This window comes from Mus caroli, unplaced genomic scaffold, assembly GCF_978045245.1.
Source record: "Mus caroli unplaced genomic scaffold, Mus_caroli_1 scaffold_18, whole genome shotgun sequence".
In the NCBI taxonomy this organism is placed as follows: domain Eukaryota; kingdom Metazoa; phylum Chordata; class Mammalia; order Rodentia; family Muridae; genus Mus; species Mus caroli.
The window spans coordinates 73,305,453-73,377,541 of NW_028227273.1; the positions used below are offsets into that span (position 1 = coordinate 73,305,453).

The 72,089-nt window shown below is 37.6% G+C and overlaps 2 protein-coding genes across 5 annotated transcripts; one reads left to right on the forward strand and one right to left on the reverse strand.

Moving 5' to 3' along the window:
* The first annotated feature begins 2,522 nt into the window (after nucleotides 1–2,522).
* LOC110284246 (vomeronasal type-1 receptor 4-like) lies at nucleotides 2,523–13,440 on the forward strand. 3 transcript variants are annotated; one of them, XM_085832986.1, is made up of 4 exons: nucleotides 2,523–2,567; nucleotides 2,666–2,742; nucleotides 9,409–9,486; nucleotides 10,261–13,440. In XM_085832986.1, exon 4 carries the CDS (start codon nucleotides 11,236–11,238, stop codon nucleotides 12,229–12,231), a length of 996 nt encoding a protein of 331 aa, XP_085689112.1. In that variant the 5' UTR covers nucleotides 2,523–2,567; nucleotides 2,666–2,742; nucleotides 9,409–9,486; nucleotides 10,261–11,235; the 3' UTR covers nucleotides 12,232–13,440. The 3 variants fall into 3 exon arrangements, with proteins under 3 accessions (XP_085689112.1, XP_085689111.1, XP_085689113.1); XM_085832985.1 differs by lacking the exon at nucleotides 2,523–2,567 and having other exon boundaries at nucleotides 2,571–2,742; XM_085832987.1 differs by lacking the exon at nucleotides 2,523–2,567 and having other exon boundaries at nucleotides 2,580–2,719.
* A 31,182-nt stretch (nucleotides 13,441–44,622) lies between these two features.
* On the reverse strand, nucleotides 44,623–60,155 carry LOC110288100 (vomeronasal type-1 receptor 4-like). 2 transcript variants are annotated; one of them, XM_085832642.1, is made up of 3 exons: nucleotides 59,774–60,155; nucleotides 57,249–57,315; nucleotides 44,623–48,700 (listed from the first exon to the last, which is right to left on the reverse strand). In XM_085832642.1, exon 3 carries the CDS (start codon nucleotides 48,547–48,549, stop codon nucleotides 47,629–47,631), a length of 921 nt encoding a protein of 306 aa, XP_085688768.1. In that variant the 5' UTR covers nucleotides 48,550–48,700; nucleotides 57,249–57,315; nucleotides 59,774–60,155; the 3' UTR covers nucleotides 44,623–47,628. The 2 variants fall into 2 exon arrangements, with proteins under 2 accessions (XP_085688768.1, XP_085688767.1); XM_085832641.1 differs by lacking the exon at nucleotides 57,249–57,315.
* Nucleotides 60,156–72,089: the final 11,934 nt, after the last annotated feature.

Consider the following 72,089-nt stretch of genomic DNA (forward strand, 5'->3'; position numbering starts at 1 on the left):
TACTTCCATTTTTAGATCTTGTATGGTTTTATTCAATTCCATCACCTCTTTGGTCTGGTTTTCCTGCAATTCTTTAAGGGATTATTGTGCTTCCTCTTTAATGTCTTCTACCTGTTTAGCAGTGTTCTCCTGTATTTATTTAAGTGTGTTATTAAAGTCCTTCTTGATGTCCTCTACCATCATCATGAGATATGCTTTTAGATTCGGGTCTAGCTTTTTCGGTGTGTTTGGGTGCCTTGGACTGGGTGAAGTGGGAGTGCTGGGTTCTGATGATGGTGAGTGGTCTTGGTTTTTGTTAGTAAGATTATTAAGTTTACCTTCGCCATCTGGTAATCTCTGGAGTTAGTTGTTATAGTTGTCTGTGTTTAGAGATTGTTCTTCTGGTGATTCTGATGACCGTCTATCAGCAGACCTGGGAGACAGGCTCTCTCCTCTGTGTTTCAGTGTTCAGAGCACTCTCTGCAGGCAAGTTCTCCTCTTACAGGGAAGGTGCACAGATATCTGGTGTTTGGACCTCCTCCTGGCTGAAGATGAAGGCCCAAAACAGGGCCTTTCCCAGAAGCTGTGTTGCTTTGGCGGGTCACAGAAGCTGTCAGCTTCGGTGATGCACACTCTCACCTGTGTAGATTATGTTCAGTGGAGTCCCGTAACCAAGATGGCTACGGCCAATCTAGAGACAAATGCCTCTTGGGCCGGATGGACACTTGTCCTCTGGCCAGGTAGGTGGCCGGATGTATGGGGCCTGAAAAGGGTGCTGCCCCAAAGGCTCTGTGGCTCCTGCATGTCCCACAAGCTGTCAGGTTCTATGGTGCACACTCTCACTTGTGCAGACTAAGTTCCTAAGTTCGGCGAAGTCCCGGAACCAAGATGGCTCCAGCAGATCCTGAGGCCAAGGGCTCCCGGGCTGGGCAGACACCTGTCCTCTGGCCGGGAGGGTGGTGGTATGTCTTGAGCCCGAAAAGGGCACTGCCTCAGAGGCTCTCTGACTCCCGCCTTCCCACAAACTGTCAGCTTCTGTGGTGCACACTCTCATCTGTGCAGACTAAGTTCAGCGGATTCCTGGAACCAAGATGGCTCCTGCTGATCCTGAGGCAAAGGGCTCTCGGGCCTTGTGGAGACCTGTCCTCTGGCCGGGAGGGTGGCCAGATCACCTGAAGTCTTAAGATCCCGTGGCTGGTGTTGTGAGTAGCTGGAGGGTGCCAGCCAACTCTGTGCCCTCCATCATCTTCATTCGTTGGCTTATGTTAATCAAGATAACTTTCCTGTAATGAGCTGGAACTATACATAACATTTTCTATTTTCAGGTTACCCTAGTAAATTATGAAATTTCTGGGAGATCTGAGAGCTAAAGGCTGAAATTGTGAAAGAAGTCATCCTTCTTCAGACTCTACCAAACTAATTCTCTATTAGCTTCAACCTTTAAACATCAGGGTACTTTGTGGGTAGAGGCTGTGTCTTACAAACTTTTAGATTTTAAATTTATTCACTAATTACTGAATGATGAATGTTCATTATTTTCTTCATAAAAAAACCTCTTTCTTCTAAAGAAAAGTTTTCCTAAGTATTTATTCCATGTTTAGATTAAGGAAGACCAACCTGTTGTCACAACACTCATTTTCATTTATGACAATTCCTTCCTTTTCCCTTATAATGTTATCACTTCAAACATAGTATATACTTCTAAACAATCTTTCTTGGTTTTTCCTCTTTTTGTATTTTCTACAAATGAAAGTATCCTGTTGGTCTTTTGGGTGGTATCTTTGTTCAGTAGTAACATGATATTTTTGTGGGTCTATGTATATCGTACAGAAATTCACCACGTTTTTTCATTCTTTTATCAAAGAAAGAAAGAAACAGTGGGTTATGTGGCATTTAGTGGATACTGATCATACACACACACACATATATGTAAATTTATTTTTTATTTTATATTTATTTATTGACTTTAAATCCTGCTTACTTCCCCTTCCCAATCACCCCTCCCACAAATCTTACTCCAGTACCTCTATGTTTCTCCTATGGGTGGGTGGGCGCAACACTGGATATCCCCTGGCAATATATGTAAATTTTATAGGAATAGAAATGTTTCCAGGCTTCTTGTCATGTTTAGGGTGATATTTGTAACTTTTCCTAGCATGTTTAAGTACCTGCAACTCTAGTTAACTTGCAACATATTGTACAAAGTGGGCAATAGATTCCAGTGCAGATTATGATGTCCTGTTTTCCTCTTACTAATACTTCATTAACTATTCCTAAATTCCCTAGTGACTCTTCTTTGTTCTATATTAGTGCTCTAGAGTGAAACAGCTGTGGGATCTGATGAACCCAAACAAGGTTAGGGTCCAATTAGACACACTGGCTTCCTTACAAGATTCTCACACATCTAAACCTGATGTTTACAGAACTTTCTCTCTGTAGAAACTTCAGTGATAATGGAATCCTAAGAGACAGTCCAAAGACTTTGACTCTTTTGAGACACTCACAAGAAAAATAATTCTGCTTTGGTAATTAGAAGCTGTAAGAAAGTCTCAGAAAAGATCCTGACTCCCAAAGCAAGTGTTGTCATTGTCAGTTCAAGTTGATGAGGTTTTCCATTCCGAGGGAGCTGAGTGATAGAGCTATGAACCTTTATCTCTGAGCTTCTCTCCTCTCTCCTACACTGCAGATAGTCGTGGCATGGCTGCACTGAGCTGAAGGTTCTGCTGAAGAAAAGAGTGAGGTGTGCAATTTGTATTGAATCTGGTAAGCAGAGAAATAAGAGAGCTCTGCTAAGTGTGGAAATCTGGAAAAGGTTTTCTAGGGTAGAAACATGTCCAGAAAAGTGTCAGCTAAGGAAGAAGAAAATTTTCTGGATTATAAGCAGATTTGCTAAAGAGAAGAATGTCCTTGACCTGGTGCTAATCCATTATGTTCCTAATAGCATGTGATAAAATCTTGTCTGATTTTGAGCATTGGTGAATTAACCCAGTGATATATTGAATCTGATTTCAAAGTTGCTTAGACATGATAGTAATTATTTCAATCATGTTTCCATATTTTACATGAATATCACATGAATTTTTAACTATAGCAATCATAGATCCTGAGAGAAATGATTCTAGTGCTTGATAAAAATTCAAATGAAATTATAGTAATTAAAATCTAGAACAAAAATCTAGAACCTAAGTCAGCTTCTATAGTAAAAACCTGTTTGTATGCAGACTAACCTATGTCTGGGGAAGGATCTAAGAATCAGTGCTGTTCTAAATTCAGAGGTTGTTTTCATCTTTGAAGTTGGGGCACATGCTGCATTGAAGAGGCCATTGTCTTGGGCAATTTTGTAGAATGTTTATTTAATTTTCATCTAGAACAAACATGATGTTCATTATTTCATTGTTCCTTACTTAGCAAGACTCTACTGTCTCTGTATTATTAAAATTGGGTTTTCAAGTTTTCATGGTTGACATTATTTGTTCCTATAGTTTTGGTCATGGCAGGCAAAGAGTTGATCATAGCACTATGTTCACAGCACATATTTTTATTTTATTTAAGTTTATACAATTATTACATTTTTTTGTGTTTTCAGATTTATTTATGTATGGCTTGTGGTTATATGGCCTTCAAAAATTTTATTACTAAAAAGTTTGACCAAACCTGTGAATTCATAAATAGAACCTTTTAATTTCAAATTGCTAATATATTAATATATTTTGTTTGTGTGCCTGTATTTATGTGTAGGTTTTCTGTAAGTTTAGATGCACTCTCCATCGACTGTGGTTTATTCAGAGGACAATCTCAGTTGGCCTTCCTTAGACAAAATTCATTGTTTTGTTTTTCGATATGATCTCCCAATTGCCTGATAATCTAATTACACTATGTGGGTTGTTCAGTGATCCCAAGTAATTTTTTTGTGTCTGTCTCTCCATTTAGTGTTCTGTCAAAAGTGAATGACAGTAGCATGTCTATTGTCATTCCTATTCTGTTCATGTTTACACAGTCATATTGGCAAGGCTTTATGTGTATACCTTTTAACATTCCTAGGAGCAACTACCTCAAAGCAAATTACCATTTTCTCTGGGTTTTACAATCATACCTCTTTCTTTTCTAAATGGTCTATAAGCCTTATGTGCAAGCATTGACATGTAGACCTCTTAGTAAGAATTGGGCTCCAAAATCTACATTTCAATTTGGTGTGGATTTCTGTACTAACTAGTAAATGCTGATAACGTAGTGCAGGTAGCAATATATAGATTGTATTTACATATTAGTAAGTATATAACAACATATATGCCTAAGTATATCTGAATGTATGCTTATTTGTACATATAACATCAATTACTGAAAAGGGGGGTCATGATAGAACTGTGAGCAAGGAAAAGTAAATGAGAGGCTATGGAGGAAGAATGGGGAAGGGGAAAGTATGTAATTATGTTATAATAAAACTAAATTAAAAAGTAAGTTTTGAATATACATTTTCCAACTGTGATGCAAGTAATTTATCAATAAGCTTCCTGTTCATCTCAGCAATGATCTATGCCACAGTGTTAATTCACATATTAGTTTTCTTGTTTCATAGCTGATTATTCATTTTGAACAAAGTTTATAAAATCAATATTGTGCTAATCTTCATTTGAGACACACCATCCTGATTTTATCATGAAATCATAAAAGTATTTTGATGTAAAAATATTGGGTCTATCTTAGCCTATCAAATTTAAATGAGGCATAGGTATGTTCTGTTGTAGAAGAAAACTGTATTTTTATATGATGCCCACCATTTTAGGATACTATGGAAATATACTGAGTTTCAGATCAACATTTCAAAATGTAGCTGACAGCTTATTTCAGACAAAATTATGTGATTTTCTGTGCAAGTATTCAGTTTATGTTCTCATTTCTCAAGTCACCAAACTGCACTGAATTACCATTTTTACCTCATTAATTAAGTCATTTCTTCACTTTGCATTCCACTCACTGCCCCCTCTTCCATGTTCTCCCTCACACAGAACCAAACCCCTCCCTCCCTCCCCTTCTTCTGTGAGAAGGTGAACACCCTTAAGTGTCCCCCAACTTCAGAATTCTGTCACATCAAATGTTCCAAGGCAAGCACATCTTCTCCCACTGAGGTCAGGGAAGGCAGCCCAGTTAGGGAAAAAAGATCCACAGGCAGGCAACAGATTTAGGGACAGACCCCACTCCACTTGCTGGGGGACACACATGAAGACTGAACTGCATATTTTGCTACATCTGTGCTAGGGCTATAGGTCAGTCCTGTGTTTTCTCTTTGGTATGTGGTTCATTTTCTGAAAGCACCCAGGGTCCTTTGGAGTTCTTTTACCCTCTGCATTCCTCAGTTCTCCACTGCACTGTGCAATAAGACTCCCTGAGGTTTGTACCATATTGTGTTGTGGGTCGCTTACTGTATATGTTTCAGTTAGCTGCTGGGTGGAAAGTCTTTGAGGACAGTTATTCTCAGCTCCTGACAGCATTTAATAGTGCAAGGGATTGTTTCTGGCTCACTGGTTGGGTATCAAGTTGGCTCATTGCCTTGTTCTCCTCTGGATCTTTGTCCCTGCATTTCTTGTACAGAGGACCAATTTTGTGTTGAAATTTTGTGTGTGTGTGTGTGTGTTGCTGTCCTTATCACTGGTGGCTCCTTCCTGGCTACAGGAATTGGCCACTTCCAGTTCCATATATCCAGTGCTAGGAGTCTCATCTAATATCATTTCCATAGAGTCCCTGTAGCATTGCTCAATCCATGTCTCTAGAACATCATTGAGATGCCCCCCACATCCCCACCACTGTCAGCCACAAATTTCCATTCATTTTCTCATTGCTCTGGCCAGCTGTCCTGCCTCTTCACACACCTGATTCTGAAACTCCCCATCCTCTTCCCACCCAGTTCCCTTTCTCCATCTACCACTCATGACAGTTTTACTCCCTCTTCTAAGTGAGATTAAAACATATTAGATGGGCCCTTATTTCTTGTTTATCTTTTTATTTTTTTGTGGAGTGCAACTTGTTAATCTTGTACTTTATGGCTTATAACTACTTAAAAGTAAGTACATATTATGCATGTAGCTTTAGGTTTGGTTTACCTTTCTCCAGATGATACTTTCTAGTTCCATCCATTTGCCCACAAATTTCATGCTGTTTTTGTTTTTAACAGCTGAGTAATATTCCATTGTGCGAATGAACCACAGTTTCTGTATTCATTCTTCCATTGAGGGACCTCTGGGTTTGTTCTAGTTTTTGGCTGTTATGAATAGATTTGCTATAATCACAATGGAGCACATATCCTTTTATTGTAGTGGGTCATTTTTTGGTTATATGCCAGAAGTGCTATAGTTTGGCCTCAAGGTATAACTACTTATTTTCAATTTTCTGAGAAATCACCAGATTGATTTCCAGAGTGGGTTAAAATTTTTTCACTCCCACCAGCAGTGGAGGAGTGTTTGCTATGCTGAAACTCAGCCAGCATGTGGAGTTGCTTGAGTATTTTTCTTTTTATTATTACTTATCTTAGCCCTTCTTATGGGTTTAAGATGGAATCTCAGGATTTTCTTTGTATTTTCTTGCTGACTAAGGACATTTAACATTTCTTTAAATGCTTCTTGGCCATACAAGTTTCCTCTGTTGTCAATTAATTCTCTGTTTAGCACTGTATGCCATTTTGAAATTGGCTTATTTAGTTTGTTGTTGTCTAACTTTTTGAGTACATTATACATTTTGTATATTTGCACTCAGTCTAATATAGGATTGGTGAAGAAATTTTGTCAATCTGTATGCTAACATTTTGAACTGTTGAGAGTGTCCTTTGCTGTATTGAAGATTTCAGTTCCAAGAAGTCCCATTTAACAATTCTTATTTTGGAGCCTGAGACTTTGGTGTTCTGCTGAGGAAGTTGGCTCCTGTGTTCAACATTATTTCCCACTTTCTCTTCTACTATATTTACTTTACCTGGTTTTATGTTGATGCCTGTGTTCTACATGGACTAGGGTTTTGTGCAAGATGATAAAAATGGATCTATGTACATTCTTTTACAAACAGACAACCAGTAAATCCAGGAGTAATTGTTGAAGATGCTTTCTTGTTTCTGTTATATAATTTTGATTTCATTTTTGTCAACAGTCAGGTTTGCATAGGTGTGTGGGTTTATTTCTGGGTCTTTGCTTTGTTTCCATTGATTGACCTGTCTGTTTCTATACAAATAGCATTCTGCTTTTATTACTATTAATCTGTAGTATATCTTGAAATCTGGAATTGTGATACCTCCAGAAGTTTTCTTATTATACAGAAGTCTTTTAGCTATCTAGAGTTTTTCGATTTTCCACATGAAGTTTCGATTGGTCCTTTGAATATTTGTAAAGAATTATGTTTTTGATGGGAATTATATTTAGTCTGTAGATTGCTTTTGGGAAGATGTCCATTTTTACTATATTAATTCTACCAATTCATGAGCATGGGATTTCTTTCCATCTTCTGATACTTCAATTTTATTATTCAGAGACTCAAAAATCTTGCCATACAGATCCTTTCTTGCTTTACACCAAGATATTTTATATGACTTATGTCTATTGTGAAGGGTACTATTTCCCTGATTTCTTTCTTAGCTCATTTATTATTTGTATAAATGAAGGAAGGCCACTGATTTTTAAAATTAGTTTTGTATTCAGCCACTTTGCTGAAGGTATTTATCAACTGTAGGTGTTCTTTGGTAGAGTTTTTGGGGGCATTTATGTATACTATCATATCTACAAATAGCAATACTTTGACTTCTTCCTTTTCAATTTTTCTCTCCTTCATCTCCGTTTATTTCTTATTGCTCTAGGTAGAACTTCAAGAACTATATTGAAGAAATACAGAGGGAGTAGTCAACTTTTCCTTGTCCCGGATTTTAGTGGAACTGCTTTAAGTTTCTCTCCATTTAATTTGATGTTGGCTATGGGCTTGAAATATATTGCCTTTGTTGTGTTAAGATATATGTCTTATATCCCTGATCCCTCCAAGACTTTTTAACATGAAGGGGTATTGAATTTAGTCAGAGGCTTGTTTAGCACCTAAAGAGACAATGATGTGGTGCTTTTCTTTCAGCATGTTTATATGTTAGATTACATTGATGGATTATTATATATTTAACCATGCCCGCATCTCTGAGATGAAACCTACTTGATCATGGGGGATGATTTTTGATGTGTTTTGGACTCAGATTGTGAGTATTTTATTGGGTGTTTTTACATAAATGTTCATAAGATAAAGTGGTCTGAAATTCTTTCTTTGTTGAGTCTTTGTGTAGTTTAGGTATCAGGCTGACTGTGGTCTCATCAAATGAGTTTCACAATGTTTTTTCTCTTTCTATTTGTGAAAAAAATTCATTGTTCCACAAAATTGGTAGTAGCTAGCCTTTGAATGTCTCATAGCATTCTCTTCTAAAATTATCTGGCTCTGGGCTTCTTTTGGTTGTGAGACTTTTAGTGACAGCTTCTATTCTTTTGGGGGTTATAGGATTGTTTAAACAGTTTATCTGATCTTGATTTAATATTGGTAAGTGATATCTATCTAGAAAATCATCCATCATCCATTTTCATTAGATTTTTCAGTTTTTTGGAGTACATAATTTTGAAGTAAAATGTAGTAATTTTTTTAAATTCCTCAGTGTCTGGTGTTATACCTCCCTTTTCATTTCTGTGCTAATTCAAATACTGTCTCTCTGCCTTTTAGTTAGTTTGACTAAGTGTTTTCCATCTTACTGATTTTTCTCAAAGAACCAATTCTTGGTTTTGTTGATATTTTTGTATTGTTTTAGTTGTTTCCAATTGATTGATTTCAGCTCTGAGTTTGATTATTTCTTGCCATCTACTCTTCTTGGTTATGTTTGCTTCTTTTTACTCCAAAGCTTTCAGGTGTGTTCTGTTAGCTTCTTGTACATTTATAGACACCTCTTTCTTTAGGTTACTGAAATTTTCTTCTAGGATTTTGTTGAAGATATTTTCTGCTTTTGAGTTAGGTATATTCTCCTTCTATTCTTATTATTCTTTGGTTTGGTCTTTTCATAGTGTCGTGAAGTTCCTGCATGTTTTGTGTTAACAACATTTTATCTTTCGCATCTTCTTTGAATAATGTATGAATTTCATCCGTTGTGTTTACTATCACTGAGAATCTCTATTACATCTTTTGTTTTCTGTTGGTGATACTTGTGTCTGTCATTTTTGTTTCCTTCCTTAGGTTTTCTGTCTCCTAGGATTGGTTCCTTGACTGAGGGTCATTATTGTTGTTATTATTATTATTATTACTACTATTGTTATTACTATTAAATATTGGTTGAATTCTCTTTTCAAGTTACTGATTTTTAAGGTGTCTTCAATCTCATAGCAGTTCGTAGGTTGAAGGGTCTTTCAGTAACTATGATTACTATTTCTATCTTCACAGATCTGCCATGGAAGATACAACTTTGGATACAATTTCCTGAGGGTGTTTACAGCTGCCTCAACAAGAAAAGTATTCCAGGTAGGTTGAAATTAAGGATCTCCCATGAACTTCTCAAGTTCTTTGGTAAGATGCTTTACATTCTGTTGATTGTTCTCTGCAAGACTTAATTATTTGAAGGAACACACAAGGATTTTTTTACCCAAGTGTAACAAAAATTCAGGAGCATCAAAATTAATTCACATTATTCAGGACATTAATGATTGTAAGTCTTGTTATTTGTCTTTTATTCATTGTGTGATCTTGTTCTGTGCCTCCATGCTGTTCATTCTAAAGAGCCTAACCACTTCCTATGCATCATCTTTAATCAACCCATCCAAAGACTTGCATTCTGATTCTGTGATAGGAAATTTTAAAAACTTACTGTAATTTAAAATGGAACACATGATTTTCTACAGCATGCCCATCAACTAATAAGAGATGACCTGTGGGTGGCAATTTCAGGAATTTATGTGTTGTAGTAGTATGATGTTAGAAACATGTAGGCTAGATCCGGTTAACTTTTAGAGTGAGATACTCCCTGACCTACTCCACCTCACAATATAGAAATAAGATATTGACAACTGTATATGTTAACATTGTTTGTCAGTAAATCAATAGTTTGTTCTCAGGTGTTATGAGTTGCTGGGTGATTATGAGGACATAGGTTCATATCTATTTCAAACTTTAGTCAGGGTGGACCTATCCTGTGCTCTATATAAATTAAATTATAATGTAAGAACTCATATTTTCCTGGGAAGTTTTTGATGCATTGTACTTTAGTGAATGTTTGCTCTTCAATTTATAATGTTACAGAGATCTTCACTGTGTATCACCTGGGGCAGTGAACTTGCAATGGACAAGTGGGGACATCTTTTATTAGCAGTGGCTACATGTTTATACTTTGTGAAATTTGGTTTTGAAGAAATCATCACAACAGTGAGATTTTTGACAAATATGTCCATAAGTCTTCTTGATAAATATTTCAGTCATGTGAAAGCTATCAACAGTTCCTGATACCTACATTATCCTAATCCTTAATAAGAGCTGTTATCGCCAATGTTTTCTTTTTTTCATTACATCTATGCTACTGTATAATGACACCAGTGAATCTAATAAGAACACTGGGCATTTTTTCCTTGTTTACTCATCATTTCAATATAATTTTGTGTTTTGTTTCTTATATACAATGTCCTGTAGCTTTGAATAATCTACTTTCTTTGTATTTTCACTTGGAAAGAGTTCACCACACAAGGTAATTTTGCTGTGACTCCCTCCTACAACTTGACTCAAGCATACATATGGCATCACATATGAGTTTTAGTGAAATTTGATTAAAGCTCTTTTTCACTGTAACGTTCTAATTGTTAGCATCGACTTACTTAGTATTCTATTCCTTGCTATAAACATTTTTCTACAATTATATATTCACTGCTGTGTGTAAAACATATAGTTTTATAGCTTCAGTGTCACATGATGGCCATATGAATTTTTTTCATGTTCAAAATGGTGACTAAGTTCTATTTTCTTCTATATGACTGGATTGAAGAAGAAGTGAGTATTCATTCCATCTGAACTCATTAGCAATTGCTTTTCAATGGATGGAGTATCACTATTCTTAATGTTCAATATTCTCCAGAATGTGGTGGATATTCTGTTCATAAACATGTGCACTCAGATTTTGAAAGTTTCATGGAAAATTGTTAATGATAAAATAGTTGTTTGAAACAGTGTTGTTATGATGTCCACCATGATTTTGAACATAGGTGCTCCTGTAATGCTTGAACACACATGGTTCAACCTAGAAAAGTTCAAACCATGTTGTGGCTCAGAGACATGATTGTTGCCATTATTCAAAGAAAACAACTGCTGAATGACAGAATGGACTTTAGGGACATGGCAGTAGGAATAGTGCTCTCATTTGAGATTCTACTTGGTATTCTGGGAAACTTCTCCCTTCTTTTCTACTATCTAATCCTTTACTATAAAGAACACACATTAAGGATCATAGATATGATTCTTATACATGTGTTTACATCCAACTCCTTGATCCTTCTCTCCAAAGGACCCCCAGAGGTAATGGGAGCTTTTGGGTCAAAGCAGTTATTTAATGATGTTGGGTGCAAACTTATTTTATATGTTCAAAGAATTGCCAGGTGTATGTCCATCACTACCACCTGTTTCTTGAGTGTCTTTCAGGCCATCACCATCAGTCCCAGGAACTCCTGCTGGAAGGAATTTAAAGTTAAGACTACAAAGTTTATGGGCCTGTCCATTTCCTTCTACTGGGTCATGTTCACCTTACTAAATATGCTTTTCCCTTTATATACAGCTAGCAATAGTAATAGAGAAAATAGGACACAAAAGAGTGATTCTGAATTCTGTCACTCTGGAGGCCGTGACAAAATAGTAGATTTATTGTATGCTGCATTTTGTGTGTTTCCGGAAGTCTTACTTTCTATACTCATTGTAGTTTCCAGTACCTTCATGATTGTCATACTTTACAGACACAAGAAAAGGGTTCAACACATCCTCCATAAGCATGCTTCTCTTAGAATCTCTGCTGAAAACAGAGCTACACAGACCATTCTTGTCCTGGTTTTCACCTTTCTAGTGTTTAATACACTCTCTTCCATTTTACATGGATATATTGCTCTTTCACATGATCCCAATTGGTGGGTAATGAATATAACAGCTATCATAGCTTTGTGTTTTCCTACTTTGGGCCCATTTGTGATGAGTCATGATTTTACTGCTTCTAGATGTTGCTTTACCTGGATAAAATAATATAAACATAAAATGATCTTCTAATAAAACTGTACATTGTGTTTTTTTTTAATTGGGTCACTTTTGTTGTTCAAATTTCAGTGTAATAGTAAAATAATATATGAGGAGAGCACATCCATTTAATTATTTTTTTCATCATATACTCCCTTATAGTTTATAGTCTGGATAACCACAGGTTTTTAGCTCAATAAACTGCTATGTATAGACTACATTTCATTGACTGAGCCTATGATCTTTTTATAATGTGGTTGGTTACTCTTGCTATATTACCACACTTGCTTATATGGACATATTGTCAAGCAACACTTGATTGTTGTTGTTGTTGTTGTTGTTATTCAAAATTTTCATGACTGAGTTCTCTCTTCCTACAGTACAGGATATAGCAAGAATCACAATATGAATGATAACAAATACAGACAAATATAACTGCTTGATTCTTCTTGCTTCATGAGGGTAGTATTTTGAAGTCCTATATATGTTTGCCCAGTTATTGTGTGACAGCAAACAGAAGACCCATGCATGTTGTAATCAGACAATATCCCAGCACTGAGGGAAGAGGAAGATAGGCATTATTTGCAACATTCTTTGAAATATTAGTAGCATTGGATAGTTGCTGGTAAATGGATTCATTTTACTGAAGTGGGAATTTCTGTTTTCCTAAGAGACTCTGTGTGCTTTTTTTTTTGTTTTGTTTTGTTTTTGTTTTTGTTTTTGTTTTTGTTTTTGTTTTCTGAAAACTGTGAGAGAATGTTTTTATTCAAGCAGTCATGTGGGGTGATGTTTCGATGACAACAGACATGTGCTGGTTTTCTGGAAGAAGCCTTTAAAAAGTGCATGTGATCCCATAAACAACCACCAAACCCAGGCACTGTTACATATGCAAGCAAGATTTTGCTGACAGGATTCTGATATAAATGTCTCTTGTGAGACTATGCCGGTGCTTGGCAAATACAGAAGTAGATGCTCACAGTCATCTATTGTATGGAGCACAGTGAGCCTAATGAAAGAGCTAGAGAAAGTGCCCAAGGAGCTAATGGGGTCTGCAACCCTATAGGAGGAACACCAATATGAACTAACCAGTACCCCCAGAGCTTGTGTCTCTAGTTGCATATGTAGCAGAGGATGGCCTAGTTGGCCATCATTGTGAGAAGAGGCCCTTGGTCTTGTGAAGATTATATGCCCCAGTACAGGAAATCCCAGGGCCAGGAAGTGGTAGTGGGTGGGCTGGGAAACAGGGAAGGGAGAGGGTATATGGGACTTTTAGGATAGTATTTAAAATGTAAATGAAGAAAATATCTAATAAAAAAGATAAAAACAAACAAAAAAGTGCATGTGATGTTTTCCTAGAGCAGATGCTTGGAAGAACACATTATGTTTGGAAAGGGTAAAAATATAACCCAACAGAGAATGGGTGACACTGTGTGGTATTGGTATGCCTTGCCATTCTTTACTGATCATCAGTGTACCTTGATGACTCTGCTCTTTGCTGATGATGCTGTGTGGTGTTGGATAGCATTTCCACTCTTTGCTGGTCATCCTTTGACATGACTTCATAGAGAGAAATGTACCAAGGAACTTCTGGTGGTGTTTTGGCAGCCTTTTGCCACTTTGTCAGACCTGGCTCTATTTGTAGATCCTCATGTTTTAATCTGTATAGATCTGCCATTGCTGATTCATGAACAGGGTTTGCAAGGGGTTGCACTACCATTGATGATCATATGAACTGAATTGCTAATATCCTGAAAATGCAGAATGGATTCACTTCAAAGAACTAATTCTAAATGGGTCCACATCCTCCTTTGTCATATTAACTATTCCTTTCCACTACCTCTGGTGGGTGGTGGGCTTGAAGAGAGGGGAAACCATTTAAGTGCACTTATTACAAAGGTTTAGGAAAATTGAAGGCTATACTTTACTGTATAAGTGTGACTACTTGTTAAGCTGAGCACATTCAATGCAGGCAGCACACCTAAGAGTTCTTGAGCAATAGAAAGTAGATTTTATGGGATTTAAAGTAGAAGAAAGTAAAGAACAGGCCAGATCTAAAGGAATTTGGGAGCAATGTTGACTATGGTCATGATACAGTATATGAAACTTCTAATGAATTGATAAAAATTATTAAAAATTCTGGTGGAAGTCACTTATCTTAAAAGTAAACTCTAATAGGTGTTTGAGGTTTCATCTTGTACCCATAGGAGAAAATCAGTGGTAAACACAGTGGGGAGTTCTACTCTGAATATTCAAGAAATGGCTTGGTGGCAAAATCTTAGGTGGTTTTTCTTGAGGATATAAATGGCTTAGACCAGAGCCTGGCCAATACAGATGCAGAAGCTCACAGCCTACCATTGGACTGAGCCTGGGGACCCGAATGGAGGTGTTAGGGGAAGGACTGAAGAAGCATAAATGGTTTGCAACAACACAGGAAAACTAATAATATAAACCAACCATACCCACCAGAACTCCCAGGGACTAAACCACTAACCAAAGAGTACACATGAAGGGACTCATTGCTCCAGTTGCTTATGTAGCAGAGAAATGCCTTATCTGGCATCAATTGGAGGGGAGGCCCTGGGTCCTGTGGAGGCTCAATGCCCCAGCATAGGCTCAATGCTATGTAGGTGAGGCAGGAGTGGGTGGGTAGGTAGGAGAACACCTTCATAGAAGCAGTGAAGAGGGGACTGGGATAGGGGGTTTGTGGTGGTGGTGGGGACCAGGAAATGGGATAACATTTGAAATGTAAATAAATAAAATACCCAATTAAAAAAGGAAAAAGTGGATTAGGTCACAACTCCTTTAATTGACAAAGGACACTGTGTAAGAAAGAGATTATTGAAGTCTATAAATATATAAAGTGAAGGAAGCACAGTAAAAATGGGTACAATGCAAAATTTAAAAGTTTATAACACAAACATCTAGGAAATTTGAGACAACCAAACCTAAGAATAACAGGAACAGATCAAAGAGACGATTTGCAGCGCAAGTGCTCAGAAAGAGAGGCCCATTAGACATGCAAACTTTATATGCCCCAGTACAGGGGAACGCCAGGGTCAAAAAAATGGGAAAGGGTGGGTAGGGAAGTAGGGGGGGGGGTATGGGGGACTTTTGGGATAGCATTGGAAATGTAATTGAAGAAAAGATGTAATAAAAAATAGTTTTATATGTAAAAAAAAAAAGAAAAAAAAACAAAATAAATGAAGAAAATTTTCCTAACCTAAAGAAAGTGATACCTGTAAATGTACAAGAAGCTTAGAGAATACCAAACAGATTGGGACAGAAAATCCTCCCACTACAATATAAATCAAACCACTAAATGTTCAGAATAAAGAAAGAATATTAAAACCTGCAAGGGAAAAAGACCAAGTAATGTATAAATGTAGATGAATCAGAATTACATCCAGCTTCTTAATAGAGACTTTAAAGGTCAGAAGAGTTGGGGAAGATGTCTTGTAGAACCTAAAAGACCACAGATGTCACCCCAGAGTACAATATCCATCAAAACATTCAATCATGCTATATGAAGAAATCAAGATATTTCATGAAAAAACATCTTTCCACTAACAAAGTCCTACTTAGGATACTAGAAGAACTCCAACCCAGTGAGCTAACTACACTCAAGAAAGCACAAGAAAGAAATATTATCACATAATCATATTCAATAAAATAGAAACACATACACACACTACTACCACCAATATTAATATAACACAAATTAACAATCATTGTTCATTACTATTCTCTAAAAAGCTATTGACTCTATTTCCTAACAAAAAGACACAGACTAACAAAATGGATGGAGAAACAAAAATCCATCTTTCTGCTATATACAACAAACACATTTCAAAAACAAAGATAGACATTACCTCAGAATATGGCTGGGAAAATGGTTTCCCAAGCAAAATGATCGAAGATTCAAGCTGGCAGATCCATTCTAATATCTAATAAAGTAGACTTTCATCCAAAGAAATCAAAAGAGATGGTGAAGATCACTTCATACTCAACAAATAAAAATTCATCTTAGAAAACATCTCAATTCTGAACACTTATATACCAAGTATAAAGACACCCACATTTATAAATGAAGAATTACTTAAGCATAAATTACATATACAACCACACACATTAATAGTGTCAGACTTCCTAAAAATCACTCTCACTAATGGGCATGTCATTTAGAGAGAAATGAAATAGAAATAATGAAACTAACAGAGGTTATTATCTCAAAAAATATTTATAGAACATTTGAAACAAATACAAAAAAATATAGCTTCTTAGCACCTCATGGAACCTTCCCCCAAATTGACCATATAATTGGTCAAAAAGCAACTCTCAACAGATACAAAAAGATTGAAACAACACCTTGCACCCTATTTGATCACCATGGATTTTACCCAGAATTCAACAACAATAACAACAGAAGGCCTACATACTCATGGAAACTGAACATCTCTCTACTCATTGAACACTTGGTCAGGAAGAAATTGAAAGGAAGAAAGAGAGAGAGAGAGAGAAAGAGAGAGAGAGAAAGAGAGAGAGAGAAAGAGAGAGAGAGAAAGAGAGAGAGAGGAAGGAAGGAAGGAAGGAAGGAAGGAAGGAAGGAAGGAAGGAAGAAAGAAAGAAAGAAAGAAAGAAAGAAAGAAAGAAAGAAAGAAAGAAAGAAAGAAAGAAAGAAAGAAAGACTATAATCCAGGGAAAATAAGGGCACAACATACCATCATACCCAATCTGAGAGAAATTCTTAGAGGATATTTCATTACACTAACTGCTTCCTTAAAGAAACTGGAGAATACTCATATTAATTAAAGAAGCAAACACACCCAAGAAGAGTAGATGACAGGTAGTAATAAAACACGGGCTTGAAACCAATCAGAAACAAATAGAATGATATAAAACATCAACAAAACCAAGACCTAGTTGTTTGAGAAAGTCAACAAGGGAGACACACTGTTAGGTAACCTAACTAAAAGGCAGAGAGATAGTTCCCAAAATACCAAAATTAGAAATAAAAAAGGACAGAGCACATGTCCCATGGGTGAGCACCAATCCCTTACACTATTACTGATGCTTTGTTGTGCTTGCAGACAGGAGCCTAGTATGGCTGTCCCCGAAAAGCTTCTACCAGTAGCTGACTAAGACAGATGCAGATAATCACATACAAGTATTGGACAGAGGTCAGGGACCTCTATGCAAGAGTTAGGGCAAGGATTGAAAGACCTGAATTGTATGGCAACACCATAGGAAGCTCAACAGTTTCAACTAACCTGAACCCCTCAGAACTCCAAAAAACAGAGCCAACAACCAAAGAGGATATGTGAGCTGATCTGAGGACCCTAGCACTTATGTAGCAGAGGACTTCCTTCTCTGGCCTCAGTTGAAGAGGAAGTACCTAATCTTGTGAAGACATTATGTAGGAGATACCCAGGGGGATTTCCTTTAAGAGGCTAAGGATAGGGGACATGGAGGGGCAAGAACTTGGCAATGGGGGACAGGGAGGGGATATTATTTGGGATAAAAATTAATAAAATATTTAAAGTATTAAAATGAAAATATAACAGCAGACACTGAGGATATTCAGAGAATCATTATGCCTCATTTCAAAAGTCTATACTCCATGAAAGTGAAAAATCTAAATGAGATGGACAATTTTCTAGACAGATACAAATTGTTAAAGTTAAATCAAGATCAGGCAAAATATCTAAATGGTCCTATAGCCCCTACAGAAATAACAGCCGCCATTAAATTCTCCCAACTATAAAAGCCTAGGGCCAGATGGCTTTAGTGTAGCATTCTAACAGACATTAAAAAAAGAGATAATACCAAGATTCTTTAAAATTTTCCACAAAATAGAAACTGAATAAATGTTGTTAAACTCATGAGGCCACAAGCACAATGATATCTAAACTATACAGACTCAAAAAAGAAAAACAATTTTGGAACAATATTCATCATGAACCTTGACACAAAAATTATCAATAAAATACTTGCAAACTGTATTCAAGAACACATCAAAATTTCATTTTTTATGATCAAACGGGCTTCATCCCAGGAATTCAGGGGATGAATTTCAATACACAAAAATGTATCAATATAATACACCATATAAGCAAACCAAAAGAATAAAATCAAATGATCATCTCATTAGATGCTGAAAAGCCTTTGACAAAATCCAACACCTCTTAATGTTAAAAGTCTAGGAGAGATCAGGAGAGATTCAGGCTAGAGTAGTAAGAAAAGTAAAGGAGATCAAGGGGAATACAAATTCAAAAGGAAGAATACACAAAATATTGCTATTCATATGATATGTTAGTATGTATAAGTGACACCAAAAATTCTACCAGAGAACTCCTACTGCTGATAAACACTTTTAGCAATGTGACTGGATACAAAATTAACTCAAAGAAATAAGAAGCTCTCCTTTATACACATGATGAATGAACTGATAAAGAAGTTAGGAGACAATACCCTTCACAATAACTACCAATAATATAATACATATTGGTGTAACTCTAAACAAACAAGTGAAAGACCCATAAGACAAGAACTTTGGCTACTCTGTAGAAAGAAATTGAAGAAGATACGGAAAAATCTCCCATGCTCATGAATCAGCAGGATTAATAAAATGAAAATACCCAATTTACTAAAAGCAGTCTACAGATCAGATTCAATTCAATTCTGATCAAAATTTTGCCACTCTTCTTGTCAGATCTTGCAGGAATAATTCTCAACATTGTATGGAAAAAGAAAAAAACAAAAAACAGGAGAGCAAAATTACTCCTAAACAATGGAAGAGCTTCTAGAGGCATCACCATCCCTGACTTCAAGCTGTATTTCAAAGCAATAGGAATAAAAAAAAGGTATGGTATTGTTATAGAAACAGATTTGTTGTTCAATGTAATGGAATCAAGGACCCTCAAATCCACACACTGCTGGATATTTGATTTTTTCATAAAGAAGCAAAACATACAGTGAAAAAGGGAAAGAATCTTTAATAAATGGTGCTCATCTGACTGGATGTCTCCATGTAGAAGAATGCAAATAGATCCATATTCACCACACTGTACAAAACTCAAGGCCAAAGGTTTCAAAGACCTCAACATAAAACCAGATACACTGAACTAATAGAAGAGAAAGAGGGAAATAGCCACAAGCATATTGGCACAGGGGGATATGCATGAACAGAACACCAGTGGCTCAGGTTCTAAGATCAAACATTAACAAGTGGAACTGCATAAAACTGAAAAAAAATTTTTTTTAAGTCAAAGAATACTGTCAATAGGACAAATGGACAGTGTATAGATTGGGAAAATCTTCACCAATCCTATATCAGACAGAGGGTTAATACCCAAAATATATAAAGAACTCAAGAACTGAGACAACAAACCAAATAACCCAATTAAAAATGGAGTACAGAGCTAAATGAAGAATTCTCATCATTTGGATCTTGAATTGCTGAAGAGTACTTAAAGATATGTTCAATATTCTTGGTCATCAGAAAATGCAAATTTAAATGACTTCTAGACTCTATCTCACACTCATTAGAATGGCTAAGATTAAAAATTCAAGGAACAGCATATGCTGGTGATGATCCTGAGTAAGGGGAGCATCCACTGGGAGTGAAAGTTAATACTTTCTCATGTTTCTTCTGACACATTTTGCATTCTGACAATATTATTATAATAATTTTTAGAGAACGTCTTAAACCAATACAAGGACAGGAACCACGCCCTAGAAACAACAAGGAGGTAATCCCTCAACAAACCTAAAAGAAGACAGCCACAAGAACAGAATGCCAACTTTAACAACAAAAATAACAGGAAACAACAATTACTTTTCCTTAATATCTCTTAATATCAATGGACTCAACTCCCTGATAAAGAGACATAGACTAAAAAACTGGCTACACAAACAAGACCCAACATTTTGCTGCTTACAGGAAACTCATCTCAGAGAAAAAGATAGACACTACCTCAGAATGAAAGGCTGGAAAACAATTTTCCAAGCAAATGGTATGAAGAAACAAGCTGGAGTAGCCATTCTAATATCTGATAAGATTGACTTCCAACCCAAAGTCATCAAAAAAGACAGGGAGGGGCACTTCATACTCATCAAAGGTAAAATCATCCAAGAGGAACTATCAATCCTGAATATCTATGCTCCAAATACAAAGGCAGCCACATTCATTAAAGAAACTTTAGTAAATCTCAAAGCACACATTGCACCTCATACAATAATAGTGGGAGACTTAAACACACCACTTTCACCAATGGACAGATCATGGAAACAGAAACTAAACAGGAACAGAGTGAAACTAACAGAGGTTATGAAACAAATGGCTCTGACAGATATCTACAGAACATTTTATCCAAAAACATAAGGATATACCTTCTTCTCAGCACCTCACGGTACCTTCTCCAAAATTGACCACATAATTGGCCACAAAACAGGCCTCAATAGATACAATAATATTGAAATTGTCCCATACATCCTATCAGATCACCATGGACTAAGGCTGATCTTCAATAACAAAATAAATAATAGAAAGCCAACATTCACATGGAAACTGAACAACACTCTTCTCAATGATACCTTGGTCAAGGAAGGAATAAAGAAAGAAATTAAGGACTTTTTAAGAGTTCAATGAAAATGAAGCCACAACATACCCAAACTTATGAGACGCAATGAAAGCATTTCTAAGAGGAAAACTCATAGCTCTGAGTGCCTCCAAAAAGAAACTAGAAAGAGCACACATTAGCAATTTGACAACACACCTAAAAGCACTAGAACAAAAGGAAGCAAACTCACCAAAGAGGAGTAGACAGCAGGAAATAAGCAAACTCAGGGGCGAAATCAACCAAGTGGAAACAAGAAGAACTATTCAAAGAATCAACCAATCAAGGAGCTGGTTCTTTGAGAAAATCAACAAGATAGATAAACCCTTAGCCAGACTCACTAGAGGGCACAGGGAAAGCATCCTAATTAACAAAATCAGAAATGAAAAAGGAGACATAACAACAGATCCTGAAGACATCCAAAACACCATCAGATCCTTCTACCAAAGGCTATACTCAACAAAACTGGAGAACCTGGATGAAATGGAGAAATTCCTAGACAGATACCAGGTACCAATGTTGAATCAAGATCAGGTTAATGATCTAAACAGCCCTATATCCCCCAAAGAAATAGGAGCAGTCATTAATAGTCTCCCAACCAAAAAAAGCCCAGGACCAGATGGGTTTAGTGCAGAGTTCTATCAGACCTTCAAAGAAGATCTAATCCCAGTTCTTCACAAACTATTCCACAAAATAGAAACAGAAGGTACTGTACCCAACTCATTCTATGAAGCCACAATTACTCTGATACCTAAACCACAAAAAGACCCAACAAGGATAGAAAACTTCGGACCAATATCCCTTATGAATATTGATGCAAAAATCCTCAATAAAATTCTTGCTAACCGAATCCAAGAACACATCAAAACAATCATCCATCCTGACCAAGTAGGTTTCATCCCAGGGATGCAGGGATGGTTCAATATACGGAAATTCATCAACGTAATCCAGTATATAAACAAACTCAAAGACAAAAACCACATGGTCATCTCCTTAGATGCGGAAAAAGCATTTGACAGGTTCCAACACCATTCATGATAAAAGTCTTGGAAAGATCAGGAATTCAAGGCCCATACCTAAAGATGATAAAAGCAATCTACAGCAAACCAGTAGCCAACATCAAAGTAAATGGTGAGAAGCTTGAAGCAATCCCTCTAAAATCAGGGACTAGACAAGGCTGTCCACTTTCTCCATACCTATTCAACATTGTACTTGAAGGCCTAGCCAGAGCAATTCGACAACAAAAGGAGATCAAAGGGATACAAATTGGAAAAGATGAAGTCAAAATATCACTTTTTCCAGATGATATGATAGTATATATAAGTGACCCTAAAAATTCAACCAGAGAACTCCTAAACCTGATAAACAGCTTCGGTGAAGTAGCTGGATATAAAATTAACTCAAACAAATCAATGGCCTTTCTCTACCCAAAGAATAAACAGGCCGAGAAAGAAATTAGGGAAACAACACCCTTCTCAATAGTCACAAATAATATAAAATATCTTGGCGTGACTCTACCTAAGGAAGTGAAAGATCTGTATAATAAAAACTTCAAGTCTCTGAAGAAAGAAATTCTAGAAGATCTCAGAAGATGGAAAGATCTCCCATGCTCATGGATTGGCAGGATCAACATTGTAAAAAATGGCTATCTTGCCAAAAGCAATCTACAGATTCAATGCAATCCCCATCAAAACTCCAACTCAATTCTTCAACGAATTAGAAAGTGCAATCTGCAAATTCATCTGGAATAACAAAAAACCTAGGATAGCAAAAACTCTTTCCAAGGATAAAAGAACCTCTGGTGGAATCACCATGCCGGCCCTAAAGCTTTACTACAGAGCAATTGTGATAAAAACTGCGTGGTACTGGTATAGTGACAGACCAATAGACCAATGGAATAGAATTGAAGACCCAGAAACCCACACACCTAAGGTCACTTGATCTTCGACAAGGGAGCTAAAAACATCCAGTGGAAGAAAGACAGCATTTTCAACAAATGGTGCTGGCACAACTGGTTGTTAACATGTAGAAGAATGCGAATCGATCCATTCCCATCTCCTTGTACTAAGGTCAAGTCTAAGTGGATCAAGGAACTTCACATAAAACCAGAGACACTGAAACTTATAGAGGAGAAAGTGGGGAAAAGCCTTGAAGATATGGGCACAGGGGAAAAATTCTTGAATAGAACAGCAATGGCCTGTGCTGTAAGATCGAGAATTGACAAGTGGGACCTCATGAAACTGCAAAGCTTCTGCAAGGCAAAAGACACCATCAATAAGACAAAAAAACCACCAACAGATTGGGAAAGGATCTTTACCTATCCTAAATCAGATAAGGAACTAATATCCAATATATATAAAGAACTCAAGAAGGTGGACTCCAGAAAATCAAATAACCCCATTAAAAATGGGGCTCAGAACCGAACAAAGAATTCTCACCTGAAGTATACCGAATGGCAGAGAAGCACCTGAAAAAATGTTCAACATCCTTAATCATCAGGGAAATGCAAATCAAAACAACCCTGAGATTCCACCTCACACCAGTCAGAATGGCTAAGATCAAAAATTCAGGTGACAGCAGATACTGGCGAGGATGTGGAGAAAGAGGAACGCTCCTCCATTGTTGGTGGGATTGCAAGCTTGTACAACCACTCTGGAAATCAGTCTGGCGGTTCCTCAGAAAATTGGACATAGTACTACCGGAGGATCCAGCAATACCTCTCCTGGGCATATATCCAGAAGATGTTCCAACCGGTAAGAAGGACACATGCTCCACTATGTTCATAGCAGCCCTATTTATAATAGCCAGAAGCTGGAAAGAACCCAGATGTCCCTCAACAGAGGAATGGATACAGAAATTATGGTACATTTAGACAATGGAGTACTACTCAGCTATTAAAAAGAATGAATTTATGAAATTCCTAGCCAAATGGATGGACCTGGAGGGCATCATCTTGAGTGAGGTAACACAATCACAAAGGAACTCACACAATATGTATTCACTGATAAGTGGATATTAGCCCAAAACTTAGGATACCCAAGATATAAGATACAATTTGCTAAACGCATGAAACTCAAGAAGTATGAAGACCAAAATGTGGACACTGTGCCCCTTCTTAGAATTGGGAACAAAACACCCATGGAAGGAGTTACAGAGACAAAGTTTGGAGCTGTGATGAAAGGATGGACCATCTAGAGACTGCCATATCCAGGGATCCATCCCATAATCAGCTTCTAAACGCGGACACCATTGCATACACTAGCAAGATTTTGCTGAAAAAAACCAAATATAGCTGTCTCTTGTGAGACTATGCAGGGGCCTGGCAAACACAGGAGTGGATGCTCACAGTCAGCTATTGGATGTATCACAGGGCTCCCAATGGAGAAGCTAGAGAAAGTACCCAAGGAGCTAAAGGGATCTGCAACCCTATAGTTGGAACAACATGATGAACTAACCACTACCCTGGAGCTCTTGTCTCTAGCTGCATATGTATCGAAAGATGGCCTAGTCGGCCATCACTGGAAAGAGAGGCCCATTGGACTTGCAAACTTTATATGCCCCAATATAGGGGAATGCCAGGGCCAAAAGAATGGGAATGGGTGGGTAGGGAAGTGGGGGGCGCTATGGGGGACTTTTGGGATAGCATTGGAAATGTAATTGAGGAAAATATGTAATAAAAAATATTAAAAATTAAAAAACAAAACAAAACAAAACAACCCTGAGTTTCCACTTCATACCAGTCAGAATGCCTAAGATAAAAAATTCAGGAGACAATAGATGCTGGTGAGCATGTGGAGAAAGAGGAACACTCCTCCATTATTGGTGGGGTTGCAAGCTGGTACAACCACTCTGGAAATCAGTCTGGGGTTCCTCAGAAAATTGGACAGAATACTACTGAAGATCCAGCAATACCTCTCCTGGGCATATACCCAGAAGATGTTCCAACTTGTAATAAGGTCACATGCACCACTATGTTCATAGCAACCTAATTTATAATAGCCAGTAGCTGGAAAGGACCCAGATGTCCCTCAACAGAGGAATGGATACAGAAAATGTGGTACATTTGCACAATGGACTACAAATCAGATATTTAAAAAATGAATTTCTGAAATTTAGGCAAATGGATGGATCTGGAGGGTATCATCCTGAGTGATGTAACCCAATTACAAAAGAACTTACATGACATGTACTCATTGTTAAGTGTATATTAGCCCAGAAACTTAGAATACCCAAGATAAAATTTGCAAAGCACATGAAACTCAAGAAGAAGGAATATCAAAGTGTAGATACTTCTTCCCGTCTTAGAATGCTGAACAAAATACCCACGTAAGAAGTTAAAGAGACTAAGTTTGGAGTTGAGACTGAAGGAATGACCATGCAAAGACTGCCCCTTCTGGGGACCAATACCATAATCAACCATCAACACAGACACAATTGCATATGCCAGCAAGTTTTTGCTGATAGGACACTGACATAGCTTTCTCTTGTGAGTCTATTCTAATGCCTATCAAATACCGAAGTGGATGCTCACAGTCATCTATTGGATGGAACACATGGTCTCTAACGAAGGAGCTAGAGAAAGTAAACAAGAAGCTAAAAGGGTCTGCAACCCTATAGGAGGAACGATATGAACTAACCAGTTACACTTCCCCATCCCCAAGCAGTGTCTCTAGTTGTATATGTAGCAGAGGATGGCTTAGTTGGCCATCAATGGGAGGCAAAGGTCATATGCCCCAGTACCGGGGAATGCCAGGGCCAGGAAGTGGGAGTGGATAGGTTGGGGAGCAGGGTAGGGGGAGGGTATAGGGGGCTTGGGGTATAGCATTTGAAATGTAATTGAAGAAATATCAAATTAAAAAAAAGAATTTCCCCCTGACACATAATAATAAGAACAACAAATGCACTAAATAAGAAGAGAATATTAAAAGCAGTAAGTGAAAAAGGTCAAGTAACATATAAAGGCAGACCTATCAGAATTACACCAGACTTCTCACCAGAGACTATGAAAACCAGAAGATCCTGGACAGATATTTTACAGACCCCAAGAGAACACAAATGCCAGCCGAGGCTACTATACCCAGCAAAACTCAATTACCATAGATGGAGAAACCAAAGTATTCCATGACAAAACCAAATTCACACAATATCTTTCCATTAATTCAGTCCTTCAGAGGATAATAAAGGGAAAACTCCAACACAAGGAGGGAAATGACACCTTAAAGAAAGTAAGAAAGTATTCCTTCAACAAACTTAACAGAAGATAGCCTCAAGAACAAAATCTCAACTCTAACAACAAAAGTAACAGGAAGTAACAAATACTTTTTCTTAATATCTCTTAATATCAATGAACTCAATTCCCCAATAAATAGACATACACTAATAGTCTGGCTACATGAATAGGACTCAACTTTTTGCTGCATACAGGAAACCCACCTGAGGGAAAATGACAGACACTAACTCAGAGTAAAAGCCTGTAAAACAATTTTCCAAGCAAATAGTCCGAAGAAAAAAGCAGGAGTAGCCATTCTAATATCAAATAAAATTGACTTCCAACCCAAAGTAATCCTAAAGACAAGGAGGGGGACTTCATTCTCATCAAAGGTAAAATCTTTCAAGATAAACTCTCAATTCTGAATATCTATGCTCCACATACAAGGGCAGCCACAGTCATTAAAGAAACTATAGTAAAGCTCAAAGCACACATTGCACCTCACACAATAATAGTGGGAGACTTCAACACCCCACTGTCATCAATGGACAGATACTGGGAACAGAAACTAAACAGAGACACATTGAAACTAACAGAAGTTATGAAAGACATGGATTTAACAGATATCTCTGAGTGCCACCAAAAAGAAAGTAGAGAGAACCCACAATAGCAGCTTGACAGCACACCTAAAAGCTCTCGAACAAAAGGTATTAAATTCACCCAAAAGGAATAGACTTCAGGAAATAATTAAACTCAGGGCTGAAATTAACCAAGTGGAAACAAAAAGAACTATACAAATAATCAACCAAAGAAGGAGCACAGGGACAGTATCTAGTACAGTTAGGTACAAAGTTGCACAAAGGGTTCATAAGCCTAATAGATAAATTGTGACCAAATCTACCTCTCTAGTCTTCAATTTCCTAAATCCCTGTGATTCTTAGAAATTCAAATACCCCAATCATTCCTGACACACATCTAGCCCTCTACTCTATGATACATCATTCATCCTCTGTTACCTTTAAGTTATATTTGTTCAACTTCTTCAGTCAGTCTGAATCTTGATTAGTATATCTGCCTTCTCCTTGCCCTGTATCTGCCTTTATTTGAAGTATTTCAGTGCTATCCATCTGTCTGATTGATATAGCTGTCTATACTGCCATGGTGCCTCAACCTTCAAGCATTTCAACTCCTCATGACATTAATTTCTGAATCTATACCCTAAAACCTAATCTTTGGCTTCTGGCTCAATAACCCTTGATATTTCTACTGGGTCTTTCTAATTCACTAGTGATTATTGATGTTCCCTCCTGTCATCAGGTTCTCTCTTTTCTTTTTCTTTCTTTTTTTAAAGATTTGTATATTTATTTTTTGTACTCATTCTCAGATTTTATTCTGTTTATTTATCTCCACCTCTCTATTATACTGTCTAAGGATCAAATGTCCCTCTCACACACCCATGTTTCATCCCTTGGTTGATAGCACTGCTTGTGTAGTTTTTAAGAACTTTAAAGGTGGAATCTAACTAGGACTAGTTGATTCTGAATCAGGTGAGGATTCTTGCAGATACAATTTGAATTTTAAACCTTGACAATTTCTTGATATACTCATGTGTTCTATTATTGCAACCTTTGTTCTTGGCAATCTCCTTTCTTCCATAGCTTAAGCTTTGTGGATGTTCACAGGATTTTTCCATTCTTGCAGCTGCTACTGTGGCTGGGAGCTTTAAATTTTATGTTTCCAAGAAAGTACTTTCTCCTGTCATATCCTGGGTGAAAGTAGAAGTAGAAAGAAACTATTCAGTGAAATATTTCATTGTGTTTAATAGTTCTTCATAACAGTTTGTGACTTATCAGACATTGCAGAGCAGCTTTTTAGATTAACCCAGAAAATGAGGAAAACACAGGCTTGTTTAATATTAAAAACATAACTTGTATACAAAAGTATATTCATATCAACATCACCTTCTGTTTGCATGGTTCCCTGGTGAGTAAATGTATTTACATGAGAACTAATCCCAAGCTTTATAATGGTCAATTATTTTAGTTCATCAAAAGCTTCATGGAGAATCATTAGGGGTGTGGATCAGTAAAATCATGCCAGGAAGCTTGATAAGGTAGAATGGATTTGAGACTCAGAGACTTAGTTGGAACACACGGGAGACTTATGTGACTCCCTGCTCCCTGCCAGGTGCCTGGCACGGAACATGTGCCGCACTCTCTATAAAAGAAAATGTAGGCTCAAAACTGAGTTCTCCATGATAATGGGGTACCTAGAAGTCCTGAGGGTTTAGCCAATAAGCATCCTGGACCAGACATTCTTCCCTGCAAAAGGTAGATAGTCTGGATTCAGACACTGAGAAGTAGGTATGCATCCATTTTCCACCATGAACAGTCAATAAACACTTTAGAACCATTAACTCTCTCTTTCTTTCCTTTTTAAGGCGTTTTTAATTAGATATTTTCTTCATTTACATTTCAAATGCTATCCCCAAAGCCCCCTATGCCCTCCCCTCGCCCTGGTCATCTACCACCACCATGGGTGGTGTGGAAAAGGCCTTCACCTACAGAGCTACAACTAAATTGACTGTAGAAGGCCCATCTGTGCTACCAGACAACTGCTACCAAGTTAAGGACAATCACCTCTGAACTAAGCAGGAGCTGATCTTCCCCTGGTCCCAGGCTAGATGCCCTCCTCAGCTTGTAGGTCCCGTAATTCCATTCTCGGCTTTTCTGTGACTCCTAGCAGTGCCTGGAAAGTCAAGAGTCAGAAAACCTCCTCAGCTCTGACCTTGTTGTGGGCTTGCAGACCCCTAAACCAGCTCTACTTTCCCCATACCTCAGACTGTGCTTTCCCACCCACTGAGCAGTGTCTCTATGCTTCCCTGAGCAGCAGAGGTGTGGGATAAGTGTAGTCAAACTCCCCTTGTTTTGCCTCCAGAGCAGCTGTGCCCTGATTTTTCTCAGATCAATAATATAGAGGGCATCTGTGATATAACAAGTCTCAAAGCAGCTCTTGTGGTCTGCAGAGGATCAGAAGTCAGAGTCACTAGAATATGATAGCAGAAGTGATTTTTTTTTCATGTTGATGTATACTTGGGTTATAGTAATAAATCTGGGCCTCCTGAAATTCTGTAGCTTCACTAGAGGCTGTATCGAGAAGCTCTTTTGAAGCTGGAGTGATTGTGGGGCACAATGCCAGAATCTGTGTGCAGTTAATAAGAGGGTTAAATTCCCTAGTATCTTATGCAGTTAACAAAAAACTAAACCCCAAAGTGATTATCATAAAGATAATCTCAATATATTAAGCTATGTAACACTTACTTACTTACTTACTTACTTACTTACTTACTTACTTACTTTATTTATTTATTTATTTATTTATTTATTTATTTATTTATGTATTTACGTTATAAGATTACAATATGTCCTTTCTGCTCTGTCATTTCTGGTAGGACAGACTACTAGCTAGTCTGCTCCCCTGAATACATCATATTCTGAGGCATCCCAGAAGATCCACTGCACTCAGAGCATATGGTAAAAATCCTCCAGAAGTCCCACAGCTGGTACTAGGAGCCCAGTGGACTCAGGGACCCATCACCTCCCAAAACCCCTGCCCACCAAAGAGCACTCTCTTTCCACCTGGTTCTTTCTACTGGGACAGACTGCTAACTAGTCTGTTTCCCAGAAGACACCATATCCTGAGGCATCCTAGGAGTTCTGATGCACTCAGGGCATCTGATATCACAGCCTGAGGTATCCTAAGAAATCCACTACACACAGGGCAACTGAGCAACTGATTGCCAGCTTGTCTGCTCTCCTGAAGACACCACAGCTTAAAGGCATCCCAGGAGCTCCTCTGTACACAGGGCAAATTGGCAGCTGACACCATAGTCTGAAGATCTTTTGGGTGTTCTGTGGAATGCAGGGCAACTGACCCAAGAGACTGAAAGCATCCCTGGAGTTCTGCTGCACACAGGGAAACAAAACAAAACAAAACAAAACAAAACAAAACAAAACAAAACAAAACAAAAACAAAACAAAAAAAATGACCACAGCCCATTATGAGAGTCTGTGAGTAATTAGAATGGATATGATTTTATAATCTTTTGAAACTTTCTTCAATGATAAATTTCACAATGTATGTAAAAATTATATTATTATATATAGACCACTATCATTTTCTTAAACTATATGTTTCATGTTAGGAGGGTTTTACTTATAAAATCTAATAAGTTGAGCATATATGAAATCTACATTTTTGCTTTAAAAATCAGTTATCATATTTTACAGAAGGCAAACTCTAGGCAAGGTTCCTTGAATATGTGTGAAGTGCTGTTTGTGTCTTTAGAAAATTAATCTCAAGGAGTAATAGGCTGAGATCATGGTTCAAGCAAGAAACACTCATGAATATTAATTAATGTACTGCCTATGTGAGCTCATTGGCATGCTCATGCAACCCTATGGTTTTGTTCTTGCACATTATGATATAGTGGTATGCACTCTTTTAAATGACAAAAATCATAAAAGAAGGAAATACATGTCATATAACGCTTAAACAATCATAAGTGAAATGGTATGACTTTTAGGTTTTCATGTTGTAACTACCTGTAGTCTCTGACTTGCTTAAGACCAAAACACTCAGAGAAAAATGGAGCTGTCATGTTAGATTCATGGGTAAAGAAAAAAGTAATTATAATCCCTGAAGAATACTCCAATTTTAAATTTGGTCAGATTTTGAGGATTCCACAAAATCAGATGACAAGGAAATGGAACATACCCTACGCTTAATAATTGAGCTTATACTAATTGAGGCTTGCTTTGAGACTTACTACATTATCGGTTTTGAAGAAGGATCCATGAGGTACTGCGAAGAAATTTTGTGTTTGGCTGAAATATTCTGTAAGTGTCTATTAGGTCTATTAGATTCATAATATCTGTTAGTTACAATATTTCTCAGTTTAGTCTTGTCTGGATGACCTGTCTGTGTCACTTTTATTAAAAGTATCGAGCTTGGCTGGTATCTTTCTTTGGATATCCAAATAATACTGGGATTTGACACTGCTGACATCCTTATTTTGTACTTAGTGTTCTATCAAAACTTTCTATATCCATGATTTTAAAGGTTTGAGGCATATGGTTCAAATTTTTGTAAAGTGGGCCCATAATATTCTGACCTACAAAGCTTGTTATTACATTTGGTATTGAGATGTTGCCCAGATAATCATAAGTTATATTGAGGGTCTGTGTCCTGATAATGTTGCCTTCTATTCCTACCAAGTAGCACATATATTATGTAGTGTTATACATGCGGGACTGTGGTCTTCTCCCTGGTGTCAGTGTTGTCCATAGTTGTAGGATGGGTTCAGCAACCTCTAACAGCTATATGATGTTGTATGCCCAAAGCCATTGTTTTCCACCATGGTTTCAGGTCTGGAAATTTTTTAGTTCTGATACCAATCCCAGGATAGTGTATTGTATAGCATTAGGTTGCCATACCATGGTATATACTATATCTGCTACGCATAGCCAATTTGTTGTATTTTGTTTTTGCGTTAAAGATTCATCTAGTTTTGGTTGTAAGGAACTGAGGCATCTATTCCCATATAGCTTGGGCAAAGGTGGTATCCCGGATGATAGGCACCAGCGTCGAACAGGTATACTAAGGTATATTGCCCAATTCATTCATTTGCATGGATTTTCTGTGGTTGTAGTGGTTGTGAGTTATGTAATTGACTCTCTATTGACAAAATTCTCCTCATATACCTCTTTTTCATAATCATACTCATAAATCTATTGTTCCAGTGCTAGAGTTCTATAATAATACTGATATAATTATACTGATAACAAAACAAGTTATACTGGTAACCTACTTCTGTGCCTATAAAAGTGATGTACTAACATTTGATATTCTATAGGTAGTGTATCTAAGTTGTGAGGGTTTTCTCCAGTGGTGATTGAGTATAGCCTCTAGCATTAGATGCATAGTTATACAGTTCAGTAAAATGGTATTTTAGTGGATTTTGCGCATGAATGTTAGTATTGTTTCCATCTGTGGTGTCTAATATGTAGGTCATAAAGTGATGTGATGGTTTGATTGCTGCTCAGAATTGGTCACATCCTTTAACCCAATCCATAATTTTAACACTAGTATATTTCAGCCAAAAGGAGTGGGTGGTAACAATGAACAATGCCCAGTATCTTTCATCTGGTCAATACCATGGTAATATTAATTTGGTCCCACAATAATGGGGATGATGATGGCATTAAAATTTCAGGGGTGTCCACTATTTGGTACTGTAGTGGTTCATTTTGTTGAGGGAGCACTGGCACTATTGTTTTCGGTGGTATTGTGCTGAACTCTGTGCCTGAATGTCAGTTGCTAAGTATGGTGCTAGCAGCTCCTGAAAATTTTGGTGCACTAGTTTCAGTGCTCCCAGTTGTATTGTTTCCTGATGTTCCCTGACATAATCTTCAATCAGTAAGAACCACAAGCATATAGCAGTGCTAATATGCTTGGAGCTATCCATGGGAAGCCATAGTAACTATTGGTATTTCTGCTGTTGCTCACAGAAACATATATATGATAGGTATGCTGAGATTCTTCCACATTTAGGTTATAATTAGTATTTCTGTTATCCAGTAAACTGTTTATGAAATTAGTACTAACACCAAGAGTATTGCCAGGGTTCCTTTACTTGTATGATGATGTACAAACATGGTCCCACAAATAGTGTAACTGATGAATTTTATTTCTGCCAACTTCCTATTGGTTGTGTTTGTCCCTTGCTCTTTGATCACACCAGCATGTTATAAAATTTACTACCATCAATACATTATAAGCAACTATAATTAATGCTATGCATTGTAATAAAAGCTTTTGTATAAAGTTTTACAAAGACAAATACGTGTCATGCGATATCTTCCAGTCTGGACAGATTTTTATTAGATATTTTCTTTATTTACGTTTCAAAGTTTATCCTCTTTCTTCATTTCCCCTCCAAAAACCCTCCCATCCCATCACAGACCCCCACTCACTAACCCAACCACGCCCCCTTTCCTGTCCTGGTATTCCCCTACACTGCAGCATTGAGCCTTGACAAGGCCAAGGGCCTCTCCTCTTAAGTTAGCTTTACCTTGTGCAATCCAGTTGGTGTTTCCCTATCCTTAGGTCACCACTTCTGCTGCTTTAATGTGTGAACCTTCTTGTTCCTTGAATGCACTGATAGTTCCTTATTAGTACTTTATTTTAATCCATTGTATAATCTATATCTATGTTATATTTTATTGCCTCTTGTATCAAAGATTCCTTATTCAATCTTGGTCTAATGTTTTGTTCATGTATGCATTTTATTAGTTCTTGTGCAATGGAGCTACTCTTATCTTAACTTGCTAGCTTAGTTTTGAGCAGACCATTAAATCTATTAATGTCTCCTGCTGCTTTTGGCTGATAGATCATGTACTATTCTTATTGTATACTGATAATCTCACAAAATTTTTAACCATACTCCATGTGAAACGCGTTCCTTAATCACAGTGTAAATATTTGGTATCCCATAATGGTAAATCAATCCCATTATGTGAATACTTTAAAAGATTGATTTGGATGTCATCTGCTTTTGGCAGATCCTAATCTACTGTATATGTCTAACAAGGTACAATTTTATGCTCCTTTCCGTTGTTGTAATGGTCTTATAAATTCTATTTGTAAGGTATGATTGAAATATAGCCTCAGCCCTCTTTCCCTTATAAATGTATGTGAGTCTAGTTTTACTCTATGGGCAATGTTTGCATTGGTACGTTGCATCATTAATACTTTTTCATGTCACCTTTAAACTTCTACCTGAAAACCAGTGGAACATGGCATGCATTCCTACATGTCCCAAACTCTCATGTATTTTTATTATTTCTTTGGTGCTAATTTCTGTCTTCAAGTTTCTACTTGGTATCATCTATTCTGCTCTAAGCCTTACCTGGTTGGAGCTTATCTGTTCTGCCTTCTAATTTCATTTTAATCTAATTGCCAACCTGGCTAATTTTTTTTTGTGTGTGTTTCTGTTCCACAGGTATGTGGCCTATCTTTTTATTTTTTAAAATTTGGAAGTCTTTTAAAAATTATTTTAATTTTTGACATTATAATACTACATCATTTTCCCCTCTCACTTTCCTATCTTTGTTTTTTTTCGAGACAGGGTTTCTCTGTGTAGCCTGGCTGTCTTGGAACTCACTTTGTAGACCAGGCTGGCCTCCCTTTCCTATCTTTAAACTGTCCCATATTCCCACTTTTCTGTCTTTCAAATTCATGTCCTTCTTTTTCTGTTAATTGCTGTTACATGAAATCATGTATATACATATATATTTTTAGATATGAACTGTACAGTCCGTATAATGTTTGCTGCATATATGTTTTCAGGTGTGTGTGTGTGTGTGTGTGTGTGTGTGTGTATGTGTGGTTTTGTTTTTATGTACTTATTTATAGTTGAAAATAAATATTTTTCATACCACAAATAATTGTGATTTCTGTTTTCTCTCCCGAACTCAAAACAGATTCTCCCCAATTCTCTTCATACAAAATCCATACTCTTTCTTTCTCTCATTAGTAAACAGACAAGCATATGATGATGATAATTATACAATACTATAAAAACAAACCAGAATACACAAAATAAAGGAACAGGAAAAACGAACCAAAGAAAATTCACAAGAAACAGATGCAGAGACATACACATTCATACACACAAAATTCCCCCACAAGCACCAAATCAGAAAAATAAATATGTAAGCAAGAGACATATAAGGGGAAAGAACTTACATACCAAGCACTAAGAAACAAAAATCCTGCAAAAATCCCACTGAGTTTACTTTGTACTGTCCATGTAATGCATGTTATGGGGCCTGCCCTTCAGTGAGACTCCACTGAAGAAAAGGGATTTTTTCCTTTGGAGCTTTGGCCAAATTGAGGTAGCTTCTGGGTTGGGGGTGTTGTGTCTTACAGTGCTGGAAAGCCAGGTAGCTCAGGCATGTTCAGGTCCTCGACATGCTGCCACAGTCTCTATATGTGTCAATTCTGTTGTGTCTACAAGGCTGTGTTTCCATTACTGCCTCTTACAATTTTTCTGCATCCTCATCCTAACAGGTCCCTGAGACTTGAGGAAGGGGGTTTGATGGAGACTTCCCATTTAGGATTGAGTGTTTCAGATCTCTCACTCTCTATACATTGTCCAATTGTGGGTCACAGAATTTGTGCCAGTTTACTATAGGAGGACACCTCTCTAATGATAGCTGAACAAGACATTGGTGTTGCTAGGAGTCATTTTGTTGCTACCATCCTTTAGCAGGGCAGTAGTATTAGGTTTCCCACAAATACCTTAATCTCTGTGACCTAACTAGTCTCAGTGTTGCATATGGTTCCATCCCATGGAGTGGGCCTTAATTCCCACCAGAAAGTGGTTGGTAACTCTCACACGTTTTGTGCAACGATTGCACCAGCATATCTTTTTTGTTTGTTTGTTTGTTTTTTGTTTTGTTTTTTTAAATTTTTAATATTTTTTGTTACGTATTTTCCTCAATTACATTTCCAATGCTATCACAAAAGTCCCCCATACCCCCCCTCCTTCCCTACCCACCCATTCCCATTCTTTTGGCCCTGGCATTTCCCTGTATTGGGACATATAAAATTTGCAAGTCCAATGGGCCTCTCTTTGCAGTGATGGCCGACTAGGCCATCTTTCGATACATATGCAGCTAGAGACAAGAGCTCCGGGAACTGTTTAGTTCATCACGTTGTTCCCCCTATAGGGTTGCATATACCTTTAACTCGTTGGGTACTTTCTCTAGCTTCTCCATTGGGAGCCCTGTGATCCATGCAATAGCTGACTGTGAGCATCCACTTCTGTGTTTGCTAGGCCCCAGCATAGTCTCAGAAGAGACAGCTATATCTGGGTTCTTTCAGCAAAATCTTGCTAGTGTATGCAATGGTGTCAGCGTTTGGAAGCTGATTATGGGATGGATCCCTGGATATGGCAGTCTCTAGATGGTCCATCCTTTCATCACAGCTCCAAACATTGTCTGTGTAACCCCTTCCATGGGTGTTTTGTTCCCAATTCTAAGAAGGGGCATAGTGTCCACACTTTGGTCTTCATTCTTCTTGAGTTTCATGCGTTTAGCAAATTGTATCTTGTATCTTGGGTATCCTAAGGTTTGGGCTAATATCCACTTATCAGTGAGTACATATTGTGTGAGTTCCTTTGTGATTGTGTTACCTCACTCAAGATGATGCCCTCCAGGTCCATCCATTTGGCTAGGAATTTCATAAATTCATTCTTTTTAATAGCTGAGTAGTACTCCATTGTCTAAATGTACCATAATTTCTGTATCCATTCCTCTGTTGAGGGGCATCTGGGTTCTGTCCAGCTTCTGGCTATTATAAATAAAGCTGCTATGAACATAGTGGAGCATGTGTCCTTCTTACAGGTTGGGACATCTTCTGGATATATGCTCAGGAGAGTTATTGCTGGATCCTCCGGTAGTACTATGTCCAATTTTCTGAGGAACCGCCAGACTGGTTTCCAGAGTCATTGTACAAGCTTGCAATCCCACCAACAATGGAGGAGTGTTCCTCTTTCTCCACATACTCGCCAGCATCTGCTGTCACCTGAATTTTTTATCTTAGCCATTCTGACTGGTGTGAGGTGGAATCTCAGGGTTGTTTTGATTTGCATTTCCCTGATGATTAAGGATGTTGAACATTTTTTCAGGTGCTTCTCTGCCATTCGGTATTCCTCAGGTGAGAATTCTTTGTTCAGCTCTGAGCCCCATTTTTTAATGGGGTTATTTGATTTTCTGGAGTCCACCTTCTTGAGTTCTTTATATATATTGGATATTAGTCCCCTATCCAATTTGGGATAGGTAAAGATCCTTTCCCAATCTGTTGGTGGCCTTTTTGTCTTATTGATGGTGTCTTTTGCTTTGCAGAAGCTTTGCAATTTTATGAGGTCCCATTTATCGATTCTCTATCTTACAGCACAAGCCATTGCTGTTCTATTCAGGAATTTTTCCCCTGTACCCTTATCTTCGAGGCTTTTCCCTACTTTCTCCTCTATAAGTTTCAGTGTCTCTGGTTTTATGTGGAGTTCCTTAATCCACTTAGATTTGACCTTAGTACAAGGAGATAGAAATGGATTGATTCGCATTTTTCGACATGATAACCGCCAGTTGTGCCAGCACAATTAATTGAAAATGCTGTCTTTTTTCCACTGGATGGTTTTAGCTCCCTTGTCAAAGATCAAGTGACCATAGGTGTGTGGGTTCATCTCTGGGTCTTCAATTTTGTTCCATTGGTCTACATGTCTGTCACTATATCAATACCATGCAGATTTTATCACAATTGCTCTGTAGTACAGCTTTAGGTCTGGCATGGTGATTCCACCAGAGGTTCTTTTATCCTTGAGAAGAGTTTTTGCTATCCTAAGGTTTTTTGTTATTCCAGATGAATCTGCTGATTGCCCTTTCTAATTCGTTGAAGAATTGAGTTGGAATTTTGATGGGGATTGCATGGAATCTGTAGATTGCTTTTGGCAAGATAGCCATTTTTACAATGTTGATCCTGCCAATCCATGAGCATGGGAGATCTTTCCATCTTCTGAGATCTTCTTTAATTTCTTTCTTCAGAGACTTGAAGTTCTTATCATACAGATCTTTCACTTCCTTAGTTAGAGTCATGCCAAGATATTTTATATTATTTGTGACTATTGAGAAGGGTCTTGTTTCCCTGATTTCTTTCTCAGCCTGTTTATTCTTTGTGTAGAGAAAGGCCATTGATTTGTTTGAGTTAATTTTATATCCAGCTATTTCACCGAAGCTGTTTATCAGGTTTAGGAGTTCTCTGGTGGAATTTTTAGGGTCACTTATATATACTATCATATCATCTGCAAAAAGTGATATTTTGACTTCATCTTTTCCAATTTGTATCCCTTTGATCTTCTTTTGTTGTCGAATTGCTCTGGCTAGGACTTCAAGTATGATGTTGAATAGGTATGGAGAGAGTGGACAGCCTTGTCTAGTCCCTGATTTTAGAGGGATTGCTTCAAGCTTCTCACCATTTACTTTGATGTTGGCTACTGGTTTGCTGTAGATTGTTTTTATCATGTTTAGGTATGGGCCTTGAATTCCTGACATTTCCAAGACTTTTATCATGAATGGGTGTTGGATCTTGTCAAATGCTTTTTCCGCATCTAACGAGATGATCATATGGTTTTTGTCTTTTAGTTTGTTTATATACTGGATTACGTTGATGGATTTCCATATATTGAACCATCCCTGCATCCCTGGGATGAAACCTACTTGGTCAGGATGGATGATTGTTTTGATGTGTTCTTGGATTCGGTTAGCAAGAACTTTATTGAGGATTTTTGCATCAATATTCATAAGGGATATTGGTCTGAAGTTATCTTTGTTGGGTCTTTTTTGGTTTAGGTATCAAAGTAATTGTGGCTTCATAGAATGAGTTGGGTAGAGTACCTTCTGTTTTTATTTTGTGGAATAGTTTGTGAAGAACTGGGATTAGATCTTCTTTGAAGGTCTGATAGAACTCTGCACTAAACCCATCTGGTCCTGGGCTTTTTTTGGTTGGGAAACTATTAATGACTGCTTCTATTTCTTTGAGGGATATAGGGCTGTTTAGATCATTAACATGATCTTGATTCAACTTTGGTACCTGGTATCTGTCTAGAAACTTCTCCATTTCATACAGGTTCTCCAGTTTTGTTGAGTATAGATTTTTGTAGAAGGATCTGATGGTGTTTTTGGATGTCTTCAGGATCTGTTGTTATGTCTCCTTTTTCATTTCTGATTTTGTTAATTAGAATGCTGTCCCTGTGCCCTCTAGTGAGTCTGGCTAAGGGTTTATCTATCTTGTTGATTTTCTCAAAGAACCAGCTCCTTGATTGGTTGATTCTTTGAATAGTCCTTCTTGTTTCTACTAGGATGATTTCGCCCCTGAGTTTGATTATTTCCTGCCATCTACTCCTCGTGGGTGAATTTGCTTCCTTTTGTTCTAGTGCTTTTAGGTGTGTTGTCAAGCTGCTAATGTTTGCTCTCTCTAGTTTCTTTTTGGAGGCACTCAGATCTATGAGTTTTCCTCTTAGAAATGCTTTCATTGCGTCCCATAAGTTTGGGTATGTTGTGGCTTCATTTTCATTGAACTCTAAAAAGTCCTTAATTTCTTTCTTTATTTCTTTCTTGACCAAGGTAACATTGAGAAGAGTGTTGTTTAGTTTCCACGTGAATGTTTGCTTTCTATTATTTATTTTGTTATTGAAGATCAGCCTTAGTCCATGGTGATCTGACAGGATGCATGGGACAATTTCAATATTTTTCTATCTGTTGAGGCCTGTTTTGTGACCAATTATGTGGTCAATTTTGGAGAAGGTACCATGAGGTGCTGAGAAGAAGGTATATCCTTTTGTTTTAGGATAGAATGTTCTGTAGATATCTGCCAGATCCAGTTGATTCATAAATCTGTTAGTTTCACTGTGTCCCTGTTTAGTTTCTGTTTCCATGATCTGTCCATTGGTGAAAGTGGTGTGTTGAAGTCTCCCACTATTATTGTATGAGGTGCAATGTGTGCTTTGAGATTTATTAAAGTTTCTTTAATGAATGTGGCTGCCTTTGTATTTGGAGCATAGATATTCAGGATTGATAGTTCCTCTTGGAGGATTTTACCTTTGATGAGTATGAAGTGCCCCTCCCTGTCTTTTTTGATGACTTTGAGTTGGAAGTCAATCTTATCAGATATTAGAATGGCTACTCCAGCTTGTTTCTTCATACCATTTGCTTGGAAAATTGTTTTCCAGCCTTTCATTCTGAGGTAGTGTCTATCTTTTTCTCTGAGATGAGTTTCCTGTAAGCAGCAAAATGTTGGGTCTTGTTTCTGTAGCCAGTTTGTTAGTCTATGTCTTTTTATTAGGGAGTTGAGTCCATTGATATTAAGAGATATTAAGGAAAAGTAATTGTTGTTTCCTGTTATTTTTGTTGTTAAAGTTGGCATTCTGTTATTGTGGCTGTCTTCTTTTAGGTTTGTTGAGGGATTACCTTCTTGTTTTTTCTAGGGTGTGTTTCCTGTCCTTGCATTGGCTTTTTTCTGTTATTATCCTTTGAAGGGCTGGATTCGTGGAGAGATAATGTGTGAATTTGTTTTGTTGTGGAATACTTTGGTTTCTCCATCTATGTTAATTGAGAGTTTGGCTGGGTATAGTAGCCTGGGCTGGAATTTGTATTCTTTTATTGTCTGTATAACATCCGTCCAGGATCTTCTGGCTTTCATATTCTCTGGTGAAAAATCTGGTGTAATTCTGATAGGCTTGCCTTTATATGTTACTTGGTCTTTTTCTCTTATTGCTTTTAGTATTCTATCTTTATTTAGTGCATTTGTTGTTCTGATTATTATGTGTCGGGAGGTATTTCTTTTCTGGTCCAGTCTATTTGGAGTTCTGTAGGCTTCTTGTATGTTCATGGGCATCTCTTTCTTTAGATTTGGGAAGTTTTCTTCTATAATTTTATTGAAGATGTTTGCTGGTCCTTTGAGTTGGAAATCTTCATTCCCTTCCCCTCCTATTATCCGTAGGTTTGGTCTTCTCATTGTGTTCTGGATTTCTTGGATGTTTTGAGTTAGGATCTTTTTGCATTTTCCATTTTCTTTGATTGTTGTGCCGATGTTCTCTATGGAATTTTCTGCACCTGAGATTCTCTCTTCCATCTCTTGTATTCTGTTGCTGATGCTCGCATCTATGGTTCCAGATTTCTTTCCTAGGGTTTCTATCTCCAGTGTTGCCTCATTTTGGGTTTTCTTTATTGTGTCTCCTTCCTTTTTTAGGTTAGTATGGTTTTGTTCATTTACATCATCTGTTTGGATGTGTTTTCCTGTCTTTCTTTAAGGACTTCTACCTGTTTGATTGTGTTATCCTGTTTTTCTTTAAGGACTTGTAACTCTTTAGCAGTGTTCTCCTGTATTTCTTAAGTGAGTTATTAAAGTCCTTCTTGATGTCCTCTACCATCATCATGAGATATGCTTTTAAATCCAGGTCTAGCTTTTCAGGTGTGTTGGGGTGCACTGGACTGGACGAAGTGGGAGTGCTGGGTTCTGATGATGGTGAGTGGTCTTGGTTTCTGTTAGTAAGATTCTTATGTTTACCTTTCGCCATCTGGTAATCTTTGGAATCGTTATAGTTGTCTGTGTTTAGAGATTGTTCTTCTGGTGATTCTGATGACCGTCTATCAGCAGACCTGGGAGACAGGCTCTCTTCACTGAGTTTCAGTGTTTAGAGCACTCTCTGCTGACAAGCTCTTCTCTTACAGGGAAGGTGCACAGATATCTGGTGTTTGGACCTCCTCCTGGCCGAAGAAGAAGGCCCAAAATAGGACCTTTCCCAGATGCTGTGTTGCTTTGGCAGGTCACAGAAGCTGTCAGCTTCTGTGGTGCACACTCTCACCTGTGCAGACTAAGTTCCTAAGTTCGGCTGAGTCCCGGATCCAAGATGGTGCTCCCTGCTCCTGAGGCAGAGGGCTCCTCTGCAGGGCAGGACCACTGTCCTCCAAGTGGGAGGGTGCAGGATATCTTAGGCCCCAAAAGGGTGCTGCCTCAGTGGCTCTGTGGCTCCTGCCTCTCCCAGAAGCTGTCTGCCTCTGTGGTGCACACTCTCACCTGTGCAGACTAAGTTCCTAAGTTAGGCGGAGTCCTGGAATCAAGATGGCGCTCCCTGCCCCTGAGGCAGAGGGCTCCCATGCAGAGCTGACCACTGTCCTCCAGCTTGGAGGGTGCCGGATGTCTGCAGCCTCAAAAGGGTGCTGCCTCAGCGGCTCTGTGGCTCCGGCCTGTCCCAGAAGCTGTCTGCCTCTGTGGTCAACCTGGCTAATTTATCATCATGTCTATATTGGTCACCTTCTATATTAGTATAGGCATCCATATGATATACAAACACTTTAGCTTTTCTGGCTATATTATCTGATTCTTTCCAAAATTCCTTGGACCATATATCTTTGTGATTAATTTTTCTTTCATTTTTGGTGATTAATTTTTCGATCGCTCATTTTCCATTTTCTTGACCATAGGGCTATACTGTTGGCTACAGACCACAAGTCAGTGAACAATGCTGTTTTTAACTTCTGTTTTCCATTGAGAAATTATCTTGCTGCTAGTGTGGCTGCTACTACTTCTATGTTTTCAGAAGATTTAGTTGTTCCTTGTTCTGTGATCACCACTCTACTCTCTGGTCTGTCAGTTGCTGCCTTCCATAAAACCATGTTCTGTTTGCTAGAAGCAGAGCCATCTGTAACCTAGGCATTAAACAGGAAAAGCTGGTACTCACCTTCTCCCTAATTTCCCTTTGGTACCTGTTTCTAGGGAGGGGTGGCATTTGGGTTGATTGATATTCCCTGTGGAGTCACAAAGCAGTCAGTCTGCAGTATCAACTCCAATACATTTGGCACCCTTTGTAGACAGGGTACCAGAATGAAGGAGTTCCACTAAGTAACATTTCTATTATTGTACTTCCCCTTCCATGGGTAGACATCCTATGCTTCCTCTGGTGCCTTGATTAAAACTAAGATCTGGAAGGTTTTCTGAATATTACTTGGTTTTTCTGCAGTGTGCTGTGGAAAGCTTTTAAGGTCTCATTTGGCATCCAAATTGTTTTTTTTTTTTACAAATAGAGAGAATTTTTTTTCTGAACATTGGAGGCATTTACAATTGAAGTCTACTGACCATTCTCTATCATTTATTTTGGCAAAGATATTCCAGTTTCTGTACTGTTTTAGGTGGAGGATGTTGAAATAAACTATATCATCTGGTTGGATGTATTCTATTTTACAGTATTCCATTATATATTCTAGCACCGTTTTCACAGTTTGTTCTTGGGGTTTATTCCAAATAAAATCATGTGACTTCCTTGTACTATAATACACGGGTTGCAAAATATCCATATAATCCTATAAGTTGTTGTACCTCTATTTTATTGGTTGGTGTTTTAAGGTGTTCTAATTTACTTATGACTTCTGTAGGTATTTCTGATTCTGTAGTGGACCACATTACACCCAAGAACTTATCCTTATTGAGGTCCAATCACCATTTCTCAATACCTATACTGATTTTTTGTTTTGTTTTGTTTTGCATATATCTTCCTGTCCTTTTCCTGTTATCAAAACATCAACATATAGATACATAATTCAGTTAGGTGCTGGTGTGAACTTATGCACTGTACATCTTATAATTTTCTGGGCAATTATTGGGCTGTTTATGTATCCTTGTGTTAGTCTAAGAAATTGGTACTGTCTTCATTGCCAAATAAATGTGGTATATTCTCTGCTTTGTGGGTGCATTGGTATTCAGAAAACATGTCTGACAAATCTATACTTGTCAGCCATTTTTGGTACTGCTTTCTTAATCCTCATGAAAATATGGTAATTGTTCTGGAAGTTTCGTGGGCAATTAATTTTCCTATAATCTACTCTCAGTCACCTTTTACCATTTGGTTTTAAAAATGGCCAAATTGGACTGTTGAATTTGAAGCTTTGAGTTGGTTCAATTACTCCTTATTTTAGTAAAGTTTCAATAGTTTCAGATATTTCCTCATTTTCTCCTATAATTGTGTGTGTGGCATAAAGGAAGTTTTAATTGTTGATAGCCTTTTAGACTCTATTTTTACTTCTACTAGATTACATTTTAATTTTGCAATCTTTTTAACGTTTAGTAAATCAGGAAACCTTTTTAAAAGTGTTGGGAAACCTAAAATATTTTCTGGTTCACTGCAATATGCAAAATCCAAGGGAATTATTTGGTCAAATACCATTAATTGCAACTTACATACAGGTACTATAGATTCTTCTGCCTCTCCTAGTATAATTATTTTTTCCATACTTGGTATAGTGTCTTGTAGTACTGTACATATATTGACATCACTTTCTGTGTCAATTAGCCACCTAACAATAATTTTCTTATTCTTAATTCTCATGGTGAACATAATATATGGTTTCATTGGTGCCTGACTTGATTCCTGTTGCAAGGAATTCTTATAACAGTACACTGACTGTTCTTTTTTTATGAGTTAGTTTGGGTTTGATCAATAACCAAATTCAAATAAATATACAGTCATGCCATATAAAAGGATGGCATGATGATTCTTGAGAATTTTGTAGCCAACAGGATTCAAAGGCTATGTAAAGCTGACGTTTTGTCTGGAGATTTTCTTATGTCTCAGTTAGTTTTAGAGTTCTTCCCATGTTGACAGATCAGTAAATTATGTTTTTTGTTCTTCTTGGTCTTCTTGATTCTTTTCTATCCATGTTTGTAACCAAGATCTTTCCAGGTGTCTTCCTCTATCAAGTCTGATATTTATCATTTTGGAAGGATTCCAAAGCCATTTTTTTTCTTTCCTGTTAACAAAAATACAGAGCCTCTCTTCCAAAATAGCATGTTCTTGGTCCGCTCTATTTTTGGCTTAGCTATTTTGATGTCATCAAAAGTATAGGTTGATTCAATTTAGCAGCATTCTTTTTATTTACATCTAGTTTATTTTGACCTTTCAGACAGAGAATTTGTAACACTATTATAACCATTGAATTTATAACCATTTTCATTTTGATAATTAAAACAATTTAAAACAAACCAACTTAAAACAATTATTTATTAAGAAAAGGCTTATCTGTATAGTCAGAACTGAATGTATTTGTTTATAGAATAGTATGGCTTCAGATTTATAAGTAACCTCACTGTCCATGCTCTTGTTTCCTAAGCATTGAGATTAAAGCCTAAAATTTATTTATTCATCCATGAATTCTTAAAAACAATTAATGTAATTTCCATTTTTTCTCTCTTTATTCTTTTTTTTAAAGGTTTATTTATTTATTATATTTAAGGACACTGTAGCTGTCTTCAGACACTCCAGAAGAGGGAGTCAGATCTTATTGCGGATGGTTGTGAGCCACCAAGTGTTTACTGGGATTTGAATCCGGACCTTCGAAAGAGAAGTCGGGTGCTCTTACCCACTGAGCCATCTCACCAGCCCTCTTTATTCTTAACAAAACATTTATATTAATTCCCATGTAGTCATTCTCTCACCTAAGTTCTTTTATATCTACCCTATTCTTCAAGTTCTTTCGTTTCAAAGACCATAAAGCTTACTTTGTGTTGCTGTAGAACTCGGGTCTATTGACTGATACAGTAGTTGATCATCCTAACAGGTAATCACACTATTATGATAAAAGGAAACTCTCTCTTTATTAGCATCTATCCAATGCTACATGGATTTTAATTAACACTGGAATTTTATGCCTATCTTCATCTTCTATCAATGTTTGTATATTGACTGTATATTCAACTTGCACAGATATTGTGGATTCTGTAACACAATAACTGTGCAGACAAATATTTAACTCAGATTTCTAGAGTCATAAAGCATGAAGAAATCAAGCACTTATATTTGCAGTTATATTTATCTGATTTTTTTCCTTGCATAATTATGGTAGTTGTTATGCCCTTAAACACAGAAAGAAAGAACCTGTTCATCGATCTTTGGAACAAAGAAAGACTGGGCTGAGAAGTGGGGATACTTAAGCAACAGTGAGAAAAATATAATCCAAGTAAAACAAACACATTATAATAGGATAGTCGGTTCACTCAATGAGTTGTAACATATACTTAGCAAAGTTAATTTAGCTAAGAATATGGGGTTCTACAGGCTATAATTTATAAGGTAGAATGTAGCATTAGTTTGCTGTAAAATGATAATTAGGACATCCCCCATATGTTATTTCACAATTACACTGATATTTTGAAAGACACAAGAGATCTAAGATTAGATCTTCATCATTAAAGAATACTATTTGCAGATTTCCATTGATTTTCAAGGCCATATAGCCATTTCTCCTGTCCTTCCAAGAAGCTGATCCCAAACTCTTCATTCTCCTCCCTATGCCCCCTCTCATCCAGGTTCTTCACTCCATTGGCCTCATATCAAATTTTCCTTACCCCTTTCACATGTGTTTCTGGCATTATTACTGTGCCTTTCTTCCTTTTAGAATCTTTGAGTTGTGCAATATAGCCTAGTACATGTATTTCATGACTATTATCCACATATAAGTGAGTACATAAAAGGCATGTCTTTTTGGACCTAGGTTACCTTACTCAGGGTGATATTCTCAAGTTCCATTTATTTGCATGCAAAATTCACGATTTCTTTGTTTTTAATATCTTAATAGTACCCCATTATGTAGATGTACTACATATTCTTTACCCATTCTTTAATTGAGTGACATCTAGGTTGTTTCCAGTTTCTTGTCATTATGAATAAAGCTGCTATGAAAATAGTTGGGAAGTGTCTTTGTGGGATGTTGGATCATCTCTTGGAAATATGTCCAGGAAGGCTATAACTGTATCTTATGGTAGCACCACTCACAGTTCTCTGAGAGACCACCAAATTGCACTCCAAAGTGGTTGTACAAGATTGTACTTCCACTGGAAATGAAGAATTGTTACCCTCAATCCACATCCTCAACAGAATGTGCTGTGTCTTGAGATTTTGATCTTAGGCATTCTAATGCGTAGAAGATGGAACATTAGACTTGATCTTATTTGCATTTCCCTTATCAATAAGGATTTGAACATTTCATTATGTGCTTCTCAGCGATTCAAGATTTCTTTGTTAAGAATTCTCTGAAATCTGCAACTGATGAGGTGAGGAAGTAGTTGTCGTCTCCAGGATAAGTCAGAGACCTGGGATCAAGGAGGTATCCAAAAAATCAGTAGGAGTGACATTAGCTGTGACTCACAGCACTGGGTATATGGAACCTAAAGAGTCTACCTCCTGTAGTCAGCCAGGAATCACAGAGAAGCAACAGAGACAGAAACCCACCCTCAAAGCTTTTAACCCGAAATTTATCATGTCTACAAGAAATGCAGGGATGTGGTATGTAACAGAGAATGAGAGAATAGCCAGTCAATAATTGGCCCAAACCATCGAAGGAGCAAGCACCAATCCCTGTTGTCCTTTAAGAAGCTCCACAGAGCAACATACTTAGACAGATATAGACACCCACAACCAAACAGTGAATGAAGCTTGGGGACTTTTATGGAAAAAATAGGAGGAAGGATTTTAGGGCCCCAAGGGGTATAGAAACTCCAACAGGGTCAAGTAATGTTGATCCTTGGGGATATCAGAGTCTGAACCACCAACCAAAGAACATACATGAACTAAACCTAGGCTTCTCTGCTCATATGTAGCAGATGTGCAGCTTGCTCTTCATGAAGGTTCCTGACAACTGGAGCCAGGGCTATCTCAAAAGCTATTGGCTGTATGGGGGATATGTTATTCTGGCTGGACTCCCTTATCTGTTCTCACTGGAAGTGGCTATCTTTGTAGAGATTTGAAGTGGCATGGTAGAGGGATACAAAGGGAGGCCCCACCTTCTATGAGGAGAAAGAGAGGGGAAGGATTGTAGGAGGGAGTGACTGAAAGGGAAACAGTGAGTGGGATATAAAATGAATACATAAAAATAAAAATAAATTAAAAATATTATTTATAGTTTTATTACAAGATTATGGTATTTTTATATTTCTTGTCCATGTAAAGCAGAATCTAAAAACAGTGAAATCATAACCTATCACAAATGGACCTAATGTAGGAAAACACATAGAAATTATGGCTGTGATATTTATCAACCACCGACTGGGATTATCTAAAAGAGCAATATAGCCTAGTAAAATGGAAGAGAGAGTACAAAATACTACAAAGGTGCAAACCAGAACCAGGATGGTCTGTACTGCTCTGTTTTCAGTGGAAGTTCTGAGGGAAGAATGAGCATGAAGGGTGTGTTGAACCCTCTTCTTGTGTACATAAAGTATGACAATCATGAAGATGCTGGAACATACAAGGAGCACAGAAAATAAGACTTCAGGAAACATACAGAATGATATATACATTAAATATACTATTTTATCATGGTCTACAGAGTAGCAGAACTGAGAATCACTCATCTGTGTCACATTTTCTAAATTCCTCTTGGTAGTTGTGTAGACAGGGAAAAGCATATTTACTAGCATCAACAGGATCCAGGAGAGACAAATGGATAGGTTCACAAACTTTGTAGTTTTGATTTTAAATTCCTTCCAGCAGTAGTTCCTGGGGCTGATGGTGATTACCCAAAAGACACTCAGGAGACAGGTGGTGCTGATGGACATACTTCTGGCAAGTCTTTGAGTATACAAAAGAAGCTTGCACCCGAAATCATTGAATACCAGATTCCACCCAAAGGCTCCAAATGCCCCAGGGATTCCGATGGAGATGATAATCAAGGAGTTGGATAAGAACATATGTATAAAAATCCTATATATGACCTTCAATGTATGTTCATTGAAGTAAAGGATTAGGTAGTAGAAAAGAAGAAAAAAGTTTTCTAGAATACCAAGTGCTGTCTGAAATGAGATCACTATTCCAATTGTCATGGTCCTCAAGTCCATTCTGGCTTTCAGCAGTTTTTTTTTTTTAAATCAAGGCAGCAAATGAATTTCTGAGTTAAAGCTTATACTGAAGTTTTCTTGCTTAAAATGTGTGTGTAAGGATCACAAAGCCAACTATATTCTAGATCATGTGGTCTGTCATAGCAAGACTCTGTTTCAAAACAAATATTTCATAATCATTAATAATTTCTAGTGAAATTTTTGAATATGCACTATAAATGCACATACATACAAATAGAGCTTATCTTACATTGTATTGAGATGCTAGCATTAAAAAAATGGCGCTCCACTGAATGAGAAGCACTGGCTAGTTCATTCAAGTGAAATGAGGGCTCACTTCTACAGTCCTGATTAGACAGGCTTATTGGAAGAAAATAAACTCTAGTCACCTTTTTAAAATAAGAGAAATTTATACATTTCTCATGTGATACTAAAGCCATAAAATTATAAATGTTACACAACAAAATTAACATGTACTCTTTGAACAAACACTATAAGAAGGAGAAGACTATAACAATAAATTCATGTTAAATATATGAACATGTTAATCTGACAAAAATTTCTCCTCAAATTTCACAAAATGCATACATAATGACACATGCATACTTGCTCATTTAGAGTCATATTGTGGGAAAGAGCTAGTAAAACTGCCCTATGTGACAAACTATTAACAAATGGAATGGAAATAGATGATTAAAACTACAGATAATTATATATACACATGTACACACACATACACTTGTGTGTACATGTGTATGTATATGTATTTATATATATGTATAGATATATGTTTTCATACTTATATATAAATATAGACACACATTTGTTGGTGAATAAACAGTAATAACTTTGGTTCTTATTTGATTCACTATTTGATGTTACTATATAGTAGAATAAATGAAATGGAAAGACCATAGGAGATGCTAGCTCTCATTAAGAATGAAGTTAGATCATCCGGCCGGATCAGCGCCGGGGAAGCTAGAGCACAGGGACCTGAGACTGCATTAGTTAGGGAAGCAGAAACCGGCCTGAGTAGGGCCACAGGCCTCATCCGGCCGGATCAGCACAGGGGAAGCTTGAGCACAGGGTCGCCTGACACCCGCCAGCTACCCACGACCCCTGCCACAGGATTTTGAGACTGCTGGTGAGTGGAACACAGCTTCTGCTCCAGTCCAATCACGCGGGACCTGAGACTGCTTTGGTTGGGGAGGCAGAAATCCGGCCTACATAGGGCCACAAGCCTCTTCCGGCCAGAAAAGCACCGGGGCAGCTAGGGCGCAGGGTCGGCTGACACTCGCCAGCTACCCACAACACTCACCACAGGATCTTAAGACTTCTGGTGAGTGGAACACAGCTTCTGCTCCAATCCAATTGCACGCGGGACCAGAGACTGCATTAGTTAGGGAAGCAGAAAACCGGCCTGAGTAGGACCACAGGCCTCTTCCGGCTGGACCAGCACCTGGGTACCTCCAGCCAGCTTCCCACGACCCCCACCGCAGGATTTTGAGACTGCTGGTGAGTGGAACACAGCTTCTGCTCCAATCTTTAAACAGTGACAATGATAACAACTAACCCCAGAGATTACCAGATGGCGAAAGGTAAACGTAATAATCTTACTAACAGAAACCAAGACCACTCACCATCATCAGAACCCAGCACCCCCACTTCGCCCAGTCCAGGGCACCCCAACACACCGGAAAAGCTAGACACGGATCTAAAAGTATATCTCATGATGATGGTAGAGGACATCAAGAAGGACTTTAATAACTCACTTAAAGAATTACAGGAGAATGTGGCTAAAGAGTTACAAGTCCTTAAAGAAAAACAGGATAACACAATCAAACAGGTAGAAGTCCTTAAAGAAAAACAGGAAAACACATCCAAACAGATGATGGAAATGAAAAAAACCATACTAGACCTAAAAAGGGAAGTAGACACAATAAAGAAAACCCAAAATGAGGCAACACTGGAGATAGAAACCCTAGGAAAGAAATCTGGAACCATAGATACGAGCATCAGCAACAGAATACAAGAGATGGAAGAGAGAATCTCAGGTGCAGAAGATTCCATAGAGAACATCGGCACAACAATCAAGGAAAATGTAAAATGCAAAAAGATCCTAACTCAAAACATCCAAGAAATACAGGACACAATGAGAAGACCAAACCTACGGATAATAGGAGTGGATGAGAATGAAGATTTTCAACTCAAAGGACCAGCAAACATCTTCAACAAAATTATAGAAGAAAACTTCCCAAATCTAAAGAAAGAGATGCCCATGAACATACAAGAAGCCTACAGAACTCCAAATAGACTGGAACAGAAAAGAAATACCTCCCGACACATAATAATCAGAACAACAGATGCTCTAAATAAAGATAGAATACTAAAAGCAGTAAGAGAAAAAGGCCAAGTAACATATAAAGGCAAGCCTATCAGAATTACACTAGATTTTTCACCAGAGACTATGAAAGCCAGAAGATCCTAAACGGATGTTATACAGACACTAAAAGAACACAAATTCCAGCCCAGGCTACTATACCCAGCCAAACTCTCAATTAACATAGATGGAGAAACCAAAGTATTCCACGACAAAACCAGATTCACACATTATCTCTCCACGAATCCAGCCCTTCAAAGGATAATAACAGAAAAAAATCAATACAAGGACAGGAACCACGCCCTAGAAACAACAAAAAGGTAATCCCTCAACAAACCTAAAAGAAGACAGCCACAAGAACAGAATGCCAACTTTAACAACAAAAATAACAGGAAACAACAATTACTTTTCCTTAATATCTCTTAATATCAATGGACTCAACTCCCCAATAAAAAGACATAGACTAACAAACTGGCTACACAAACAAGACCCAACATTTTGCTGCTTACAGGAAACTCATCTCAGAGAAAAAGATAGACACTACCTCAGAATGAAAGGCTGGAAAACAAATTTCCAAGCAAATGGTATGAAGAAACAAGCTGGAGTAGCCATTCTAATATCTGATAAGATTGACTTCCAACCCAAAGTCATTAAAAAAGACAGGGAGGGGCACTTCATACTCATCAAAGGTAAAATCCTCCAAGAGGAACTATCAATCCTGAATATCTATGCTCCAAATACAAAGGCAGCCACATTCATTAAAGAAACTTTAGTAAATCTCAAAGCACACATTGCACCTCATACAATAATAGTGGGAGACTTCAACACACCACTTTCACCAATGGACAGATCATGGAAACAGAAACTAAACAGGGACACAGAGAAACTAAGAGAAATTATGAATCAAATGGATCTGGCAGATATCTACAGAACATTCTATCCTAAAACAAAAGGATATACCTTCTACTCAGCACCTCATGGCACCTTCTCCAAAATTGACCACATAATTGGTCACAAAACAGGACTCAACAGATACAAAAATATTGAAATTGTCCCATGCATCCTATCAGATCACCATGGACTAAAGCTGATCTTCAATAACAAAATAAATAATAGAAAGCCAACCTTCACGTGGAAACTGAACAACACTCTTCTCAATGATACCTTGGTCAAGGAAGGAATAAAGAAAGAAATTAAGGACCTTTTAGAGTTCAATGAAAATGAAGCCACAACATACCCAAACTTATGGGACGCAATGAAAGCATTTCTAAGAGGAAAACTCATAGCTCTGAGTGCCTCCAAAAGGAAACTAGAGAGAGCACATATTAGCAGCTTGACAACACACCTAAAAGCACTAGAACAAAAGGAAGCAAATTCACCCAAGAGGAGTAGACGGCAGGAAATAATCAAACTCAGGGGTGAAATCAACCAAGTGGAAACAAGAAAAACTATTCAAAGAATCAACCAATCAAGGAGCTGGTTCTTTGAGAAAATCAACAAGATAGATAAACCCTTATCCAGACTCACTAGAGGGCACAGGGAAAGCATCCTAATTAACAAAATCAGAAATGAAAAAGGAGACATAACAACAGATCCTGAAGACATTCAAAACACCATCAGATCCTTCTACCAAAGGCTATACTCAACAAAACTGGAGAACCTGGATGAAATGGAGAAGTTCCTAGACAGATACCAGGTACCAAAGTTGAATCAAGATCAGGTTAATGATCTAAACAGCCCTATAACCCCCAAAGAAATAGAAGCAGTCATTAATAGTCTCCCAACTAAAAAAAGCCCAGGACCAGATGGGTTTACTGCAGAGTTCTATCAGACCTTCAAAGAAGATCTAATCCCAGTTCTTCACAAACTATTCCACAAAATAGAAACAGAAGGTACTCTACCCAACTCATTCTATGAAGCCACAATTACTCTGATACCTAAACCACAAAAAGACCCAACAAAAATAGAAAACTTCAGACCAATATCCCTTATGAATATTGATGCAAAAATCCTCAATAAAGTTCTTGCTAACCGAATCCAAGAACACATCAAAACAATCATCCATCCTGACCAAGTAGGTTTCATCCCAGGGATGCAGGGATGGTTCAATATATGGAAATCCATCAACGTAATCCAGTATATAAACAAACTCAAAGAAAAAAACCACATGGTCATCTCGTTAGATGCGGAAAAAGCATTTGACAAGATCCAACACCCATTCATGATAAAAGTCTTGGAAAGATCAGGAATTCAAGGCCCATACCTAAACATGATAAAAGCAATCTACAGCAAACCAGTAGCCAACATCAAAGTAAATGGTGAGAAGCTTGAAGCAATCCCTCTAAAATCAGGGACTAGACAAGGCTGTCCACTTTCTCCATACCTATTCAACATTGTACTTGAAGTCCTAGCCAGAGCAATTCGACAACAAAAGGAGATCAAAGGGATACAAATTGGAAAAGATGAAGTCAAAATATCACTTTTTGCAGATGATATGATAGTATATATAAGTGACCCTAAAAATTCCATGAGAGAACTCCTAAGCCTGATAAACAGCTTCGGTGAAGTAGCTGGATATAAAATTAACTCAAACAAATCAATGACCTTTCTCTACACAAAGAATAAACAGGCTGAGAAAGAAATTAGGGAAACAACACCCTTCTCAATAGTCACAAATAATATAAAATATCTTGGCGTGACTCTAACTAAGGAAGTGAAAGATCTGTATAATAAAAACTTCAAGTCTCTGAAGAAAGAAATTATAGAAGATCTCAGAAGATGGAAAGAGCTCCCATGCTCATGGATTGGCAGGATCAACATTGTAAAAATGGCTATCTTGCCAAAAGCAATCTACAGATTCAATGCAATCCCCATCAAAATTCCAAATCAATTCTTCAACGAATTAGAAAGTGCAATCTGCAAATTCATCTGGAATAACAAAAAACGTAGGATAGCAAAAACTCTTCTCAAGGATAAAAGAACCTCTGGTGGAATCACCATGTCGGACCTAAAGCTGTACTACAGAGCAATTGTGATAAAAACTGCATGTTACTGGTATAGTACAGACAAATAGACCAATGGAATAGAATTGAAGACCCTGAGATGAACCCACACACCTAAGGTCACTTGATCTTCGACAAGGGAGCTAAAAACATCCAGTGGAAGAAAGACAGCATTTTCAACAAATGGTGCTGGCACAACTGGTTGTTAACATGTAGAAGAATGCGAATCGATCCATTCCTATCTCCTTGTACTAAGGTCAAGTCTAAGTGGATCAAGGAACTTCACATAAAACCAGAGACACTGAAACTTATAGAGGAGAAAGTGGGGAAAAGCCTTGAAGATATGGGCACAGGGGAAAAATTCCTGAATAGAACAGTAATGGCTTGTGCTGTAAGATCGAGAATTGACAAGTGGGACCTCATGAAACTACAAAGCTTCTGCAAGGCTAAAGACACCATCAATAAGACAAAAAAACCACCAACAGATTGGGAAAGGATCTTCACCTATCCTAAATCAGATAAGGGACTAATATCCAATATATATAAAGAACTCAAGAAGGTGGACTCCAGAAAGTCAAATAACCCCATTAAAAAATGGGGCTCAGAACTGAACAAAGAATTCTCACCTGAGGAATACCGAATGGCAGAGAAGCACCTGAAAAAATGTTCAACATCCTTAATCATCAGGGAAATGCAAATCAAAACAACCCTGAGATTCCACCTCACACCAGTCAGAATGGCTAAGATCAAAAATTCAGGTGACAGCAGATGCTGGCGAGGATGTGGAGAAAGAGGAACACTCCTCCATTGTTGGTGGGATTGCAAGCTTGTACAACCACTCTGGAAATCTGTCTGGCGGTTCCTCAGAAAATTGGACATAGTACTACCGGATGATCCAGCAATACCTCTCCTGGGCATATATCCAGAAGATGTCCCAACCGGTAAGAAGGACACATGCTCCACTATGTTCATAGCAGCCCTATTTATAATAGCCAGAAGCTGGAAAGAACCCAGATGTCCCTCAACAGAGGAATGGATACAGAAATTATTGTACATTTACACAATGGAGTACTACTCAGCTATTAAAAAGAATGAATTTATGAAATTCCTAGCCAAATGGATGGACCTGGAGGGCATCATCTTGAGTGAAGTAACACAATAACAAAAGAACTCACACAATATGTATTCACTGATAAGTGGATATTAGCCCAAAACTTAGGATACCCAAGATATAAGATCCAATTTGATAAACGCATGAAACTCAAGAAGAATGAAGACCAAAGTGTGGACACTGTGCACCTTCTTAGAATTGGGAACAAAACACCCAGGGAAGGAGTTATAGAGACAAAGTTTGTAGCTGTGATGAAAGGATGGACCATTTAGAGACTGCCGTATCCAGGGATCCATCCCATAATCAGCTTCTAAACGCTGACACCATTGCATACACTAGCAAGATTTTGCTGAAAGAACCCAAATATAGCTGTCTCTTGTGAGACGATGCCGGGGCCTAGCAAACACTGGAGTGGATGTTCATAGTCAGCTATTGGAGGTATCACAGGGCTCCCAATGGAGAAGCTAGAGAAAGTACCCAAGGAGCTAAAGGGATCTGCAACCCTATTTTTGGAACAACATGGTGTACTAACCAGAACCCCGGAGCTCTTGTCTCTAGCTGCATATGTATCGAAAGATGGCCTAGTCGGCCATCAATGGAAAGAGAGGCCCATTGGACTTGCAAACTTTATATGCCCCAATATAGGGGAATGCCAGGGCCAAAAGAATGGGAATGGTTGGGTAGGGAAGTGGGGGGCGCTATGGGGGACTTTTGGGATAGCATTGGAAATGTAATTGAGGAAAATATGTAATAAAAATATATATATAAAAAAAAAACAAGATACCAGAAAAAAAAAAAAAGAATGAAGTTAGAGTCTCATGAACTGTTCCTAGTTTTTCCATTGATAGTATGTTTATCAAGAATAGGTAAGAATGCATCTGTCAAAATGGCATTCTTGTAATGATGTCTTCACAGACAAAAATCACATTATATAAATAAGCAGTAGTCTCTAACTAGAGATGTCCCCACATATCAATTAGAAGTGCACTGACCCAGATGATAAACAGTGAGTTTCTCCACAACAATGTAAATAAAAGGGGAAAGCATTCACAAAAATAAAATGCCTCAAAAACTACCAAGGAAAACATGAGTTCTTGAATTATGACTGTATTCATACGAGTACAGTATATGTCTGCATTGATTACATTTGCTGAACATTAACCTAGATATGAACCTATGCCCTGATAGTTGTACACCAACTCAAAATACCAGAGAACAACATCTTCGTGTAATGACAGATAATTTCAACAAGTCTAGTTGTCTATATCCTATTTCTATTTGTGAGCTGAAGTAGTTCAGGGAATATCTAACTCTAAATATTATTAGGATATGTTCTAGACTTTCTAAAATGCTGCTATTACAACCTATAGATTCCTGTAATTGTCACCCACAGGTAATTTTTAATTTATTGATGTAAGTGGTGCACGATGAGTTTCACTTGTGAATTCCAGTGAGTTTTTCTTTTAATTACCTATCACAAAACAGAAGGGTTGCTTATATGTGATGCATTAGAAGTAGTGAATTTTTATCGAATGAACATGGAGACACATAGTTGCGGATAGCACTGGGGATAATTATATTTGATGTTAATTCCATCCTCTTGTGAGGGGCTATAAACAGGGAATGAGTCAGCACTCAGGTTATTTCCTGTAAATCTGCTTCCCACCTTAAATTGTAAAATAAAGGAGAGCTGATGATTGGGCAGATATGGGGATGGTGGAGTGGAAGGGGTAGGGAGAGAAGAAGGAGAAAATGAAAGAGGGAGAGAATGCAGAGGAGAAGAAGTAGAAAAGCAGAGCAAAGGCACATGACCTGGAGATACTGCAAGTTCTAGGGGTCTTATAAGCTGTGGAAGATGGTAGTGTAGCAGTAGATCTGCCCAATCTAGGTGCACAGATTGTATACATATTAACTGAGTTGTATTTTTATTGCCTGGGAATATTTGGGTAGGAAATTTACCACAACAAACAAACAAATAAAATTCATGAGTTACAAATATTACTGTCATGTATAGCGTGAAATCATTATGATACTCATTTGTACAATGTAATAATTCTTTCTTGTACTTTATGATGTTTGAGTGTTTATTCAGACAATTAAGTCTTAGAAAGGAAAAAAAATCAGACAGAATAGACCACATCTTACAGAAAGAAGTTGAAAATACATTATGCATGGTAGCTTCTTAAAGTCCACCCATGTGGAATACCTGCTTTGCGGTGGTGTCTGGAAACATGCTTAGAATTTTCTTCAGAAGAATATTCTAGGGCAGATCTCTGAGTATAGAAATAATAATCATAGTTACTGGAAAACATTTCCTTGAGGTTAGAGACACCTTAAAAATCAGTGATGGAGAAGTAGTATGAAACAGATGTTTAATAATAGTAACAACAGCAACAACAAACAATAACAATGAACTTAACCCCCATTAGGAGAAGAAAAGGAGGAAATGATGTGAAGAGAGTAACTATGATTTCATATTTATAGTGAATCATTTGAACTAATCCCACTTCTGAATGCATGTGTCATTCTGCAATAACTAATACCTGCTATTATGTAAAAGTTACAGTATGTTTTTACAGGATTCCCACGGGGTGGTCATATTTACAAGATTAACTTAATCATGAAATCTTAATGCAGATCACTTACTTGAGATCTACTTTGTTAAAAGGCGTTTTCAATTTAATTAAAAATTACAAGGAAATAAAAATATCACTGTGTAGCTAAAGTCATTTCACATCATCTCTAATGTCTGAGAGAAAATTTTGTAATTGATTACCTAATTTGTAATTTAGGGCTGTTTGGTGACTTGACAAATGAAAAAAATTATCTGGCTGCTTGCACAGACATTTACATAATTTTGTGCTCAATGATATTATACCACCTATATTTTGAATTATTCAATGTATATTCTGTATCCTAAGTTGTCCACAATGTATATAAATACAATTTTCTTATACAGTATACATCAACAGAAACTACTTATGTCTAATTTGAATTTGATATGTTAAGATAGACCTAATACTTTTGCATCAGAATACTTTTTGTGATTTTATGATGAAAACATTATTGCACTGTTCAAATAAAGATCATAACAGTATTATTTTCATGTACTTTGCTCAAAAGTCATAATCAGCTATAAAACACTAAAACTAACATGTGAAATAACATTGTAGTATAGAGTAATACTGAGTGGAACAGGAAGATTACTTTTTGAAGTGCTTGCAACAGAGTTGGAGAATGAATATTCAATCTCTAGAACTCACATAAAATAAATAATTAGTGAGATATTATGTAATCTTTAAAAACTTATTTCTACAAGTTTTTCTTATCACGCAATTATATAAATTTCTCAATCTTCTCTCTTCAAAGCTTCTCATATAAGACTTTTGCTCACTTTTATATTATGACCCCCTTTTTCAACAATTGATGTTACATATATATGTAAATATATAAACATATAAGTAATATCTATTTATATATAAACATATATGCATATATTCATATATTTATACATATACATGTTGGGATATTTTGTATAAAACATAAATACGGTCTGTATAATACTAACTGTATAATTGTTATCAGCACTGATCATTTGGTACAGAAAACCTCATCAAATTGAAATGCAAATTTTGGAACCCAGTTCCTACTAAGTCTACAATTCAATGCTTTCAGAGAAGTATGACTATACAAGGCAGAGAAAATGAAAATTTGCTTTCATGATGTATCACCTAGGAATGGCAGAAGGAAAACACATAAATCCTTGAAGATAATAGGACTAGAAATAAATATGTTAATGTCATTCACTTTGGGTCAAAGCACTGCAAATCAGAATCAAACGTTATCTGGAATCAATGAATAGCCAATCTAGTTTAATAAGAGTTATAGGCAACTGACAGACCATGTCTGAAATAATAACACTAATATCATCTAAGCAAGTCCCAATGAGTTTGCCCTCCAAACAAACCTGTACAGTTAATGGAGAATGCATCTGAACATACATTGAATCTAACCAATGTACACAACAAAAGTTATTAAGTCACTAGCAATTTAAAGTTAAAGCCTTCTATTTATGAATTCCCATTTTCAGTCAAACTTTTAGTAGGAAATCTAGTGAAGGTTATTTAACTACAAGGCATACATGAACAGAATCTGAATATATGAATAATTATCCAATGTATGTACTTAAGCAAAAAAGAAAATATTTGTTGTGGACATATTCTTGTTATTTAATCTTTGCCAGCCATGACCTTACTTACATGTGCCAACAACATCAACTATGAAGACTGGGAAACACAATTGGAAGGTTGTAGGAACAACTGGGTATCACTAAATAAGTGAGAAAGAAGTAATGAACATGATGTTCATCCTAGATAAACATTGTATTGGACTCTCCATGACAATTTCGTCTTTCCTTCACTGTGTGTTACCAGGTTTGCAGAGGAAAGCAGCCTCTAAAATCAGTACATCACTGACTCTTAGGTCATGTTTCATTTTATTACAAAAGCTGGTTCAGATTCTAGATTTTTTGTCTAACATTAGATGACTATAACTTCATTTTAATCTTAGTAAAACATATGAAACTTTGATCTCAGGATTTATGGTTGTCATATTTAAAATTCTGTGCATGATTAATATAAAATATATAAATATGGAAACACAAATCACACACTTACTATAATCACTAAACACCTTTGAAATCAGATTTGATAAATCATGTGGGTGACTTACCAATAGTCAGCAGCAGAGAGGATTTTATCACAGAGTGTTTGGAATGTCAGGGATCAGCACCAGGTCAAAGATACTCTTCTCCTTCGTATATCCATTTGTAGTCCAAAACGTTTTCTTCTTCCATAGTTGAAATTTTGCTACATTTGGTCCACCCCAGAATCCCTTCTCCAGACTAGAACACCTACCAGACCTTGCTTATATTCTCTGCTTAACAGGCTCAGTACAAGTTGCATACCTCACTCTTTTCTTCAGCAGAACTTTCAGTGTGTATCTCTGGGCATGACTCTCAGCACAGTAGGAGAGACACAGAGAGATACCCTGGTAAATATTCATAGCTCTGCGACTTCATCTCCCTCAGAATGGTAATCTTTATCTCCCTAGGTGACAATGACAATGACAGTGCTGGCTTTGGTGGCCAATAACTTTTCTGAGACTTCTTCCAGTATCTAATCATCAAAGATGATTTCTTTTTTGTTGAGTCTCAAAAGAGGCAAAGTCTTTGGAGAGCTTCTTAGGATTTCATGATTTCTGAATCCTGGCAGGGAGGAAAGTTTCTTGAAGCATCAGGTTTTGATATGTCAGAGTCCTTCATGGAAACTTTGGTGTGTCCTTGGAAAACACATTTCTCTGGGTTTGTCTATAAAAAGAAAACTATTAATTTTCAGATCCCACAGTTGTTTTATTTTGGAGCACTAATATAAAAAATAGAGTTAGTTAGGAACTCAGGGCTAGCTAATTAAGTATCAGTAACAGAAAAATATGACATCACAATCTGCACTGAAAATTATTGCCCTCTTTGTACAACAAGTTGCAAATTTACTAAAATTGGAGGTAACTACATATGGTAGCAGCATTACAAATATCATACCAACAACTGCAAGAAGATATATATATATATATATATATATATATATATATATATCACAAAATAACTCACCAGCATTCATTAAATGTCACATAATCCACTGCTTCTTTTTCCTGATTTAGAATCATGGAATAAATATCAGATAAAACTACAGTTGTTTCTTTGAAGAAAATAATGACAAGTCATCATTCACAAATCAGTGAATAGATTTAAAGTCTAAATGTTTATTTAATATGCATCGACTATCCTCTAACCATCCTGATATTGAGTGGTTGAAGCAAATAGAGATTTAGTGAGCTAGAATCTGAAGAGGGATCACTTCTTTCATCCTTTCTGCGCTAAGCTCACCGATTTCCTATAGATTCTATCACTCACTAGAATATTTTGGAAACAGAAAATTGTACTTATAGTTCCAGCATATCATACAAACTTTATCTTAATTAAAATGAGCCGAAGAATGAAGCAGATGAAACAGTACTCCGAAAAATTATTTATATTTTGTAAGTTACAATTTCTTGTCCTTATAGATATGTTCTACCAATAAGTCAACACTTAGAAAAGAAGTTATATGGAAATAAACAGCACAGCAATATACTCATAGAATAAATGAAGAAATCTTCTACATTTACAAATCTGAGAGCAGCAATGTACCAGTAGTGGAGCCTGTTCCGGTGTCCACCTACCAGGTGTCAGTACAGTAGAGAAAACAGAGAGTTCCTTTTCCTGCCGCTATCACATGCCCATCAATGCTCAACTGGGTGTCTAATTTCTTGTCCATTTCCTAGTTTATTTTGTGATTTTTTTTCAATCTTGGCCTTGCAAATATCTTCATTAATTTTTCAAACTTTTTGCAGTTCACATCTGCATGTGTCAAGTTATGCCTATAAAACACTGTTTCCTTGTGTTATTAATGACCTCTGTTTCTTATTATCTTTCCAGTTATTTTTCAGAGAAAATCAGTGAGGCTTAATCGATGTATTTAATATGTATGTCTCTTTTATGTCCCAGAAATCTGTAGTTCTTTATTTTCTGATCATTCTTCACTTGGTGGAGGTCCCTGTGTTAATTATCACCTACCTCAAGAAACTCATTTTAGAAAGATTAATAGATATTGTAAAATATGATATTATTAAATAGTCAAGAGGCATTAGTACAATAATACTATTTTCAACATTTTGTAATCTCTATGACATGTGGTATCTAGGCACATGATTGTGTGGGATGACAATTTTATGTAATAAAAGATGTTATGTGGAAAGGTCCAGAGTTTCAAGGCTCACACACGGGATATTCCACATTCATAGGTTACAGAATATTTCTCCTGTATGTTTAATTTTGCCTGTCTTATAAGTTTACATTCACTGAAGATTTCACATCTGTATCATTTCACTCAACCTAAGAAAGAAAACCAACAAATTGGATTTCAGATGAAACACTGTGTTCTATAGAATACCAAATTACAAGAAAGAAAATGATGAGTCAAATGAGGACAAAATATGAATAAAATATATCTCTGAATAAAAACATATCTGTTCATATTGTATTACAAAGGTTCCTTGAAGATAAATTTTAAATCATTTTAAATCTGAATAACTACAATGTAGAAGAATGGTCTCCGAGATGAAAAGCACTGAACAGAGATAGATTTTATTCAATATTGAAGTTCCTTCAGAAAAGATTACACCATAAATAATGAAAACATTACACCAGAATGTCTTGGTAAGCTGCTATTGAACCTTCATCAGGTGATAATAGACCAAGCATCAAGAACTTCATGTCAGACAGAATGTGCAGTGGTTCCAAAGACTGCTATTGATTCACTTTTCTTCTTTGAGGTCAGATAGGATAGCACCTAATCTAATTATGTGGGACCTAATTTTTCAGAGGCACATCACTACAATTAGTGATATAAGAATATCAAATGAGCCGGGCGTGGTGGTGCACGCCTTTAATCCCAGGACCCGGGAGGCAGAGGCAGGCGGATTTCTGAGTTCGAGTCCAGCCTGGTCTACAAAGTGAGCTCCAGGACAGCCAGAGCTATAAAGAGAAACCCTGTCTCGAAAAACCAAAAAAAAAAAAAAAAAAAAAAAAAGAATATCAAATGACTTGTATGAAAGCAGTAGTAAAGAAAGCCTTTGTCGAGAAAAGCACCGGGGCAGCTGGGGCGCAGGGTCGGCTGACACTCGCCAGTTACCCACAACACCCGCCACAGGATCTTAAGACTTCTGGTGAGTGGAGCACAGCTTCTGCTCCAATCCAAGTGCTCAGGACCTGAGACTGCATTAGTTAGGGAAGCAGAAACCAGCCTGAGTAGGGCCACAGGCCTCATCCGGCCGGATCAGCGCCAGGGTAGCGGGAGAGCAGGGTTGCCTGACACCCGCCAGCTACCCACGACCCCCGCCACAGGATTTTGGGACTGCTGGTGAGTGGAACACAGCTTCTGCTCCAGTCCAATCACCTGGGACCTGAGACTGCTCTGGTTGGGGAGAGAGAAATCCGGCATACATAGGGCCACAACCCTCTTCCGGTCAGAAAAGCACCGGGGCAGCTGGGGCGCAGGGTCGGCTGACACTCGCCAGCTACCCACAACACCCGCCACAGGATCTTAAGACTTCTGGTGAGTGGAGCACAGCTTCTGCTCCAATCCAATTGCGCGGGACCTGAGACTGCATTAGTTAGGGAAGCAGAAACCGGCCTGAGTAGGGCCACAGGCCTCATCCGGCCGGATCAGCGCCGGGGTAGCGGGAGAGCAGGGTTGCCTGACACCCGCCAGCTACCCACGACCCCCGCCGCAGGATTTTGGGACTGCTGGTGAGTAGAACACAGCTTCTGCTCCAATCTTTAAACAGTGACAACGATAACAACTAACCCCAGAGATTACCAGATGGCGAAAGGTAAACGTAATAATCTTACTAACAGAAACCAAGACCACTCAGCATCATCAGAACCCAGCACCCCCACTTCGCCCAATCCAGGGCACCCCAACACACCGGAAAAGCTAGACACGGATTTAAAAGCATATCTCCTGATGATGATAGAGGACTTCAAGAAGGACTTTAATAACACACTTAAAGAAATGCAGGAGAACACTGCTAAACAGGCAGAAGACAATAAAGAGGAAGCACAAAAATCCCTTAAAGAATTGCAGGAGAACACTGCTAAAAAGTTACAAATCCTTAAAGAAAAACAGGATAACATAATCAAACAGGTAGAAGTCCTTACAGAAAAACAGGAAAACACATCCAAACAGATGATGGAAATGAACAAAACCATACTAGACCTAAAAAGGGAAGTAGACACAATAAAGAAAACCCAAAATGAGGCAACACTGGAGATAGAAACCCTAGGAAAGAAATCTGGAACCATAGATACGAGCATCAGCAACAGAATACAAGAGATGGAAGAGAGAATCTCAGGTGCAGAAGATTCCATAGAGAACATCGGCACAACAATCAAGGAAAATGTAAAATGCAAAAAGATCCTAACTCAAAACATCCAAGAAATACAGGACACAATGAGAAGACCAAACCTACGGATAATAGGAGTGGATGAGAATGAAGATTTTCAACTCAAAGGACCAGCAAACATCTTCAACAAAATTATAGAAGAAAACTTCCCAAATCTAAAGAAAGAGATGCCCATGAACATACAAGAAGCCTACAGAACTCCAAATAGACTGGACCAGAAAAGAAATACCTCCCGACACATAATAATCAGAACAACAGATGCTCTAAATAAAGATAGAATAATAAAAGCAGTAAGAGAAAAAGGCCAAGTAACATATAAAGGCAAGCCTATCAGAATTACACCAGATTTTTCACCAGAGACTATGAAAGCCAGAAGATCCTGGACGGATGTTATACAGACACTAAAAGAACACAAATTCCAGCCCAGGCTACTATACCCAGCCAAACTCTCAATTAACATAGATGGAGAAACCAAAGTATTCCACGACAAAACCAAATTCACACATTATCTCTCCACGAATCCAGCCCTTCAAAGGATAATAACAGAAAAAAACCAATACAAGGACAGGAACCACGCCCTAGAAACAACAAGAAGGTAATCCCTCAACAAACCTAAAAGAAGACAGCCACAAGAACAAAATGCCAAATTTAACAACAAAAATAACAGGAAACAACAATTACTTTTCCTTAATATCTCTTAATATCAATGGACTCAACTCCCCGATAAAAAGACATAGACTAACAAACTGGCTACACAAACAAGACCCAACATTTTGCTGCTTACAGGAAACTCATCTCAGAGAAAAGGATAGACACTACCTCAGAATGAAAGGCTGGAAAACAATTTTTCAAGCAAATGGCATGAAGAAACAAGCTGGAGTAGCCATTCTAATATCTGATAAGATTGACTTCCAACCCAAAGTCATTAAAAAAGACAGGGAGGGACACTTCATACTCATCAAAGGTAAAATCCTCCAAGAGGAACTATCAATCCTGAATAACTATGCTCCAAATACAAAGGCAGCCACATTCATTAAAGAAACCTTAGTAAATCTCAAAGCACACATTGCACCTCATACAATAATAGTGGGAGACTTCAACACACCACTTTCACCAATGGACAGATCATGGAAACAGAAACTAAACAGGGACACAGTGAAACTAAGAGAAATTATGAATCAAATGGATCTGGCAGATATCTACAGAACATTCTATCCTAAAACAAAAGGATATACCTTCTACTCAGCACCTCATGGTACCTTCTCCAAAATTGACCACATAATTGGTCACAAAGCAGGCCTCAACAGATACAAAAATATTGAAATTGTCCCATGCATCCTATCAGATCACCATGGACTAAGGCTGATCTTCAATAACAAAATAAATAATAGAAAGCCAACCTTCACGTGGAAACTGAACAACACTCTTCTCAATGATACCTTGGTCAAGGAAGGAATAAAGAAAGAAATTAAGGACTTTTTAGAGTTCAATGAAAATGAAGCCACAACATACCCAAACTTATGGGACGCAATGAAAGCATTTCTAAGAGGAAAACTCATAGCTCTGAGTGCCTCCAAAAGGAAACTAGAGAGAGCACATATTAGCAGCTTGACAACACACCTAAAAGCACTAGAACAAAAGGAAGCAAACTCACCAAAGAGGAGTAGACAGCAGGAAATAATCAAACTCAGGGGTGAAATCAACCAAGTGGAAACAAGAAAAACTATTCAAAGAATCAACCAATCAAGGAGCTGGTTCTTTGAGAAAATCAACAAGATTGATAAACCCTTAGCCAGACTCACTAGAGGGCACAGGGAAAGCATCCTAATTAACAAAATCAGAAATGAAAAAGGAGACATAACAACAGATCCTGAAGACATCCAAAACACCATCAGATCCTTCTACCAAAGGCTATACTCAACAAAACAGGAGAACCTGGATGAAATGGAGAAGTTCCTAGACAGATACCAGGTACCAAAGTTGAATCAAGATCAGGTTAATGATCTAAACAGCCCTATATCCCCCAAAGAAATAGAAGCAGTCATTAATAGTCTCCCAACTAAAAAAAGCCCAGGACAAGATGGGTTTAGTGCAGAGTTCTATCAGACCTTCAAAGAAGATCTAATCCCAGTTCTTCACAAACTATTCCACAAAATAGAAACAGAAGGTACTCTACCCAACTCATTCTATGAAGCCACAATTACTCTGATACCTAAACCACAAAAAGACCCAACAAAGATAGAAAACTTCAGACCAATATCCCTTATGAATATTGATGCAAAAATCCTCAATAAAGTTCTTGCTAACCGAATCCAAGAACACATCAAAACAATCATCCATCCTGACCAAGTAGGTTTCATCCCAGGGATGCAGGGATGGTTCAATATACGGATATCCATCAACGTAATCCAGTATATAAACAAACTCAAAGACAAAAACCACATGGTCATCTCGTTAGATGCGGAAAAAGCATTTGACAAGATCCAACACCCATTCATGATAAAAGTCTTGGAAAGATCAGGAATTCAAGGCCCATACCTAAACATGATAAAAGCAATCTACAGCAAACCAGTAGCCAACATCAAAGTAAATGGTCAGAAGCTTGAAGCAATCCCTCTAAAATCAGGGACTAGACAAGGCTGTCCACTTTCTCCATACCTATTCAACATTGTACTTGAAGCCTTAGCCAGAGCAATTCGACAACAAAAGGAGATCAAAGGGATACAAATTGGAAAAGATGAAGTCAAAATATCACTTTTTGCAGATGATATGATAGTATATATAAGTGACCCTAAAAATTCCATGAGAGAACTCCTAAGCCTGATAAACAGCTTCGGTGAAGTAGCTGGATATAAAATTAACTCAAACAAATCAATGGCCTTTCTCTACACAAAGAATAAACAGGCTGAGAAAGAAATTAGGGAAACAACACCCTTCTCAATAGTCACAAATAATATAAAATATCTTGGTGTGACTCTAACTAAGGAAGTGAAAGATCTGTATAATAAAAACTTCAAGTCTCTGAAGAAAGAAATTATAGAAGATCTCAGAAGATGGAAAGAGCTCCCATGCTCATGGATTGGCAGGATCAACATTATAAAAATGGCTATCTTGCCAAAAGCAATCTAAAGATTCAATGCAATCCCCATCAAAATTCCAAATCAATTCTTCAACGAATTAGAAAGTGCAATCTGCAAATTCATCTGGAATAACAAAAAACCTAGGATAGCAAAAACTCTTCTCAAGGATAAAAGAACCTCTGGTGGAATCACCATGCCGGACCTAAAGCTCTACTACAGAGCAATTGTGATAAAATCTGCATGGTGCTGGTATAGTGACAGACAAATAGACCAATGGAATAGAATTGAAGACCCTGAGATGAACCCACACACCTAAGGTCACTTGATCTTCGACAAGGGAGCTAAAAACATCCAGTGGAAGAAAGACAGCATTTTCAACAAATGGTGCTGGCACAACTGGTTGTTAACATGTAGAAGAATGCGAATCGATCCATTCCTATCTCCTTGTATTAAGGTCAAGTCTAAGTGGATCAAGGAACTTCACATAAAACCAGAGACACTGAAACTTATAGAGGAGAAAGTGGGGAAAAGCCTTGAAGATATGGGCACAGGGGAAAAATTCCTGAATAGAACAGTAATGGCTTGTGCTGTAAGATCGAGAATTGACAAGTGGGACCTCATGAAACTACAAAGCTTCTGCAAGGCTAAAGACACCATCAATAAGACAAAAAAACCACCAACAGATTGGGAAAGGATCTTCACCTATCCTAAATCAGATAAGGGACTAATATCCAATATATATAAAGAACTCAAGAAGGTGGACTCCAGAAAGTCAAATAACCCCATTAAAAAATGGGGCTCAGAACTGAACAAAGAATTCTCACCTGAGGAATACCGAATGGCAGAGAAGCACCTGAAAAAATGTTCAACATCCTTAATCATCAGGGAAATGCAAATCAAAACAACCCTGAGATTCCACCTCACACCAGTCAGAATGGCTAAGATCAAAAATTCAGGTGACAGCAGATGCTGGCGAGGATGTGGAGAAAGAGGAACACTCCTCCATTGTTGGTGGGATTGCAAGCTTGTACAACCACTCTGGAAATCAGTCTGGCGGTTCCTCAGAAAATTGGACAAAGTACTACTGGAGGATCCAGCAATACCTCTCCTGTGCATATATCCAGAAGATGTCCCAACCGGTAAAAAGGACACATGCTCCACTATGTTCATAGCAGCCATATTTATAATAGCCAGAAGCTGGAAAGAACCCAGATGTCCCTCAACAGAGGAATGGATACAGAAATTATGGTACATTTACACAATGGAGTACTACTCAGCTATTAAAAAGAATGAATTTATGAAATTCCTAGCCAAATGGATGGACCTGGAGGGCATCATCTTGAGTGAAGTAACACAATCACAAAAGAACTCACATAGTATGTATTCATTGATAAGTGGATATTAGCCCAAAACTTAGGATACCCAAGATATAAGATACAATTTGATAAACGCATGAAACTCAAGAAGAATGAAGACCAAAGTGTGGACACTGTGCACCTTCTTAGAATTGGGAACAAAACACCCAGGGAAGGAGTTACAGAGACAAAGTTCGTAGCTGTGATGAAAGAATGGACCATTTAGAGACTGCCGTATCCAGGGATCCATCCCATAATCAGCTTCTAAACGCTGACACCATTGCATACACTAGCAAGATTTTGCTTAAAGGACCCAAATATAGCTGTCTCTTGTGAGACGATGCCGGGGCCTAGCAAACACAGGAGTGGATGTTCACAGTCAGCTATTGGAGGTATCACAGGGCTCCCAATGGAGAAGCTAGAGAAAGTACCCAAGGAGCTAAAGGGATCTGCAACCCTATTGTTGGAACAACATGATGTACTAACCAGAACCCCGGAGCTCTTGTCTCTAGCTGCATATGTATCGAAAGATGGCCTAGTCGGCCATCAATGGAAAGAGAGGCCCATTGGACTTGCAAACTTTATATGCCCCAATATAGGGGAATGCCAGGGCCAAAAGAATGGGAATGGGTGGGTAGGGAAGTGGGGGGCGCTATGGGGGACTTTTGGGATAGCATTGGAAATGTAATTGAGGAAAATATGTAATAAAAATATTAAAAATCAAAAAAAAAAAAAGAAAGCCTTTGTCAAAACTGAAGATCTATTCTTGGGTAGATATTTCTAGAGTTTACTGATTAGGGATTCTTTTAAGCTATCCACATAGACTGATTTAGTGTATCTGTACTTCCATATCTATTCAACTGAAGGTATCATGGTCTCCAACTGTTCAAGCACAATTGAATTCAGTGTGCTGTGCTCATATGACACTCATTCAACTTGAGAGTCTTGCTCTCTTGAATGTAAGAGAATAACTGACTATGGTACAGTATTTGTAAACATTTCATACCTTCACATTTTTTATTTAACAGTTATTTTGTTATATGACGTTGTATACATTAGGCATTTTCAGCAGCAAGGTAAGCTTTTTTTTATAGCAAATCCTCGAAAATATCAGGCACATGGTAAAATCCCCGATCTCCCAACACTTAGCTCTAGGAGAGTAATGGTTAGGATAGAATCTCAAGGTGATGTAACACGACTAGCCATTGTTAATGACTCTTCTGTAAACTTAGGCTCCAGGTTTGGCAAATTGTTTATGATCTTAAATTAAACATTTTTATAGAACTTATTTTTTAATTTATTTTATTTTTTAAATTTATTTTTATTATTTATTATTTAATTATTTCTTTTTAATTTTTATTAGATATTTTCTTCATTTACATTTCAAATGCTATCCCTAAATCCCCTATACTGTTCCCCTGCCCTGCTCCCCAACCCACCCACTCCCACTTTCTGGTCCTTGTATTCTCCTGTACTGGGGCATATGATCTTGGCAAGACCAAGGGCCTCTCCTCCCAATTATGGCTGACTAGGACAACCTCTGCTACATATTCAACTAGTGACACAGCTCTGGGTGGTGCTGGTTAGTTCATATTGTTGTTCCTCCTATAGGGTTGCGGACCCCTTCAGCTCCTTAGGTACTTTCTCTAGCTCCTTCATTAGGGGCCCTGTGTTCCATCCAATAGATGACTATGAGCATCCACTTCTGTATTTGCCAGGAACTGGCATAGCTTCACAAGAGATAGCTATATCAGGGTCCTTTCAGCAAAACCTTGCTGGCATATGCAATAGTGTTTGGGTTTGGTGGTTGTATATGGAATAGATCCCTGGGTGGGGTAGTCTCTGGATAGTCCTTCCTTCCATCTCAGCTCTGAACTTTGTCTCTGTAACTTCTTCCATGGGTATTTTGTTCCCCATTCTAAGAAGGAGCAAAGTATCCTCACTTTGGTCTTCCTTCTTGAGTTTCATGTGTTTTGCAAATTGTATCTTAGGTATTCTAAGTTTCTAGGCTAATATCCACTTATCAGTAAGTGCATATCATGTGTGTTCTTTTGTGATTGGGTTACCTCATGTTCCAATTTGTAATAAGGACACATGCTCCACTATGGTCATAGCAGCCTCATTTATAACAGCCAGAAGCTGAAAAGAACCCAGATGTCCCTCAACAGAGGAATAGATACAGAAAATGTGGTACATTTATACACTGGAGTACTACTCAGCAATTAAAAATAATGAATTCAGGGGACTTTTGGGATAGCATTTGAAATGTAAATGAAGTAAATACCTAATAAAAATTGGAAAAAAACAGAAGAGAATTATGGGTAACTTTATAGAAGATGGAAGCAATTTCTGGGAAAGTAGTCCACACCACACTTTTCTCCATTTTGTAATAATAAAACAATTTTTATTATGTGTAAAAAAATGAATTCATGAAATTCTTAGGCAAATGGGTGGATCTGCAGGATATCATCCTAAATTAAACCTTTTGATCAAAGCTACCTGTCTAATTTTCCATTAAACTATCTCTGTGATCTTTAGAAATCCATTAATACTTGTCATCTCTGACATCCACCTAGTCCTTCTAGTGTAAAATACACATTCTAACCAGTCATCTTTCTGAGGTGCATCTTTGTTCGGCCCCTCCAGGCAGCCAAAGCCATTAAAATTTTATTTTTATTTTGTTTGTCCTATACCTACTGTGAGTTGAAATATCTCAGCCCTTTACAACTGCATTCTTGGCACAACATTGTATAATGATATGATACACAAAATGCAGATATTTCAGATTTTTTTTTCTTTGCTTTAAGGCCTGAATCTGAATGCTAAGTACTAGACTTTGTCGTATAGCACAATAGATCAAGAAATGCATCCTGGCCCCTTTTAACTCACACATACTTGTAGAAGAATTGTAATCTAGTAACATGGCTGCTATAGCAAATTATCTCATTTAAAGAATTAAGTCTTTGTGATCTTGATGGAATACAGATGTGCCCTTAATAAATACCTGCAATCCCTCTGGCAGGTATTCAGATACACTTTTGGTACACACGTTTAATCACAAACAAGGGCATTTAAGTGGAGGTCAGCTCAGGGAGTTCTGTAAATTGAGTTCAAGACCACTGGATTTAATGCAGTTACGTGATGAATTAGCATTGATTCAGTTCTTTTCAGTAACTTATGAATCAGTGCAGTCAGTGCTATTTGGGGGAGCTTGGTTCATTTGTTATTTCAGGCAGTTCAGTGCAGGTCAGGAGAGGCAGTTGAAGCCAGAGAATGGGAAGAATTGAGAAGATTAGAGTAGATTGCTAGAGTTCACTTGAGGTCCGGGACAGCAATTCAGTCAGAAGTTGAGAGAAACCAGATTGAAACAGTAATCTAGGAGAGGAGTTTGAACTAGAACAACTGATATGAAACAGCCAACTGGAGTTCAGAAAGAGCTAGATAGATTGAGATACCACAACAGTGAGCCACTGATATGGCAATTACATCTGGGAAATAAAATATACGTATACATATGTTCACTGCCCTTCCCATCCCCCTTTGTTTTAC

Excerpts from the sequence above, each read along its gene's own strand:
- LOC110284246 (XM_085832986.1), top strand. The coding sequence starts at position 11,236 with ATGGTTCAACCTAGAAAAGTTCAAACCATGTTGTGGCTCAGAGACATG.
- LOC110288100 (XM_085832641.1), bottom strand. The coding sequence starts at position 48,549 with ATGGACTTGAGGACCATGACAATTGGAATAGTGATCTCATTTCAGACA.